This window comes from Myotis yumanensis, unplaced genomic scaffold, assembly GCF_028538775.1.
Source record: "Myotis yumanensis isolate MYYU_CA2020_CCGP unplaced genomic scaffold, mMyoYum1.0.hap1 SCAF_11, whole genome shotgun sequence".
NCBI lineage: Eukaryota > Metazoa > Chordata > Mammalia > Chiroptera > Vespertilionidae > Myotis > Myotis yumanensis.
The window spans coordinates 57,414,291-57,485,600 of NW_027223762.1; the positions used below are offsets into that span (position 1 = coordinate 57,414,291).

The 71,310-nt window shown below is 49.3% G+C and overlaps 1 protein-coding gene and 2 pseudogenes across 1 annotated transcript; 1 reads left to right on the forward strand and 2 right to left on the reverse strand.

The window, feature by feature from the left end:
• Nucleotides 1-18,614: 18,614 nt before the first annotated feature.
• Nucleotides 18,615-39,257, reverse strand: LOC139019268 (protein Daple-like). Its single transcript, XM_070428330.1, has 11 exons — nucleotides 39,213-39,257; nucleotides 37,789-37,926; nucleotides 37,112-37,238; nucleotides 34,659-34,804; nucleotides 29,897-30,034; nucleotides 27,885-28,346; nucleotides 27,152-27,396; nucleotides 23,879-24,022; nucleotides 20,827-21,448; nucleotides 20,240-20,341; nucleotides 18,615-18,764 (listed from the first exon to the last, which is right to left on the reverse strand). The coding sequence occupies exons 1-11, from the start codon at nucleotides 39,255-39,257 to the stop codon at nucleotides 18,615-18,617; spliced, it is 2,319 nt and encodes a 772-aa protein (XP_070284431.1).
• Nucleotides 39,258-58,506: 19,249 nt separating this feature from the next.
• Nucleotides 58,507-59,798, forward strand: LOC139019269 (F-box only protein 31 pseudogene; annotated as a pseudogene).
• Nucleotides 59,799-65,729: 5,931 nt separating this feature from the next.
• Nucleotides 65,730-66,623, reverse strand: LOC139019270 (pre-mRNA-splicing factor 38A pseudogene; annotated as a pseudogene).
• Between the last annotated feature and the right edge of the window lie 4,687 nt (nucleotides 66,624-71,310).

The following is a 71,310-nucleotide window of genomic DNA, read 5'->3' on the forward strand; positions in this document are numbered from 1 at the left end:
GAAAGGAGATCCGCGGGATTCCTGGCACCGGGGGATTTGAGATCTGGGTTCTGTGATCTCGGAGGACTGAGCCTAAAGGCGGCAGCCTGAAGAGCTGACCAGAGCATGCAGTGCCGGTAAGAGAAGAGCTTACAGAATCTCAGCCTTCCCCGTTTCCACTGCCGGCATTTGTTTGTTTTCACTGAATCCTATTCATAAGACATTTTGGATACAGACACTCACCTGTGCTGAAGAGAGGGAGAAGGTGCGGACGAGTGGAATCTGGGGAGAGGCTGAGGAGGCGGGGGGGGTGGGGGGCAGGAGAGGTGGCAGCGAATTGAGTGCTGAGACACCCCTGGGCCCAGGATCGGGGCAGCCATTCTCTCCAGAGGCTGGGACTCCTCTACCTAGCCCGCAGGCAAGGAGCACAGCCACACCCAGATTCCACCCTGAATGAGATCAAGGATTAAAATAATCTGATCAATCCCTGGGAGTTAACAGGGTCTGGCCTATAGAGGGATTTTCAATCCCAGCAACAACACAGAGCAGGGTAACGATTAAAGAACCAGCTCTGGACAGTTGACCTCCCCAAACCAGTTTTAAGTGCAATAGAGAAAATAAACCCTCGCTACTGGATAGACAAGTCGTATAGCCTCAGAGGCCAACCCGAAAACACTGCTACCCAGAGGCTGAGCCACAAACGGACTCTTAGCTAAACACAAATTAAGGCAGTCTGGGACACAAATACGGCCTGCTTTAAAATCAGGACTGTGGTTTGCAACACGGAGGAACAGTGTATCACAGGGAAATTCAACACTCTCCTGAATACCTGGCAGGACTAAGGTGAGCCAGACAGACAAGTGAAAGAACCGAAAGACCTTCACTACTGCAATTTTTTTTTTCTTTTTTCATCTTTTAACTAAGAAACCAATTTTTTTCTTCGTTTTTTTCATCACCTGATTTTACCCTTTTAATTACTACATTTTTATTTTTAACCAGTATTATTACTGCTATCATTTTACCATTTTTTAAAGTGCCATTTTATTTTCTCTTTATTTTATTTTGGGATTAGTGTTCTCCATTCTATTTTCATCATTCCTTTAGCATCAATTTTCTGTGCCTCAATTTTACCTCTATGCTAAAACCCTCTCCCTCACTTTTCCCCTTTTGTTGTCCTGTTTCTTTTACCCTATTCTTGCTTTAGATTTTCTCTATTACTTCTGTTAACCTCCTGTCAAAATTTCACCCTACTTATATATCCTATTTCCAATCCACTGCTCTAAATCCTTATACACATATCCCTTATAGTTCTTCACTATCCAAAATTTTTTTCTTCTTTTATCTTTCTACTAGAGGCCCGGTGCACAAAAATTTGTGCACTCGGGGGGGAAGAGGGGGTCCCTCAGCCCGGCCTGTGCCCTCTCGCAGTCTGGGACCCCTCAGGAGATAATGACCTGCTGGCTTAGGCCTGCTCCTGAGTGGCAGAGGGCAAGCCCAATCCCTAGGTGCAGCCCCTGGTCGGGCTCAGAGCAGGGCTGATTGGGGAGTTGGGGCGCCGCCCCCTGTCATGCACAGAGCAGGGCGGATTGGGAGGTTGCAATGCCACCCTCAGTCACGCTCAGGGTAGGGCTGATTGGGGGGTTGGGGCACCACCCCCGTCACACTCAAGGCAAGTTCAATGGGGAGGTTGCGGCGCCACCCCCTGTGATGCACAGAGCAGGGCCAATCAGGGGGTTGGGGCACTGCCCCCTGTCACTCACAGAGCAGGACCAATCAGGGGGTTGGGGCACTGCCCCCCCCATCACGCACAGAGCAGGGCCCATCAGGGGGTTGGGGAGCTCCCCCCTGTCACGCACAGAGCAGGGCCCATCAGGGGGTTGGGGAGCTCCCCCCTGTCACGCACAGAGTAGGGCTGATAGGGGAATTAGGGCACCGCCCCCTGTCACCCACAGAGCAGGGCCAATCAGGGGGTTGGGGCGCCCCCACTGTCACACTCAGGGCAGGGCCAATGGGGAGGTTATGGCTCTACCCCGTCACACACAGAGCAGGGCCCGTGGGGGGGGGCACCACCCCCTGTCACACACAGAGCAGGGCCGATCAGGGGGTTGGGACGCCACACCCTGTCACACACAGAGCTGCAGGGCGATCAGGGCCTTTGGGCGCTGCCCCCTGTCACGCTGATCTGGTGCCAGGAGACCTCTCGGCTCCGCTGATCCCGGTGCTGGGAGGCATATTACCCTTTTACTATATAGGATAGAGGCCTGGGGGCTGGCTGGTTTGCCCTGAAGGGTGTCCTGGATCAGGGTGGGGGTCCCCACTGGGGTGCCTGGCCAGCCTGGATGAGGGGATGATGGCTGTTTGCAGCTGGTCACACACCCTTCAGGGTGGGGGTTCCCACTGGGGTGCCTGGCCAGTCTGGGTGAGGGGCTGAGGGCTGCTTTCAGGCTAGGGGTTTTGACTAAAGCTCCCAACCACTCCTTTTTTTCTTTTTTTTTTTTCTTCTGGGCCAGCTTTAGCTCTGGCTCTAGCTCTGAGGCTTCCGCTGCTGGTTTGTTTGCCGTTCTATGATCGAAACAGTGTATAACTTCAGCTCTGAGATCCCAGCCGGCTATATTTGTTAGAATGTTTCAAACTGCCAGCTCAGAGTCCGGCAAGTCAGGCGGGGAACGTTGGAATCTGCAGTCACTGGAGCAAGCAAACCTCACGTTCGCTTCCAGCTGCCTGGCTGCCAGCCGCCATCTTGGCTGACAGTTAATTTGCATAAGGATACGATGATTAGCCAATCGGAAGGGTAGCGGTTGTACGCCAATTACCATTTTTCTCTTTTATTAGTGTACATTGTTTTGTTGCTGTTTGCTTGATTATTGAGTATATTGCTTTTTGTTGTTGTTGTTATTTGTTTGTTTGTTTTGTGTCATTGTGTGTGTTTGTTTGTGTGTGTGTGTGTGTGTGTGTGTGTTTTAGGACTGGTGTGAGGCTACTTTGCTTTTTCTTTTTTTTTTTTCTGCTGGTTTTCCCCTCCCTCCAACCCCGCCCCCCCCCCCCCCCCCGTTATTTTTGTGCTTCTGTTTTCCCTTGACTCTCTTGATATTATTGGTTGTTTCTAGTTTGCATTCATCTCCAGAGAGCTGTTGCTGGAATTTGTTGGGATTAGTGGCGGTTCTATAGGAGTTTTCTCCTCATATAAAGAGTCTCTTCCCCTCTTCTACATCATTCTCTCTTTTCACTCTTTTTTTTCCTCTTTTTTTTCCTCCCTTCTTTTTTCCAGTTTCATTTTTGCACTCCTTTTTTTCTCCTACTTTTCTTTTCTTTTCTTTTCTTTTTTCTCTTTTATCTTTTTCTCTTCTTTCTTCCTTATCCCCTAATTCTCTTAATTTGGGTGGTCACCTTTATTTGGGGTTATTAATATCGTGAATATATTTGTGTTTAGTGCCTGGTACATGGTGCCTTGTTGTGTTGTATTTTGTGATTTTAAATCAATGCAGCAGATCCAAGAAACAGCAGCTTCCTGACCACCACACCATCTGTCTGAGGAACAGCAACTGTACCTGAAGCCTCCCCCCACCAGCCAGAAGAGCCACCACAGCTGCGAACAGCACCCACCAGAGGAGCTGCTGCCAACTGAGGAGCAGCTGCTACTGCAACCGCCTGAAGAGCAACCACAGCCCAAGGAGCCACTGCCACCCAGGGAGCAGCCACTGAACAACTCAACGTCTAGATATGTCAGTGAGATCAAACATGAGTAGACAAAGAAACCCCCAAAGAAAAGAAAAGGAAGATTCGCCAGAAAAGCAGCTAAGTGATACAGAGGCATGCAACATGACAGAAAAAGAATTCAGAAGAAGGGTCCTAGAGTGCATAAACCGGATGGAGGAAAAAATCAACAACTTATGCAAGAAGCAAGAAGAAACAGATGAAAAAATCAACTACCTATGCAAGAAGCAAGAAAAAATGAAGAGCGATATAGCTGCAATAAAAAACACCATTGAAAGTATCAAAAGTAGACTAGGAGAAGTGGAGGACCAAATTAGTGAATTAGAAGACAAGGAAGCAAAACACACCCAAACTGTATTGCAATTGGAGAAAAAAATTAAAAGACAGGAGGAGAACATAAGGGAGCTTTGGGACAACATGCAACGAAACAACATACGAATAATAGGGATGCCAGAACAACAGAAAGATGAACAAGGATTAGTAAACCTATTTGAAGAAATAATATCAGAAAACTTCTCTGATGTGGGGAAGAAAAAAATTCACACAAGCCCAGAGAGTCCCAAACAAGGTGACCCCAAAAAGACCCACACCAAGACACATCATAATTACCATGGCAAATGTTCAGGACAAAGAGAGAATCTTACAGGCTGCAAGAGAGAGACGGAAAGTTACATACAAGGGATCTCCCATTAGATTATCAAATGATTTCTCAACAGAAACACATCAGGCCAGAAAAGAATGGATGGAAATTTACAAAGTGATGCAAAGCAAAGGACTGAATCCAAGAATACTCTACCCAGCAAGGCTATCATTCAAAATTGAAGGGGAAATAAGAAGCTTCACAGACAAAAAAAAAGGCTAAGGGAGTTTATCAGCACCAAGCCAGCAATGCAAGAAATGCTACAGGGACTGGTGTAAAAAGAAGAAATAAAAAGCTCAGGAAGAAAACAGCCACACAAAAAAAGAAATGGCTACAAACAAGTACCTTTCAATAATAACTTTAAATGTAAACGGACTAAATGCTCCAACCAAAAGACATCGAGTGGCTGAATGGATAAAAAAGTGTGACCCATACATCTGCTGTCTACAAGAGACCCACCTCATTAGAAGGGACTCACACAGACTGAAAGTGAAGGGATGGAAAAATACCTTTCAGGAAAATGGAAAGGAAAAGAAAGCTGGGATAGCAATACTTATATCAGACAAAATAGACCTCAAAGTGAAGGCCATAACCAGACATAAGGAAGGCCACTTCATAATACTAAAGGGATCAATACAACAAGAAGATATAACCTTGGTAAACATATATGCACCCAATGCAGGAGCACCCAAATTCATAAAAAAACTCCTGGAAGATATCAAAGGAGAGATCGACAACAATACAATCATAGTAGGAAACTTTAATACACCACTGACATCACTGGATAAGTCCTCTAGACAAACAATCAGCAAAGAAACATCAATCCTAAATGACTCACTAGATTAGATGGACTTAATAGACATCTTCAGAACACTTCACCCCAAAGCTGCGAAATACACATTTACTCAAGTGCTCATGGGACAGATTCAAAAATAGACCACATATTGGGTCACAAGCAAAGTCTCTCCAAATTCAAGAAGATTGAAATATAAAAAGCATCTTCTCAGACCACGATGGTATAATCTTAGAAATAAACTACAATAAAAACAACCCCAAATACTCAAACACTTGGAAGCTGAATAGCATGTTATTAAATATTGATTGGGTTAACAATGAGATCAAAGAAGAAATTAAAAACATCCTGGAAACTAATGACAATGAAAACACAACAATCCAAAACCTATGGGACACAATGAAAGCAGTCCTGAGAGGGAAGTTTATAGCTCTACAGGCCTATCTCAAAAAACAAAAAAGAATGGTAGTAAATCATCTAACTCTACAACTCAAAGAATTAGAAAGAGAGCAACAAGAAAACCCCAGAGTGAGCAGAAGGAAGGAGATAATAAAGATTTGAGCAGAGATAAATGACATAGAGACCAAAAAAAAACAATACAGAAAATCAATGAAACCAAGAGCTGGTTCTTTGAAAGGATAAACAAGATTGACAAAACTCTAGTCAGACTAACCAAGAAGCAAAGAGAGAGGACCCAAATAAACAAAATCAGAAATGATAGAGGCGAAATAACAACAGACCCCACAGAAATACAAATGATTGTTAAAAAATACTATGGATAGCTCTCCTCCAACAAACTAGACAACCTGGAGGAAATGGACAAATTCCTAGAAAAATACAACATTCCAAAACTCAATCAGAAAAAATCTAAAAATCTCAATAGGCCAATAACTATGGAAGAAACTGAAGCAGTCATCAAAATGCTTCCAGCAATCAAAAGCCCAGGACCAGACGGCTTCACAGGGGAGTTTTACCAAACATTCAACAAAGAACTAAAACCTACCCTCCTCAGACTACTACAAAAAATTCAAGAGGAAGGAACACTTCCAAGCTCATTCTATGAAGCCAGCATCACCCTAATAACAAAACCAGGCAAAGACAACACAATGAAAGAGAATTACAGGCCAATATCCCTCATGAACATAGATGCCAAAATCCTCAACAAAATCTTAGCAAATCGGATCCAGCAGTACATCAGAAAGATCATACACCATGACCAAGTAGGATTTATCCCAAGGATGCAAGGATGGTACCATATCCGCAAATCAATAAACGTGATACATCACATAAACAAATTGAAAGAAAAAAACCACATGGTCATATCAATTGATGCAGAAAAAGCATTTGACAAAATCCAACACCCATTTTTGATAAAAACTCTCAGCAAGGCAGGAGTGGAAGGATCATACCTCAACAAAATAAAAGCCATATATGACAGGCCCACAGCCAACATCATACTCAATGGACAAAAACAAACACCATTTCCCCTAAGGACAGGAACAAGACAGGGATGCCCACTCTCACCACTCCTGTTCAACATAGTCCTGGAAGTATTAGCCATTGCAATTAGGCAAGAAGAAGAAAAAAAAGGCATGCAAATTGGAAAAGAGGAAGTAAAATTGTCCTTATTTGCAGATGACATGATATTATACATACAAAACGCTAGAGACTCCATCAAAAAGCTACTAGACTTAATACATGAATTTGGCAATGTAGCAGGATACAAAATTAACCCCAAGAAATCTGAGGCATTTCTATACACTAATAGTGAACTTTCAGAAAGAGATTATAAAAACAATCCCATTTAGCATCGCACCAAAAAAATTAAACTACCTAGGAACAAACTTAACTGAAGAAGTAAAAGACCTCTACTCAGAAAACTATAGAACGTTGAAAAAAGAGATAGAGGAAGACATAAACAGATGGAAGAACATACCATGTTCATGGATTGGTAGAATCAACATCATTAAAATGTCCATACAACCCAAAGCAGTCTATAAATTCAATGCACTTCCCATTAAAATACCAAGGGCATACTTCACAGATCTAGAACGAACTCTCCAAAAATTCATCTGGAATAAAAGAAAAAGACCCTGAATAGCTGCAGCAATCCTGAGAAAGAACAAAGTAGGTGGGATCTCAATACCAGATAGTAAGATGTATTATAAAGCCACTGTTCTCAAAACTGCCTGGTACTGGCACAAGAACAGGCACACAGATCAATGCAGTAGAATAGAGAGCCCAGAAATTGGCCCGAACCAATATGCTCAATTAATATTTGACAAAGGAGGCAAGAACATACAATGGAGCCAAGATAGTCTCTTCAATAAATGGTGTTGGGGAAATTGGACAGATATATGCAAGAAAATGAAACTAGACCAACAAATTACACCATACATAAAAAATAACCTCAAAATGGATAAAGGACTTAAATGTACGACAGGAAACCATAAAAATTCTAGAAGAATCCAATGGCGACAAAATCTCAGACATATGCCGAAGCAATTTCTTCACTGATACAGCTCCTAGGGCACTTGAAACTAAAGAGAAAATGAACAAATGGGACTACATCAAAATAAAAAGCTTCTGCACAGCAAAAGAAACCATCAACAAAACAATGAGAAAACTCACTGCGTCAGAAAACATATTTGCCAATGTCATATCTGATAAGGGCCTAATCTTCAAAATTTATAGGGAACTCATACAACTTAACACAAGGAAGATAAACAATTCAATCACAAAAGGGGCAAAGGACCTAAATAGACAACTTTCAAAAGAGGACATTCAGAAAGCCAAGAGACATATGAAAACATGCTCAAAGTCACTAATCATCCGAGAGATGCAAATCAAAACAACAATGAGGCACCATCTCACACCTGTCAGGCTGGCTATCATCAACAAACGACAAGTGCTGGAGAGGATGTGGAGAAAAGGGAACGCTCGTTCACTGCTGGTGGGAATGCAGACTGGTGCAGCCACTATGGAAGACAGTATGGAGTTTCCTCAAAAAACTAAAAGTGGAACTCCCATTCTACCCTGTGATCCCACTTCTAGGAATATATCCCAAGAAACCAGAAACACCAATCAGAAAGGATATATGCACCCATATGTTCATAGCAGCACAATTCACCATAGCTAAGATCTTGAAACAGCCTAAGTGCCCATCAGTAGATGAATGGATTAGAAAACGGTGGTACATCTACACGATGGAATACTATGCTGCTGTAAAAAAGAAGGAACACTTACCATTTGCAACGGCATGGATGGAACTGGAGAGCATTATGCTAAGTGAAATAAGCCAGTCAATGAAGGGAAAATACCACATGATCTCACTCATTCATGGATAATAGAGACCATTATAAACTTTTGAACAATAATAGATGCAGAGGCAGAGCTGCCTCAAAAAGATTGTCAAACTGCAGCGGGAAGGCCGGGGAGGGTTGGGGGTAAGAGATCAACCGAAGGACTTGTATGCATGCATATAAGCATAACCAATGGACATAAGACACTGGGGGGTAGGGAAGTCCAGGGGATTGTCAAGGGCGGGGGGGAGGGGACACATATGTAATACCCTTTGTAATACATTAAGCAATAAAAAAATAGAAAATATAAAATAAAGAAAGGGTGTTGGATTTTGTCAAATGCTTTTTCTGCATCAATTGATATGATTATGTGATTTTTGTCTTTTCAGTTTGTTTATGTGATGTATCACATTTATTGATTTGCGGATATTGTACCATCCTTGCATCCCTGGAATAAATCCCACTTGGTCATGGTGTATGATCTTTCTAATGTAATGAATTCAATTTGCTAGAATTTTGTTGAAGATTTTAGCATCTATGTTCATCAAGGATATTGGCCTGTTATTCTCTTTTTTTGTAGTGTCTTTATCTGGTTTTGGAATTAGGGTAATGCTGGCTTCATAGAAAGAGCTTGGAAGTGTGCCTTCCTCTTGAATTTTTTGAAATAGTCTGTGGAGGATAGGTTTAATTTCTTCTTTGAATGCTTGCTGGAACTACCCTGTAAAGCCGTCTGGACCAGGGCTTTTGTTTGCTGGAAGATTTCTGATCACTGCTTCAATTTCTTTGGTAGTCATAGGCCTATTCAGGTTTTTTAAGTTCTTTTTTATTGAGTTTTGGGAGCTTGTATTTTCCTAAGAATATGTCCATTTCATATAGGTAGTCCACTTTGTTGGAATAGAATTTTTCATAGTATTTTTTCATAATCATTTGTATTTCTGTGGGATCGGTTGTTACTTTGCCTCTTTCATTTCTAATTTTGTTTATTTGGGTCTTCTCTGTTTCTTGGTGAGCCTGGCTAGAGGTTCATCAATCTTGTTTATCCTTTCAAAGAACCAGCTTTTGGTTTTGTTGACCTTTATTAATTTTTGGGGGGTTCTCTATGTCATTATCTCCACTCTGATCTTTATTATTTCCTTCCTTCTGCTTACACTGGGATTTTCTTGTTGCTCTCTTTCTAATTCTTAAGTTGTAGGGTTAGATAATTTATTACCATCTTTTCTTGTTTTCTGAGATAGACCTGCAAAGCTATGAACTTCCCTCTCAAGATTGCTTTCGCCGTGTCCTATAGATTTTGGATGTTGTGTTTTCATTGTCATTTTTTACCATGATGCTTTTTACTTCTTCTTTGATCTCTTTGGTAATCCAATCATTATTTAAAAGCATGCTATTTAGCCTCCATGTGTTTGACTTTTTAATTGTTTTTATTGAAGTTGATTTCCATTTTTTTGCCATTGTGATCTGAGAAGATGCTTGATATGATTTCTATCTTTTTGAATTTGAAGAAACTTTGTACCCCAATATGTGGTCTATCTTTGAAAATGACCCATGTGCAGTTGAGAAGAATGTATATTCTGTGGCTTTGGGGTGAAATGTTCTGAAGATGTCAATTCCATCTGATCTAGTGAGTCATTTAGGATTGCTGTTTCTTTGCTGATTTTTTGTTTAGGGGATTTGTCCAGTGGTGTTAGTGGGGTACTAACGTCCCCTACTACGACTGTATTACTGCCAATCTCTCCCTTGATATCCTCCAGAAGTTTTTTTTTTTTTTTTTTTTTTTATGTATTTGGGTGCTCCTGTATTGGGAGCCTATATGTTTACCAGAGTTATATCTTCTTGCTGAATTGTTCCCTTTAGTATTATGAAGTGGCCTTCCTTATCTCTTGTTATGGCCTTCATTTTGAGGTCTAATTTGTCAGATATAAATATTGCTACCCCAGCTTTTTTTTTCATTTCCATTCACCTGAAAAAACTTTTTCCAACCTTTCACCATCAGTCTGTGTGAGTTCTTTGTTCTAAGGTGGGTTTCCTGTAGATAGCAGATATATGTGTCATGCTTTCTTATTGGGGTATTTGATCCATTTACATTTAAAGTGATTATTTATAGGTCTTGTTTGTCACGACTTTTATTCTTTATGCCTGTGTTCCTTCTTCCATTCCTATTTCTTCTTTTTATAGCAGACCCTTTCGCATTTCTTGCATTGTTGGTTTGGTGGTAATAAACTCCCTTATTCCTTTTTTGTCTGTGAAGCTCCTGATTTCACCCTCAATTTTAATTGATAGCCTTGCTGGATACAGTATTCTTTGATGCAGACCCTTGCTTTGCATGACTTTGTATATTTCATTCCATTCCCTTCTGGCCTGATGTGTTTCTGTTGAGAAGTCAGTCAATAGTCTGATGGCAGATCCTTTGTAGGTAACTTTCTGTCTCTCTCTGGCAGCCTTTAAGATTCTTACTTTGTAGTTGGTGTTTGCCAATTTAATTATAATGTGTCTTGGTATAGATCTTTTGGGGTTCATCTTATTTGGGACGCTGTGAGCTTTTTGGACTGTGTGAGCTTTTTCTTCCCGATATCAGGGATGTTTTCTGTCATTATTTCTTCCAATAGGTTTTCTATTTGTTGTTCTGATTCCTCTTCTTTTAGCACCCCTGTTAAGCGGATGTTGTTTCATTTCATGTTGTCCCAAAGTTCCCTTAGGCTCTCCTGCTGTTTTTTAAGTTTCTTTTCTAGATGCTGCTCTGCTTGGGTATTTTTTCCTACCTTGTCTTCTAGCACACTGATGTGGTCCTCCGCTTCTTCTAGTCTACTGTTGATGCTTTCTATTGAGTTCTTTATTGCAGCAATGTTATTTTTTTATTTCTTCTTGGTTCTTACAGTGATGGCGAACCTTTTGAGATCTGCATGTCAGCATTTTGAAAAACCCTAACTTAACTCTGGTCCTGTGTCACATATACAAATTTTTTGATATTTGCAGCCATAGTAAAACAAAGACATATTTTTGATATTTATTTTATATATTTAAGTGCTATTTAACAAAGAAAAAACAACCAAAAAAATGAGCTCGTGTGTCACCTCTGACACGCATGTCATAGGTTCACCATCACTGTTCTTACACATAGTGTTGAATTTGTCTTCCATCCTTTTCAGTGACCTTATGACCACTTCTCTGAATTCTTTCTCTGTCATATTGCTTGCCTCCATTTCATTGACTTCTTCTGGTAATTCCTCCTTTCTTTTGTATGCGGGCTGTTTCTTTGTCTCCCCATGATTTCTCCTCTCAGGGTTTCTGGTTATGTAGCTCTCTCTCTCCTGCACTGACTTTCTTTAGGCAATTCCAGCTGTGTTTACTTTGCCAGTTCCGGCTGGGTGCTCTTCGATTCAGCTGTTCCTTCTGCTCTGTGACAAGGCACAGGGCCTGTCTGTCAGTTCACACATTTGTCTCCCCCTGAGCAGGCCTCCCAGGTGCCCATGGTCAGGGAGGTTGGAGTTCTTCCATTCCTAGATTTGCAGCTGAGATAACTGGTTGCTGGATGTCTTGGTTTTAAGGTCCTGGGAGGCATCTGAGATCTCCCCATTTGAAGGTAAGGCTGGGGTTCTGATCACAGTCAATATCCGATCACAGCCATCTTCTCTTAAAGATGGCACAGCCTCTGCGGCAGCGCCAGCCACTCCAGAAGAGATTTCAACCACAGTAGAGGCTGCCCAATCACAGGAGGCCGGTCTGCCAGTCCCCAAGAATCCCTTGGAGTATAACTGACCCTTGCTCACAAATACTGACACTCCCTACACATCCACGCACCCTCTTTCGTTCTCTCACTCTCACACTATCTAGCAGCCTGCAGTCTCATCGGCAGCCATCTTACTTTTCCTATTTGTTTATTATGTTAATCCTCACCTGAGGATATTTTTTTCAGAGAGAGTGGAAGGGAGGGGCAGAGTCAGAGAGAGAAACATCTATGTGAGAGAGACACATCAATTGGGTGCAACCCACACACCTCGACCAGGCCAGGCATTGAACCTGCAACCCAGGTACTTTCCCTTGACCAGAATCGAACCCTGGACTCTCTAGTATGAGAGATGATGCTCTAACCACTGAAATAAACCAGCCAGGGCAGCCAAGCATCTTTTATCTGAAAGTTTTGCTAGCTCAATTAGGCTGATTATCGTTAATTAAGTCAACTTAGACAATAACACAAGGGGAGTTGTGAGTGTGAAAAAAATAATGCATCCTATATGAAAACCAGAGGCAACAGACACCTCTAGATAAATGTTAATAAGCTTCATTATCATTTCCCTGCATGTGAGCATTTGACCTAATTCACCTCCTGTAAAGACTGGGAATGCAAGCATTAGTCCCCAAACACTAGTATGGATGCATGTGCACATTTTGTTTTTTTGCATTTCAAGGGACACACCAGGTCCTAAAGTGGTGAATGTCACCCAGAAAGTTGTGTGCACAGGTCACACTCAGGAGGCAGCTTGTCACGGGCCCTGGTGCTGTCAGGGGCGCCCCTGAGAGGGCATGAGTGTCAGGCCTGGGCTGGACTTCAGGAAGTCCTGGTGTCCTTCATAAAATTTAAATTCTCAGGGTGCACGTTTGGCAGGTTCATAGGTGTCATGTAAAACATGATATTTAAAAGTAAATTAAAAACTAAGCCGAGTTTAAGGCAAGTAAGATGCATTTCCCCCCTCTCCCAAACCTTAACATCTCTGAAATCAGGATGCAGCTTCGATTCTGACTCACAGTCACTGTCGGCCAGGTGGCAACTGTGACAAAATAGTTACTGCCACAACCCATTTATATTCTTATGTGAGCACCCTTGTCCTGACAGCCTCTGAGATTCCATGAAATACATACAGCACATGCAACTAGGAATCCACTTCAGAACCTCTGGCAATTCCACGTGACAACCCTGAATGATGAGGTGCAGGCCACCCCATGGTGGCAGGACTCAAGGCCAGATCAGGTCGGAGAAAAATACTGGACCCGCTTGTCAAAGTGACAGGAAGATCAGAGCCACAGGAGACCTTGCTGAAGACCTTGCAGCTGTCCTCACGTGTTAAATGCACCACGGATCTCCCTACAGAAGTGGCCTATTGTAGGCCTGGAGGAAACAGGGAACCCCAAAAACCTCTGCTGTGGAGCTTGTCTCTGCAGTAACTCTGTGGACATCAGCTCTGGATATTCGAGTCCCTACCACAGTGTCCATGATTTGTGAGGCTCCTCATGCTAAAGGACCTGAATTGTTCTGGGATGAACGTGCAGCAACACTGACGGGGGTTTATGTTTCCTACTTGGGTGTTCACATACCAAAGGGGGCAGATGTGGTGTGTGGAGCACACCCCCTTCAGGCTCCTACCCACACTCACACACACACACACACGCACAGGTGTGCACATCCAGCATGCAGTCTCTTTGGTTCTCCAGTGTCCCTGAGGGAGACCTGAGATCCTCCCCTTCACTTCCTGCCTACAGCCAGGTCAGCCCCTCCTACCTTTATCCTTGTGCCCTCTGCGCGTGTCTTGCTCTTCTGTCCCCTTTGAGCAGCATGGGGTGGCCTCGAGGGGCTCCACCTGAGATTGAAGAGGCTGAGAAGTACTGGGCGAGGCCTGGTCTGAGGACCCCAGAGGCCAGGGAGGCCTCTCTGGGGTTGACTTCCGTCGTTCTCTGGAACCCCCTTTCTCTAGTTTGATGAGTTTGACTAAGGCTTTGGCTCCAATCCAGTGCTTTTTCCTGTAAGAAGTAGGTTTTTAGGACACAGCCAACCCTCACTGCCCCTCCAGCAGGTGTCTGGGTGCCCTACACGAGCTGGGATTTCCATCACCAGCCTGTAAAGGTGGCGGTTAATCTGGTTCAGAAAGTGGGTGCTCTTCGCCACCACCACGCTCACCCCACCTGGGGCTCAGGAGTTGGCACACATTGTGCAGTTAATTCACACAGACTCAGGGGTGGTAGGAGCCTTCATCGTGCAGGAACCCACACTGGCCACTCGGGAAAACAGAACTTCAAACCCAGCTCTCAGCTCTTGATTACTGTGCCAAGTGCAGGAAGTGGTGCTGTGCTGACCTAATCGTGCTGGCAAAATTCCACTAAAATGCCATTTTCAGAAAGAGACTGGGACCTCCTCATTTTCTGCTAGAGTTAATAATACGTGAAATAGGCTGGCATACTCTACCAATTTCTGGCATTGAGGAATCTGGGTGAGGAGAACAGGGCAGGAGAGTGGGCCGTTTGAATTAAAAACAGTGAGCCCTGGCTGGTGTTGCCTGGTGGTTGAAGCGTTGGCCTGAGCACTGACGGTGGTGGGTTTGATCCCCCAACAAGGGCACATACCTGGGTTGCAGGTTTGATCCCTGGCCCCGGTCAAGGTGTATGCAGATGGAAACCAATTGATGTGTCTCTCTCACATAGATGTCTCTCTCTCTCTTGTTCTCTCCCTCTCTTGTTCTCTCTCTCTCTTGTTCTCTCTCTCTCTCTCTCTCTATCTCTATCTCCCTCTCTCCCTCCCTAACTTCCTCCCTCCCTCTCTCCCTCTCCCATTCCCGTTCTCTTCCTTCCTCCCCACTACTCTCTCTAAATGTCAATGGGAAAAATATCCTCAGGTGAGGATTAGAAAAGTAAGTAAATGAATGAAAATAGTGATTGTAAAAGGTAATTCATTGCAGCTAACAGTAAATGAAGCATTCTAATGTAACAAGGACCACAGCTGGGTTCTGGTCCTGGCTCTGCCACGAAACAGAACTGTGCTTACACAAACCACTCAATTTCCTCATCGGTGCCTCAATTTCCCTGTCAACAGAAGGGTCAGGCAGAGGTTCTGAAATTCTGTGGTTCTGTGATTTCTACAGATAGGCCCTGCCGGATTCATGGTGATTTGACCTCAAGGCTGGGCTGGGTCAGGACAATGGGAAGGCCCAGCTCCTGGGCTCAGGCCCGGGCCCAGGGGGAGCCCTGCTGGACGGAGGCCGGCAGTCTCAAGGACCGAGCCGACCCACTACCGGGGCTGCTGCTCTCTGGGGAAGGGAATGTGTTTCTGAACCTGCCCTGGGGGGTCCAGTGAACCCAGAGGAATGGAGGGCAGAACAAAAGGTTCCTGTGCTTGAAGACGGGGGTGCTGGTCCAGGTGTTTGAGCCAAGCTTCCATCCCAAAACAGAAACATGATTTTCTAGGTCCCACAATCTTGAGACAAAAGCTGATATGCCTGCTTTAGTGGCTTTAAAAGCACAGACTCTGCCCTTAAACAGGCTCCTGGCCAGCTGGCATTCACCATCCCTCATAGGATAACCCTGAGTACGGAGGGCAGGACTGAAAGAAACTCTAAATTCTTTCCATGCTGGGAGGGACCTGCACACAGGGACCTGCCATACAGCAGAAGGTACAGGCCCAACAAACTGGCCACTGCTCTACATGCTACAGCTCCCCCTGCTCGGGAAAAAGCAAGCTTTCTGTCCTGTGTATAAGCTACTGACGCTTAAATCAACTCACTTCTTTGGCGCTGGATCATGGAACTTGCGCTGAGCCATGCTTTTTTCTTCCAGTGTTTCATTTTGTCTCTGTAAGGCGTTTAATTTGTCTCTAACAGAGGAGAGAGAAAAACAGTCTGTTTTTTAAAATAAAAGACATAAATTGACTCATCACCCTTGCCTGGGACCTGGCCCAGAAGGAGCCTGTGTGTTCCTGGGACTCAGACATCACGGTGCTCATGACCACCATGACCCCTGAGTTGGGAATATGGGGATGGAAGCATGTGACATGGGTCCAGGAGCCTAACACGTCGAGGAGGAGAAGGCTGAACACCTAGAGTCAGGCTGTACGTCACCTCAGGAGAGAGACCCCGAACCATCTGACACTCAAGCTGGGAAACCCTGAGGGTTCCGGCCAGGTCAGCTCAGGACGCTGGGCATCGGGTCAGACCCAGGGCTTGGCTAGCTCCTGCAGGTGCAGGCCAACGATAGCTTTAGTGGTGGGAGGGCTTTAGTCTGCCCTCGCTTAGTTAGACAGGCATCAGGTTAAAAAGGTCAGTTTAGCAAAGTCAGACCTCCAACCTGCACCCACTCCAATGTTGGGCTTCTGCTAACACTTCTAGTGAAGCAAACTCAAATCCTTTTGGGAGCCAGACAGAGAAGATAAGGAGCAAAGCAGCCTGGGAGGACCTGAGGGAGGAGTGGGGGCTGCGGTGAGGCTGAGCGCTCTGTGCCACCTGGGACCTAACATGGGGCCTGCAAAGGAGCGCCGCTCTCCATGTGGCGGAGCTTCTGACTGCTTTTCCCAAAGGATCCAGAAGCCCCGGCTCTGAAGCAAAATCTTTTAATTTCTAAATGTGGGAAGTCAGTTCACATTTTTAAAAACACAGAAAGGAGCCTCTTAAACCTTGGGCTGCCAGAGGGCACCCCCGCTCCTGGGAGAGGAAGCCTGGCTTTCCTGAAGCAGAAGAAATGGCATGCTTTCCTGTTGTCTGTCTAGGAGCCATGCACACAGTGCTTGCTATACAGCGCCCCCCACTAGGCCGCTGGCTCCTGTCCAGTTCCGGCCTCTCCTCACCCATGTGGCCTTAACAGCTCAGACCCCTGCTTTCCCTGCTTGAAATTGAGTCCTCGGCATCTAGACAGCTGCTCAGGCTCCTTCAGTCAAGAAGGTGCCCAGGCCCCTCCTAATCCAAGGGCTTTCCCGCAAGTTAACCTCAAAGGGAGAACCCGTGAGAAGTGATCGCTTGCAAACCACTGGGTCCTTGGCCACGGACCTGTTCTGCTCCCAGCGCCCTCGGCTCGGCCTCTGTTCTTCTAGTCTGTGTTATTCTGTTCCCACAGCCGTCACCCAGCCCCCCAAACTCATGGCCGAGCTATCCCAGGGCTGGGGAAGACTCTGCTTGGAGCAGGCTCAGGAATCCTGCCCACTCCCTGGCCTCCTGCAGACACTTTCTAATGCAAAAAGGTCATCAGATCATCCCCAGGGTACCAGGTCCTCACTCTTGTAGTTTGCACCTGTCCAACCTCTGCTGGTAATTTTTAGCAGCTGCGTTATAGAGAGCCCACTTCAGGCGACAAACTCTCACTTCTACCCAAAAAGTACAGTGTGGTTTCCCATGTCAACCATCCTTGGTTTCCCATGTCAACCATCCTTGGTAGGTGTTGAGCCGCCTGTAGATGAGCATATGAAACCAGGAGAGCAGTGAGCAGCAGCATCACCCCGGGGAGCTGGGACAGTTACCAGTGGTCACTGTGGCCATGTCCCTCTGTCCCACACAGGCCAGCCATTCCTGATCGCAAGGAAGGACAGTCCCAGCAGCATAGTACCGAGGGGTGAAGACCACCTAGGACCCACAAGATGCGTCTCAGATGACTTGACTTCCAAACCACAAGGTTTCCAGCACCAAGGCTCTTCCTCCTGCCCTCATTTCTGGCAGCTTCCTAGGCCCTGTACACCAGCATCCCTTAATCACCCACTTCCCAGTCAATCCAACTCATTAGCCGGGCATGGAAGCCTTCCATGGCTGAGCGCTGCCTCCTCCAGCTCCCCTCCTGCCACTCCCTGCACCTTCCCTGCACCCAGACCATGCCAAGCCCCACCTTCACGTTCAGCCGCTATCCCCCCAACCACAGACTGGCTAGCCTTCTCCCCATCCATGTCAGCAGCAGAACCCCCAACTCCTACCACATGCTTCCTTCTACCTCCATGGAGCTCCTCAACATCTGTGTGCACACAGCTCTGCTCACATCCCATCACCCCTACTGGTTCCTGGAGACCAGGTAACTGGTTCTGTGCACTTTGCAGGGCCAGGCCTGTTGGCCAAGGCAATGTGGGCAGAGGGAGGACAGCCACTGTGCACCAACAACCCACTCTGCAGCCCATTAAGGGAAAAACCGACACAGAAAGGGCTCAGCCTGTGATCTGAAGTCCTTCCCTAGAAACCTCTCTTTATCACTGTTGTATTTTTCAAAGTGAACCTGATCCCAAAAGCAGATTAAGAAGCGCCTGGCAGGGGGCACTGTCTCTGAAAAGCCAACAAAGCCAACCACCCCTATTTGCAGAAATCTGGAACCATTCCCAGGAAAACGAGAAGGATGTGCTGGTAAGATGGTCTGTCCCCTTGCCTGGAACACCAATGCACCCAGGGAGGTCTCTGCTGCCCAGAATGGCGCAGTCTAGTCACGGAGCTGTTGACAGGCGTCCGTTAGCCCACACCCCTCACACGTACTGCCGCTGCTCCTCCTGGTGCTGGTAGTTGTTCTCCACGTCCTCCTGGAGAAGTTTCTGGTTCTGCTCTTTCAATCTTTGGTTTTGGCTCTGCAGGTGACACTTTTCTCCCTCCAAGTTGCCCTTGAGGCGGGAGAGCAGCTAAAACACAGATGGACAATGTCTCAAACACCACACGCTCCCGTGATTCCACTGCTGGGAATCTACTTCCAAAAGGAGAAAAAGGTCACATGCACAAAGATGGTCATTTTGGTATTATCTACGTCAGCTGGCATGACCAATACGGCCAATGCCATGGGGATGGCCAAGCCTTCTGTCACTGCACCATCCAATCAGGAAGCCACTGGACACGTGTGGCTGCTGAACACTGAAAACACAGCCAGTCTGAGCTGAGGTATAAGTGCAAAATATATAATAGGTTCTGAGGACTTAATAACAATTAAAATTAATGTAAAGTATCTCATTAATAAGCTGCCTGGTGTGTGTGGCTCAGTAGGTTGAGTGTCCCATTCACCAAGAAGTCACCAGTGTAATTCCTGATCTGTGGTGAGCCGGCACGGCCGTGGCATACTCAGCCCCCGGGTGTCTTATGTGCCATGCCAGCTCAGCCTGGTTCAGTGACCCTGAGAGGAGGTGGTGAAGGATTAAGAAAAGACAGCAAGATAATGAAAGCTGGGTCTCAGTGGGATGCTGCTCCTTTGACATAGAGACAGCGCCAGCGCCCACAATCCATATCATTTTATAGCAGATGCCACGAGGCAAAGTAAGGGTGGGATCAAGATGTTTACAACTTTCTTGTGAGTTTCAGTCCTACTCAACTACATGCACCTGAACTCTATCACTCAGGAATGTGTGGCCACGTGTTCAGACCATAGGTTCAAGCTTACCACTATAGCTGTTGGCTATAATTATGCTGGGAAGGCTCTGCCCTCCAAGCTGGGACTTGCACATGGCAATGAGAGGACTGTGCCCTCTCATCAATCCAAGGCTTGAACCCATCCAAACACTGTAGCCGCGCCTCACACTGATCAAGGCACATGCCTGGCTTGCTGGCTCCATTCCCCAGTTGAGGGCATGCAGGAGGCAAATGACGGATGTTTCTCTCAAAAAAATCAATAAAAAATAACATGTTATTTTTTAAAATCTCATTAATAAGCTTCTGGGGTTACATGTGATACTTTAGATATAAGGGTTAAATAAAATAGACCCCCTACATTAATCCCACCTGATTCCTTTTACATTTTGAATATGGCTACTAGAAAGCTGAGTGTTACATGTGGTGGCCTGCGTTACATTCCTACTGGACATCTCTGCTCTAGGCAGGGTTGGCGTGCTTTTCCGGTAAAGAACAAGGTACTAAATACGTTAGGCTTTCCAGGCCGACAGTGGTCTCTGTTGCAACTGTTCAACCCTCTTATTACAGCAGGAAAGGAGCCAGAAAAACAATGCACACGCATGGGTGTGTCTGTGTTTAAAAAAACAAACCAAAAATCTTAACTCATGGACACCAACATTTAAATTTCATGTCACTTTCACTTGTCCCCAAATATTATCCTGCTTTTGATTTTCCCCAGCCATTAAAAACTGTGAAAGCTATTCTTGGTTCTCAGCTGTACACAAACAGGCATGAAGCTGGACCTGAATTTTGGGCTGAGGGTGGCCAGCTCCTGCTCTAGAATATCATCGCGGTTGGTGTAGCAGGAAGTACCAAGCTTTGGCTTCAGACAAACAGGGTTCCAACCCGCTACTTCAGAGGGACAAGGATGGGAACCCCAGCTCACAAGATCATTGCGAGAATTAAATGAGATGACACAGAGAGCAGAGTGCTCAGCCAAGAGGACGGAGATACAACGGTACTTGGCTGTTTCCATGCACCGCCCGACCCTGCAAAAAGCAAAGATCAGGTGAAAGGTGTTCTGTAGCACACCCCTGCCAGTCCTGGTGTTCATCCCAGTCAACTGCCTCTGGCTTCCTCTCTGCCTCTGTGTGACATTCACACACACCCTTTGAGCAGAGATGCCAATGAGGACCCATTCCCTCCTGGTTAAGCTCAAGGCATCAGCCCAGGGAACAGGCCCACCCAGGGTCCTGGGGCCTCCAGCTCTGGCCTCACCTGGCAGTGGTTGCCCAGCTCGGTCAGCGAGATGTCCCTGCTCTGGAGCTCCTCCCTCAGCCAGTTGCACTGGTCCTGCCAGCAGTTCACCTCCAGCTGGGTGTCTCTCAGGGAGGTCTGCAGCTTCTTGCTGTGCATCTGCAGCTCCTCCTGCTGCCCCTTCATCCCCTTATACTGGGCCTGCCAGCGGTTCTTCTCCAGCTGCATTTCATTAAGGGAGGCTTGCAGCTCCTTGTTGTAGACCTGCAGATCTTCCTGCTCCTCCCTCAGCCAGTTGCACTGGGCTTGCCAGCAGTTCACCTGCAGCTGGGTGTCACTCAGGGAGGTCTGCAGCTTCTTGCTGTGCATCTGTAGCTCCTCCTGCTGCCCCTTCAGCCCCTCATACCGGGCCTGCCAGTAGTGCACCTCCAGCTGGGTGTCCTTCAGGGAGGTCTGAAGCTTCTTGCTGTGGTTCTCCAGCTCCTCCTGCTCCCCCTTCAGCCCCTTATACTGGGCCTGCCAGCGGTTCTTCTGCAGCTGCATTTCATTAAGGGAGGTTTGCAGCTCGTTGTTGTAGATCTGCAGATCTTCCTGCTCCTTCCTCAGCCAGTCACACTGGGCCTGCCAGCAGTTCACCTGCAGCTGAGTGTCACTCAGGGAGGTCTGCAGCTTCTTGGTGTGGGACTGCAGCTCCTCCTGCTCCCTCTTCAGCTGCTCGTGCAGGGAATTGGCCCTGGGGGTGGAGAGACACAAGGCCAAGGGCTGAGGCGCACTCCCAGGCTCTGTCCCAGTTGTGCAACCTTAGTCAAAACAGCAACCTCTCTGGCCCTCAGTTTTTTCATGTGTTAATGAAGGGTTGAACAAAATCAGCTGTTTTGAAACTGTGTTCATTGGGGTTCTAGGAGGCTACCCCAGCTGCCCCACTGGGGGCTGGGGGAGACAGGACAGGCAGGCTTGGACACCACTGCAACGGAGCATCCCTGCAAAAGTCCTTTCTATGTGAGGCTTTGGCACATCTGCCTACTTAGAAAAAGAGTTCTTTGATTGAGACACTTAAACACTGAATCAGGACATTTCTGCTCTAAGACTCTATGTCTATATCCAGCTCTTCTCCCCAATTCCAAGCCACCTTCTAATTTCAACTACTGAGATAAATAAAATAGGAGATTCTGGAGTGTTACCTAAATCCACTGAAATTATCATCATCATCATCATTACCCGACTGGGATTCCTGGGGAAGATTTATACCAAAAAGCTCATATGACCAGAGGCTCATGGACTCAATTTGAACACAGGTGTGTAAAGTTTGGCCCACACACTTTTTAAAAATTTTTAACATTTACTTATTTTATTCTATTTTATTTCATTTTAAAGTGTGTATGGTTTTATTAATTGAAGACTCTCCAATAAAGTCAACTAAAAAAAAAAATAACATAAAGAAAGGAAACAGAACAAGAAAAAAAGATTCTCTGTTGTGGTGCTGTAAGTACTTGCCGGTTTAGGTTTAAGGGTCAACTGGCCTCAGACATGTTTCCAGGTCCTCCCGGTCAGCAGTTCTAAACCTGTGGGTCACGACCCTTTCACAGGGGTCGCCTAAGACCATCGGAAACACACATATAGCATGTCCCAAAATTCACGCAAGATTTGCATTTGAATTGAGTTGCAAATCTTGCGTGAATTTTGAGACACCCTATATAATTACATACTGTTTTTGTGATTAATCACTATGCTCTAATTATGTTCAATTTGTAACAATGGAATTGGGGTCACCACTATATGAGGAACTGTATTAAAGGATCACGGCATTAAGAAAGTTGAGAACCACTGCTCCTGGTCCTCTGTCCTTCCCAAACAAAGCAGATTTTTTTGAAAAACAAACAAAACAAAAAAATAATTATTGTATCAGCATTCCAAAATTTTAAGTTTTCCATCAACATTCAGATATCTTCTCAGAAAAAAAAAAAGCATAAAGAAGGATGACCTGGCAGCCTGGCCTGCCTCCCAACTGACAGCCTCTAGCTGGGATGTATTCTCCACCAGGGCCTGGTCTATCGCTGACTCTCCTTCCCCACCTGCTGGACCTGCCCGGCCACTGCAGGCAGCTGAGTTTATAGCCCCACAGCACATGTTAAATCAGGGCTGTGGGAAGGAAGGCTTCATGTGCTCACGCCTCTGGGTTGAGGCAAGGCTTCGATTCGAATCCTGCCTGTGACTAGGAACATTGACCTTGAACAAGTTGTTTAATCTCCCTGAGCCCGTTTTCTCCTCTGTTGCTGTGGTTTTTTTAAAGGATAACAATAGCTCAGTCAATTCTGGTGATTCTCAGTATAATGTTCTACCCAGCCACGCGAACCCTGAATTAGTGAGTACTGAAACTGTTCCCACCGGTTCCTGGGAGTCTCTGGTCACATTTTGTCAGCTGATCAAGACATAAAGACGCTCCGTGTAATACACTCAGAGCCAACAGCACCATACCTGGGCCCGAATGACCCCTGTGTGCCACTCGTATATTCCCCGTGAGGCCCAGCGCAGCCTTGCACTTGGGAACACTAGACAGCACTTCAGCACTCCATTTGGGGGCCATGTCAAACAGCAAAACCGCCACCAAAGTGCACAAATTAGAACACCATGGCACTCAGTGGCCCATGAAGAGGACGCTGGTTGGTGAGAACTGAAAGACAGCTGGGGTCAAAGACCTTATTCAACCTCAGCTGCAAATGTGCACATCAGGGACTCCAGTATCTCCCACTCTGGGCACGTCCATGACAGGCCACGGGCACTGATTTGGGGGTCACCGGTACATTTCAGCCAGGAGGTGAATTCACAAATGGGAATGCGTGGATGCTGAGGACCAAGCCTCTCTCCCTCACGGGATCACTGGTATTAGAGGATGCAGGTGCCCCTGCCCGACAGTCATCAGCATCATAACTGTGGGAGGGAACGTTGTCCAAACCTAGACAATGCCCCATCCCAGCTGCTGAGTCCTTCCTTCCAGCCACCAGCTGGAGTCCCCTTTACCTTGTTACCACCAGCTGCTTCCAGGGCAGGGTTGGTAAAAATGCACCATCACCAGGGGTCTCACTTGAGCTCAGCTCAGCGGGTGCTGAGTGAGTGGGTCTGAATGACATCCGGGCAGAGGCCCTGCAGGGGGCCTGGCGGTTACCTGTCCAGCTCTCCCTGCAGCCTCTGGTTCTCCTCTGCAGCCATGGCACTCGTCCTCTGCTCCCGCTGCAGAGCCTCCTGCTCGGTGGTCAAGAGCATCCCCAGCTGCTCCAGCGCCGCCTTATGTTGGAGCTGGTCCTTGTATCTGTTGATGGGAAACACACCCACTAGGAATGGGCACCCAGGAAGACCTTAAAGCCTGGGTGAGCAGCTTCTCTCTGCAGAGCTGAGGGAGAGGGGGATGGACAGGGGACGGGGCTGGACTGAGAGAGGGACAGACACTGAGCCAGCTCTGGGGGTCTCCTCCAGCCAGGAGCCAAGACCCCCTCCTCCCACCTGACCTGTCTCCATGGTCCCTTCCAGACCCTGTCAAAGCAGCCTACCTCGTTCATCCCACTGGGAACAAAACCACTGTTTTCTAATCTCCACGACTTTGTCAAAGAAACCACTGCACATATAGCAGAATTCCACTGCCCATAACAGCTGATCCCCATCACCGGGCCCTGGGTGAGCCCTAGGCCCCAGCTCAGGAACACAACTCTTCCTGCTCTGAGCCAGGCAGCCTGGGGCCAGAGGCTTGCCTGGTGGGGCCTAAGCAGCCACCAGGGGCAGCTGCACACCCTGCACCTCAAGGCACCCCCAATCCAGCCCTTGCCCTCGCTCTCCCACAGCCTCCCCTCAGCTCAGGCTTTTATTTCTTTCCTGTCTCAGTCTGCAGAGGTTCCCGCACAGCCTCTCTGGAGAGCAGCAGAGCACAAGAGGGAGCCCCTGACCAGCCCCAGGCTGTTCCTCCTCCTGCAGGAACCTTCCCTGTTCAGGGTGACTCAGGGGCCTTCCCAGGTCCAAAGTGGAGACTGAGTCATCACGTTTCAATCTTCCCCAGGCAGGCAAATGCCTTTCCAGACCCCCTTCCTGAGGTGTCCACACCCAGAGACAGGCTGACAGAGACCACCCAGGTTCCATGGTTTCAGCCCCTGCCCTCAGCCCTCCATCCCCGCCCCCTACCCCGATCCCATATCAGCTGTACTTGTACCCTCTGCCTGGAGCCAAGACCTGTGGGTACTCAAACTCAGACACCTGCTCGGTCGGCTGTTGGAAGACAAACATTCCTTCCTGTGGCCTTTAGCCATGGGTGGAGACTGCCAGGACAGGACGTGGGACGTGGAAGGTGGGGGTAGGGGCTCTGCTGGGCTTTCAGGGCGGCGATCTTTCTCATCCAGGTTTGAGAAACAGGGCCACGGACCATTAGGGTCCCCACCTCCTGCTTCCCTGTTGTGTCTTGGAAAAGCACAGGATCAAGCATATCGCAACCATTAGTAACCACCCTCCTGCAGGGCAGAAACTGAGAGTCCTACTCCCCACTGAATCCTGGGTAAAAGGCTGGACACCCAGTACATGTGCACCAGGGGAACGAAGGAGTGAGTGTCCCAGTCAAGTGTCAGGTGAAATGAATACAGAGCCCCCAGCCTGTGTTCCAGTCACCTCCACCTCCAACTTGCAGCCCTGCTGCAGACACACCAAGGGCCTCCAGCTATCTGTCCAACCAGCAAAAACCACTGAATCACACAGTCAGTCACCAAGCAAGGAGTCATAGGCAGAACAATGAACTCTTCCCTCAGAGCAGTCAAATGCCACCTGCACAAACCTTCCCATGTGAACAGACATAAGAATATATCCACAAGGTTATCATAGGGCATTGAGGGTAAGGCCCGCAGTGCCTGGTGCGGGGTGGGCACCACAGGAGGCTCCCATCAGTAGTCAGCTGGGTGCATTCCCACCACGTTAGACAGCACCAGGCGCCCAGTGGGTGCTCACTAAGCGTCTCGTGAACACAGGATGGGTGCGGGGAGGCAGCGAGGGAGATGCCATGAGGCAGAAGATACTCATTCTGGCGGGAAGAAAGAGAGTCTGATAGGAGCAGACGTCCCAGCACCCCCGAAGGGTGGGAATCTGGGTGGAGAAAGGGGTGGAAGGCTCTGGAGAGAGTCCACAGGAAGCACTGGGTGAGTGAGTAAATGAACATCATCGCCCCCAAGTTCATGCAGCAGCAGGCGCCCTCCACAGGCTCTGCAGGCTCAGCGCCCTCCCTGGTCCCTGTGATGCCAAATCCCTGCACCTCAACTGCTCCCAGGGAAGTCCCAGCCTTTGCCTGGCATTTGCTGAGGCAGAGGCAAGGGAAATACTCAGCAGGGACAACTCACAAGCACAGAAAGTGGACAGCTCCCTCCTGTGCTTCTCCAAGTGTGGGAGAGCCTCTCTTTAGCACATCTCTCCCCCCCTCCCCCCCACCCCCACCTTGGAGTCCTCTGTACATCTCACTTCTCCCAGGCTCTGGGTCCCACTGCACCTGCCGGGGCCATTGCAATCAGGGATCTGCCTGGTTGGAGCTCAGCTGAAGTTGGCTGACTACATGCACACAAAGCCCTGATTTTGAAAACATGCAAAGTTAAGATTTATGCATTTAAGGTACATCAATTTTACCTTTAAAAAGGTATATGGAGAGTCAGAGGTAAAGGGGACATGAGAATGGCAGAGTATTGGTAATGCTGCTGCAGGTGATGGGAACACAGGGTTTTCACTATACTATTCTGCACACATCCATATATTCAATACTTTCCAAAATTAAAAGTAAAAAAAAAAAAAAAGAAAGAAAATCAGCCGATACCGGTTTGGCTCAGTGGATAGAGCGTCAGCCTGCGGACTGAAGGGTCCCAGGTTCGATTCCGGTCAAGGGCATGTACCTGGGCTGCGGGCACATCCCCAGTGGGAGATGTGTAAGAGGCAGCTGATCGATGTTTCTCTCTCATCAATGCTTCTCACTCTCTATCTCTCTCCCTTCCTCTCTGTGAAAAATCAATAAAATATATTAAAAAAAAAGAAAATGAGAAGCCCAGATTTGGAGACTTGGACAGGGAAAAGGCCAGGGGAGCTGAGTTAGGCACGCCCCTGAAAATCGGCAGCTGTGGTGACTTCCCCTCCTTGTCCTTGGTTTGGAGAGAAAAGGAAGAGGGGGTAGGAATGCCCAGGGGAGCTGGGACCCCAATGCTGACACCTGGTTTCCCTGAGCCGAAATTAGTGGGCACACCCTTCTATCCTGGGGGACCCTCCTCCCCCTCAGTCTCCAGCCACACCAACTCTACATCATTGAGGGTGATGGTGGATTTACTTCTCTTCACTGTGAAGCAGCGGGACCAGAGGAAAGGTGAGGGACCAGAGTGAAGGGGGGACAGGAGCCGGGGGAGCCCGTCAGCTACCCCCAGCCGCAGGCACCCACCTGTCACTGAGAGCCTTGCTCTCCAGCTCCAGGATTTGATGCAGCAGTTTCTTATGGCGGCGGTACTTGTCCAGAAGGGCCTTGTGCTCCTTAGTCAGGTGCTCGTGGAGTGCGCCCAGGCTTGCGTGTTCCTGCTGCAGGGCCTGGTGGGCTGCCACCAGCTGCTGGTGCTGGAGCTGAGTGTCCTGCTCTGTGAGCGCAGTGTGCGAGGCGCTCTGGGACCTCAGAGTGGAATTTTCCACCTGCTGGAGGGAGAAGGAAAGGACGCCTCAACAGGTGCAGGCCCAGGGGGACCACAGACTCCGGATCCCCAGGTCCCCACAAGCAGTGAGGGACCAACAGCGGGTCAAGTGCTGACACCAAAATAGCAGGACCCTCAGGAGAGGCAACACCCAGCCGAGCTGAGGACAGTTCTACCTGCACTCAAGGAACTGCTCTGGGAAGGCCCACGGCAGAAACGGACTGTCCCATGGGCCTAAGCTTAGTCCTGGGCCCCTCCCTGCATATGTGACCTTTCTTGGCAATTTATGCCCTTTCTCTGGATAACCTCCTTGGGTACCCTCTCTGAATACTTTGAAAAGTGCATGGAAAATCAGTTAAGGACATAGAGAAGCTGAACAGCACTACCAACCTATTTCACCGATATTTACACAACACTCATCCAACCGCATTCAAAGCACCGGAGAGTTGACTGGGGAGGAACCGTCCTAAGTCATTCTGAGGCCAGAATTACCCTGGTGTCCAGCTGCTTGTCCCGCTCCAGACCCTCAGGCTGCAGGGTGTCCAGAGACGTCTGCAGCCTCTGGTTCTCCAGCAACAGGTCCTGGCTTTCCCACTCGAGAGCGTGGACCCTCTCAGGGGCCGTCGTCAGGGTGCTGACCTCCATGGCCAGCTTCTCAATCTCCTCCTGCAGCCGATGCAGCTCCTGCTCCAGCTTCTGTGCCCTCACCACCTGCTCCTTCACCCGCACCTTCATGTGCTTCAGCTCCTGTGCCTGCACCGCCTGCGCCTTCACCTGCTCCAGGTCCCGGCACAGCTGCCGCCGCTCCCACTCCATCATGGTCACTTTCCTTTTGGTGTCCGTCACCGTCTGGAGGAGGACTTTTTGCTCAGTCTCCCTGCCCTTCATGCGGGCTTTGCTGCTGGTCTGTGAACTATCCCGCAGTGAATGCACCAGTTTTTTCATATCCTTGAACTGCAGGAAAACACAATGGAAACAACACAGGCATGATTTCGGTCCAAACTGGAGGCCCAAAGTGTAGGCCTGGAATGTCCATCTCATCGTGGACCCAAAGGATGTCCTAACGTTTCCCAAAGGCCTGATATGGATACAAGGTGAAGGGCATGGAGATCCCCACCCAGACAGTTCAAGTCTAAACACTTTCACAGAAGCCAGATGACTTAGAAACAGAAACTGCATCTTCTCCTAAAACAATGGAAGTGATTTCCTTGGTGCTTTTTACCCTGGTCCACAGTGGTGCGAGAGCTGACCGCCCACCCCTGTGGCCGCTCCTCACACCACTCTCCCCTGCAGGCATTGCACATGATCTTCCCTCTGCTGTGCATGCTCACTTGCCTCCACCCCCAGCCTCCAGCTTCTCTGGCTCCTTCTCATCATCCAGGGCTCAGTGTGATTCACAGCTCCTCAGGGAAGCCCTGCACCACGATTCTAAATGTCCTGCACCTAATAAGACTCTCCCTGGACCCACGTATATTCCCTCAATAGCACACGTCTAAAGTCTCCTGGCTTGTCACCTGTCATTCCACCTCCTAGACTGGAAGCCATATTTGGGGAGGGTGGATGCATGCCTCTTAAGTCTACACAGCACCACCCCAAGCCGGTTTTCTGCAATACTAGAGAGGCTGAAGAACTCAAGTACCTGATACCCAGCCTCCCTTGCAGCTTGGGTTAGTCATGTGTCAGGTGTGGCCAATGAGATGTCCACAGAGGATCCCAGGAGGCCTTCCCTCTGTCTCTTCACCCTCCACATTCTTCCTGCCCACTTCTTGGCGAGGTACAACAGCCACAGCCAAGACTGGCAGAGCAGGGAGGGAGAAGCCTGGTTTCTGGGTGGTGTCCCTGAGCCGCTGCCCCAGAACTGGGCTGCCTACCCTAGGACTTCCTGTAATGTGGGGGTGGATTAACCCTGGAGGTTCTCCAGAGCTCTGAGCATGAAGCTGGACATCTGAAGGGGGATCTTTGTCCTGCAGGCTATCCCATGAGCTGCAGGACATTTAGCAGCATCCTGGCCTCTCCCACCACAGCCAGGAGCACCTCGCCTCTCCTCCCCCAAGTCATGACGATCATAAACAAGATGGCCAGTGCTGCCCAGCCAGCGTGGGTCAATGGTTGAGCCTCAAACTATGAACCAGGAGGTCACGGTTTGATTACTGATAAGGGCACATGTTTAGGTTGCTGGTTCGATCCCAGTAGGTGGCATGCAGGAAGCAGCTGATCAATGAGTCTCTCTCATCATTGATGTTTTTATCCCTCTCTCCTTCTCCCTTCCCCTCTGAAATAAATAAATAAATAGATTGAAAAAACAAAAAGATTGCCAGTGTCCCTAGGAAGCAATGTCTGTCCCCATGCCCTTGCTGTGGCTGCAACAGCTGGTGTGAGCTGCATCTGAGGGAAGAAACTGGTAACCCGGGAATCACTGCTGGATTCCCAGGACATCCTATGATCCTGGACTCACATTCTTGCAGGCCGGGGCGCCAGGGGAGGCATGGCGCTGGAGGGCCTACCTGCTGGGCTCTCTCAGCATTCAGGGTCTTCTTGTCACGGAGCAGCTGTTCTCTCTCCTCCACCAGCTCCTCACAGAGAGTCTCCAGAACCTGGCTGGTCTGCTTTTCTCTTTCCATCTGAACTCGAAAGTTTTCAATCTGTGGAACCAAAGAAGAAGCCCATGCAAAAGTCCGTTTCAGGGAGTGAACTGTGTTTTAAAGCAAACCCGAAACCTGTCAGCCCCAGGGAACACTTTATCAGCCTTTTCTCAAGGGAAAACCTTCCGTCCCACTTCTTGGGGAGGTACATCAGCCACTGCCAAGACTGCAGAGCAGGAGGGGAGAAGCCTGGGTCCTGGGTGGCGTCCCTGAGCTGCTGCCCAGGTCAGGCCTAGTTGTGCAGTGAGCTCCCCACACCCTTGACCATCACCACTCAGCACACAGCGTACACTTCCAGCTCATGATAGAGAAAAAGGCCATGGACACCAATAGGTCAGCTTTCCTCCCAGTTTTCCACTGCTACTCTCAATGCTTCCATCTTAGGCCGTGTCCACTACTGTCCTGAGGGTCAGGCCACATTCCTGGGTCCAGCAGCCACCACTGGATGTCCTACCGGGACTTTCCCCAGTTGGTGACATTCCTATTGATCCAGCTGCTCTGAGGGGTCCTCTGCCATCTCTCTCCGTCCTCTCCCCTCCAAGTAAATGGACCACCAAGGCCTGTGCTCGTTCCCCATGCGGCTCCCCCTCCACACCCCACTGCTGCCCAGGCCAGACCAGTTCCGTCCTGCCTGGACGACTGCCCAATCAGTGGCCCGTCACAGAGCTCTTCTGCGGGACCCACCAGTGCCCACTCCCTGAACATGAACTGCCTGGACCCGCACATCTCACACTCTGTGCCTGACACCTGAACACCGTGATGGACGCAGATTCAGACTCAGGGTGGGCCCTGAGGTGCGACTCCCAGGCGAGGCCCATGCTGCTGTCCCTTCCCACTGACAGCAAACTCATGACCACCTGGGAGGGGGAGAGGGTGGCTCCCTGCTAACAATGTGACCACGAGTGCATTTCCGTTACTGACAGGGCCAGCAAGCAGCAGGCATGGGCGCCAGCTTCTGTCAGGGTGACGTGCTCAGCTCACACCTGGCAGGTGGCAGGTACAACAAGAGCTGACCCCTCCTGAGAGCGCCAGGCCCCTCCCATCCTCAGAGCTTCTGACATGGTCAGTCTGGGCTGGGGCCCAAGAGCCTGCATTTGGACTTGTGACCCTGATGCTGGTTTGGGTTGATGGCTCTAAAGCTAAAACAGAGGAGCCCCACGATCCAGATCAGGTGGCTCTCAGAGCGTTAAACACCCCAAACCTCAGGCTACCGACTAGAACCTCTGGGGGCAGGACCTTCAGACACCCAGTGACCCAGTGAGCAGCAGGACCAAGAGCCGGCTCCATTCACCTGGCTGGGAGCAGCCTGGCACAGACAGGTTTACAAACTCCAGGAAGGATCGCTAGCTCTGCCTATTTCTCCTGGGCCGAGGCCACCCTGCCTTTATCTCACAGGTCTGGGCACAGCCTCCAGTCTCCTCAGAAGCAGCAGGCAGGCAGCTTCTTCCCCATGAGGGGAAGGGTCAGGCACAGTGGGGCTCATATCCGTGCCCTCACAACACCCTGTGGGCACACCCAGCCCCCTGCCCCAACATGGGGACAGGGCAGCCTCACCAGCCAGGGCCAACAGCAAAAGGCGCTGCAAGGTGCCACGTGTCTGAGTCTTTCTCACAAGTGAGAACATCTTTCTTCTCCTTCCTTATCGCTGCCCCACTTCCTAGCACCAGGTCTGGGCTCAGCAGGAAGCAGGCATCTGCCCTGATAGCCGTGCCTTCTCTGGAGCTGGCCCTGAGGAGGAAGGCCCTGCACAGCTGTCACTCACCCTCATTCTGAGAAGGGCACCGGCTCAGGGAGTCCAGTGATCTGCCCAGAGTCCCACAGTGAGGATGCGGCAGAGCCAAACGCATGGCAGTGGGCTGACCCCAGGCCTGCTCTCTCAGACAAGGTCTGGGGTGTGTCCCCCCCCGCCAACCTCCAGCCTTGTTTACCCCTCCCCGTCTTACTGTTAATCCTTCTCCCCTGCTGCCCCGTCTGTCCCAGTGAAAGGAATGTTATGTCCAACCTTTGCATATCTGGCGTGGCTGCTTCTGGTCTGAAGATGTGACTACCTCATGTCCCCCCCACCCCCCGGCTGGACACCCTATCTTTCTCTGCTACTTTTTGCTGTGGAACTGGAACTCTCACTTCTGTCCTTCCCTGAAGGCCCTCCCTTCCCCTAGGGCAGCGGTTCTCAACCTGTGGGTCACGAACAATGAAAATACATGCTGCATATCAGATATTTACATTACGATTCATAACAGTAGCAAAATTACAGTTATGAAGTAGCAACGAAAATAATTTTATGATCGGGGGTCACCAAAACACAAGGTACTGTATTAAAGGGTCGCGGCATTAGGAAGGTTGAGAACCACTCTGAGAGGTCGCTGGGCTGAGATGGGTTTCCTGTCTTCCTCAAAGCGCCAGGCTTGGGCCGCAGACTCCTGTGGGAAGGCTCCAGGTCCCCAGAGCACGCGGGTGCCAGGGGCCTGCCCATCAGCCCCTATGCTGCGCTTTTGTGCTCACGATAGGCCCCAAAGGGCTGCCCCTCTTCCTAAGAGGAATGAACTCTGAGGATGTCAGTGCAAAGTGAGGGTGGGGGGCACACCCTCTCTAAGGTCCACAGAAGGGTCGTGAGTTACAGGGAAGGACGTGAACTTCGGGAACTAAGGTTTACACAGACCGAAGGGAGCCTACAGCCTGGGAGACACTGGGTGGTGGGAGAGCCGAGCTGGCACCGGGGGGCCGGGGACACTGGGCCACCTGTCCTGGCTGACCCTTGTCTCTCCTTCTCAGACACCTCCCAGAGGGCCATGTTGTCTGGACGTGTCCAAGGCTGGGCCTGTCCTGGCTCCAGGGTGGTCAATGTCAGGCCATGTCCCCTGTGGTTTTTAGCTGATGGCCCAGATGCACCATTGATCCAACACTAGGGAGGACCCATAATGCAGCCAGGCCCCGAGTGGGTTGAGCAGGACAGGGAGTAGAGCAGAAGGGCCGCCTTCGCAGGACTCCTGGCAGCAGACAAGGGAGAGTGCTGGACTACAAATTGCAGCCCCTTCCCCCACTAGGGGCTCAGAGCCAAGACAGGTCTCTGAGAGCTGTGGCAGGACTGCCCGGGGGTCCTACAGGGAACTGATCAGGAGAGGAAGCAGGGGATGGGACCCGAGAGACAGGGCTAAGGAGTCATGTGGGGAGGCGGCAGCCACCACCTGTCCTGTGTGTGTGGAGGAGGGACTGGAGTGGACCCCAAGGACAGAAGAAGCATCAGGGGTCATCTCTCATCCCTGCCGGGAGCTGGGCCAGAGGCTACAGCGCAGGCCTCTGCAGCTCACCCCTGGGGACCCGCCCCATTGGAGGTTCTCATCTTTCTAAAGGTCAAGCCTTTCTATCTCAGCCGAGGTCGGGCTGCCATATACAGAGACATTCACTGTGCCCAGACCACGTGAATCTAAAACCCAGACTGTCTGGTGGCTTTCCCTGAGCAGCGCTGCACAGAGAGACGGGGCATGAGGAGGGCCTTCCTCCCGGCCCCCAGGGAGAGGACACACTGCTTGGCAGCTGCTCTGCTGTGAGGCACACGGAGCCTCAAAGGACGAGAAGCGTGAGTCACTGCACCTTGGACGTCCCATGAAAGGCCAGGAGAAACCACTGCACAGGAGGAGGGGCGGTCCCAAGCCTCACCCAGAGATGAAGTTCCAGCAGAGCCATGACCAGCGGGACCCAGGTCTCTGGTCTGCAGCCCACGTCCCTGCCATTGCCGGGGCAGCCTCAGCAAATGACGCTGGCAGGACCCCTGGGCCGGATGGGATAGACACCCAGACACCTGAAAGCACCAGTCCTGCCAGGTGGTCAGCAAGCGGGAGTGCCCTTGCGCCTCCCTCATCCGGAATCCGGGCACCCGTCACGGTGTGCTCAGAGCACACGACGCAGCTGTGTCACCCGCGGTGGCTACATGGACTGAGGCCCTCTGACCCAGAATGCCCTGCTCAGGGAGGCCATCGCTAGCCTCTCAGGGCCCTTCTTGCCATGTGAATGGGGTCCTGGTAACTGTAGGATGAACCTGGCTGGTGAGCCTGTCTGTCCTCCCAGATGTCTCTTCTACTGCGCTACTGGGAAGACCTGGTTTGTCCAGAAAGGCAATGCAGTCCAGACATCTCTTCTTCCTCATGCCCTTGACCGAAAGGAGAGAGTGAGCACTGCACTCCTGTCACCACCAGCCATGCCCTGAAACGGCCCATCCATGGTCTCCACAGGGGAGGGAGTCTTCCATCGCTGCTTCTCTCCCGGGCCCGCCCGGTGGTTTCTAACAGGGTGCTGCTCTCCTTCCATGAGGCACTTACTACAGGCTGGACCCTTTGCCTGCACTAACTCACACCATCCTCACCACACCTACTGGTGGGTGCATTGTTAACCCCATTTCACAGATGAAGGCAGCGAGGCCCACAGAGGTCCTTCCTGTGTGGTCTCCCTGCTGCAGGGACTCCTCCTGCTGCCTCATGATGCCTCTCCAGGAGGCCTCCTGTCCCCCTACCAAAACGGTGGCTGCACAGGACTCTGCCTGTCCCCCAGCTTCGCATGCTCACGGACACCTGGGTACTCCCCCTGGCCACTTACATGCCCGTATGTTCCGGACACCACCCACGGGTACCTGCTTTCTGAGCTGCTGGTTCTCCTCCTCCAGCTCCCGGCGCTGGAGGCTGCTCTCCTGCAGAGCCAGGGAGGCGTCCTGCAGCCCTTGTATGATGCCCTGGAGGCTCTGCTTCTCCTGGTCCAGCTTCAGGAAGCAGCTGGAGGCTGAAGAGCAAAGTGGAGTCAGAGCCCATATTCCAGGGGCCTCAGCTTCTGCTCTCTGTCCCTGGCCCTGAGAGGGCCATCACCCTGAGCCCTAGACTTGAGGGTCTGGGATGGTCAGCTGGGTGCCCTCCCTTTTTCCCAGGGTGCTGTTGCTGTCTGCACCTGAGGGTTCCTCAGACGGTTATGGCCCCTCTGCTGGCTCAGCTGGGTTTGTCAGGGGAGCAAGCAGAGCTTAAGAAGAAAGCAGGTGATGGTAGAGAGAAGCCAATGCAAACGTTCAAGACAGTGGAATTGCTGGCACCACTTTCTGCCAAGTTTTAACCTGACCGTCAAGCCAAGGATTTCCGAGACTAACGGAGATGGCAGAGTGCGCTCTCTGTGCCAGCCTCAGAGTGGTGTGAATGCAGGTGGCTCAGCCGACAGTGTAGGGGGACACGATCACTGACCGCATGTCTGTGGGTGGAAGAAGCTATGGGGCACATATGCCCAGTACTCGCCATCTCTGGATAAGTTCCTTCAGTCAGAGATTTCATTTTATACTTTCACAAATGCATTGAAACAGAATGAGACAGTTTATCCAAACTGCTTTAAAAATTCTAAGCGAGATGAAAACATAAGGTAAAGCCAGAAAAAGGCAATGTCCTCCTTTGCTTTTAAACAGCTTCAATGCGGAACAGAAAGGGAGCACAGACCTGAGAAGAATGGGAGTTCACGGCCCCTCCCTGCCGCCAGCAGGTGCATGACTTTGGGAAAGTCCTGGGGCTTGTTCAGGAGGAAAACATGACTGTCTGAGGGGTCAGGGTTGTTCCCTCACCCGTCCCTCCAGGCCACACACTCAGCTCTGAGAGCCTTATCGCACTGTACTGCTAGTAGGGCTGCTCACGAGCACCCCAAGAAGCAGAGCAATGGGTATCTTTGGATAAGACAAGGGCGATAAGAACAGCCATCCTTTGTTGGCACCCCGTGGGCCAGGCACAGCCTAACGTTTCACTCTCTCCTCTCACAAGATACCCATAGCAATCCTGTGAGGCAGCTTCATCACCCCCATTTTTCAGATAAGTAAACTGGGGTGCAGAAGAGGTCACTTGGCTAACAAGTAGAGGAGCCAGGACTTTAAACCAGACCTTTCTGACTCAAGAAGCCACCACCCCAACCACACAGAAGTACGTTCATGCTTTGTTCGGGAGCTGCCAGCTGAGCAGTAGGAGTTGGGAACATGAAGAAGAAGTCAGTCACCGACCTGGAAGGGCTCACAAGCTACACTGAGCATCTGAATCAGGGAGGCTTTCCAACCCCATCAGCCATCCTGGATGCTAACAGAAGCACATTTGGTCTGAGCCAGTCCCTGCCAGCGGCACCACTTCTGTGTCCCAGCAGGGGGCAGTGTGCTCTCCAGGAACCTCAACTCCCAGAGCCTGGGTTCCCAGGAGTGGGGAGACACCAAACCACAGAAAGAACTAACTTCTCACACAGACTCGGAGTTCAATGAACTGATTTTAGGTTTGGAGCGGATGGGACGCCTTGAAGAGAATGAATACCCAGCTGCTTCCAACAGCCTTTCCATGACGCTGAGGAATGTTGCTCAGAATTTAAAAAGCAGCCCCTCCCCAAACCAGCCTAAGGCCCTCCTGGCTCAGCAGAGCTCTAAGCAAACCCTAACCTGCACTCTCAGGTGCACGTGTGCTATTATTGGACACAGGAACTGGCTTGTTGTTTGCTGGGTGCTGAGGCTCCTGCTGTACGACCGGCCACCACAGCCACCTTCCCTGGCCAAGCCCTCACCTCCTCTGGGGGCTGGGAGGGGCCAACACCAGAGGGAGAGGAAGAGGCCTGGGTCCCCTGAACAGCAGCCACTGAGCAGCCCCAGCCCAGGAAGGTGGAGAGCAAACTATACCCATCTGTCTGATTATGAAATCAGCAGAGGAAACCATGCCCCGGGTACAGCTATAATGGAGGTGAGTGACCACTGGGGACATCTCCTGCATCCAGAGCTTCCAATCCTCCACCGATAGATCTAAGACACCCTCTGGGCATCAGCGTGCTGTCATCTGGAAGCTCCTGGCACTGGCTGAATGGAAGCTGAGAAATCTGGCAACACTTCCTTCGCATTTGGCTTCCTGACTCAAGGTGGCCAGGCCCTTCATGTTCTTGGGGAGAATTGCAATGAAACAGTTCCAAATGGCCCTTGAATAAAACCCTATTTACTTGGGTAGAGGAAGGGCTGACACATGAGTTTCAGATCCAAGGGCTCAGCTCCCCAGGTAAGAGAGAATCCACAGCCAGGCTGCCCCCAGGCACCTGCTTTACCCTCTGACAGCTGCTCCAGCTCCCAGCGCAGGTGGGCAGACTCCTCCACACTCTGCCCCTGTGCAGTCTTGAGGGCCATGTTCTCTTCCCGCAGCTCCTCAAGGCATTTCTGGTATGTGTCCCGGACCTAGTGCAGGAAGTGGGGGGGGGGGGGCAGTGAGGATGTGGACTGGGGCACACTCTGGACAAGCCCCGGCCCCGTGCATCTGTCCTCATTCCCGCAGGATGAAGGCCCTCCATGCCCCTAGGGGATGGAGACACCCGAGGTCTCTGAGCGGTGTCTGAACAAAGTGACCTACAGCTCAGGGCTTTAGAGCAAGTGCTATGGGGACTGCAGCTCTGTGGCCCCTTAGCAGGCCTAATACCGTGGAAAGGCTGTAGGGACTCACACATCACAGCTCAACCCACATCATAGACGTCGGAGGAGACCCTTTTTGCAACAGAGGCTCAATCCCTCCATCCTCACAGGAAAGCAACACAGCATCAGGCCCTCTCTGTGTTGGAGGCTTCAGTGGTGCCCACTCAAGCCACTGGGCTTAGCAAGTGATTCTCTGCCCTCAGAGGGTCACTGTGGTGGCAGCAGCACCGATCCAGTAGGTGAACATCAGAGAAGGGCACAATATGAACCTAAAACTGCCCCCATCTGTGCTACACGTGGTGACCACAGCTTGTCCTACCAATTGTAGGTGGTGCAGCTTCGATTTCAGCTGCACATTCTCCTCCTCCTGCTCGAATAGCTTATCAATCCAATACCAAATCCAATGCTCCTGGAGGTGGCTCTTGGTGTCAATTGAATAATCGTCTCCAGTCCGCACCTGGTCAGCAAGAACACACATGAGAGCCATCAGGTTAAGGCCCCTGGTCATGACAACAGCTCTTCCAGTCACTGGACCCAAACCAACAACCTAGGGATGTCTCTGCTGCCACGGAAAGTTCTGTCTCCTCTTTGTTTAAAAAAATATATTTTATTGATTTTTTACAGAGAGGAATGGAGAGGGATAGAGAGTTAGAAACATCGATGAGAGAGAAACATCGACCAGCTGCCTCCTGCACACCCCCCACTGGGGATGTGCCCGCAACCCAGGTACATGACCTTGACCGGAATTGAACCTGGGACCCTTCAGTCCGCAGGCCGACGCTCTATCCACTGAGCCAAACCGGTTGGGGCTGTCTCCACTTTTGAGCCCCTGCGCTTCTCCATTAGGCCAGTCCAGATGGAAAAATCCCCGAAGCAAGACACTATTTAAATTCAGAAGGGAAGCTGAAACCGGTTTGGCTCAGTGGATAGAGCGTCGGCCTGTGGACTGAAGGGTCCCAGGTTCGATTCTGGTCAAGGGCATGTACTTGGGTTTCGGGCACATCCCCAGTGGGAGATGTGCAGGGGGCAGCTGATCGATGTTTCTCTTTCATCGATGTTTCTAACTCTCTATCTCTCTCCCTTCCTCTCTGTAAAAAATCAATAAAATATATTTTAAAAAAATTCGAAAGGGAACACTGTCAGAGTGTCTGACATGTACAGCCTCGGTGGTTGGACGAGTGCACCTGCTGACAGGTGTGGGACTTGGCTGAGCCACTTTCTTAAACAAGGAAGGGGTGAGGCTGAGAGTCTGTCCTGGCTTTGAGGGCCGAGTCTAGGCCTCTCACAGTCACTCCACTGGTCTGGGTCCAGGAACAAAATTCAGACTAGCTTTTGTTCAATAGGCAGTTCCTATTTGAACATGTCACACACCTACTCTTAGAAAAACAACAGCTCTGGGCAGTTTCCCGGAAATGAGGGGTCTGTAAGAAACAACAAGCAAACAAGTTCTATGGCCTCTGTGTGCCAGGCACATGCTGGGGGTGGACACAATGGTTGGGCCCTCACAGGCCCCCTCATGGGAGGCGTCCACTGCACTTACTCCCGTCCCAGCGCCCAGCACACACCGGGGAGCTGTTCAGCTCATTCCCCTCATCCCTGCTCCCACCCCCCGGAGAACTCCCAGTGCCACTCAGTCTCAGGAGGACTGAGTCTCCCCTGAATGCCCTCAGTCTGTGAGCACGCATACACGGGGACATGCCCATTTCTCCTGGCGGGCTGTTTTCCAAGGCTTGCCCCACTCACGGGTTCTAACACCTGGGAGCGGGCCGGTAGCTCCTGCTTATCCATCACGTGTTCATTTCCCCGCACGGGCCAGAACCCCGGATTCTCGGTAGAGGGGAAACCGTGCACCTACCACCAGTGGACACGGTTCTGGTCAAAGCCTGGCATCCGGAAGGGTTTGTCACTGACTCTGGCTTCACCAGACGGCTCCCTCCCTGCCTGTCCCCGGCCCTGCACTAGGTGCTCTCTGTCTCTGCCACATTCACTTTCACAACAGCCCCCAGAAGGAGGCAGGGACAGTCTCTTCCTACACACGAAGAGGCTGACTTGGGTCAATTAAGGAATGAGCCCCAAGTCACAAAGCCAGCCAGTGGCGAAGCTGGGCTTGAACTTAGGCTGGAGAGGTCCAGACCTGTCTCTTCACTGCCCTCAGCAGCCTGCACCTTATCCTTAAGGAGCCCGCGGGGGTAAGGAGCCCTGAATACTATCAGCGATTGAGCCGGAGCACATGGAGGGGCTTCAAGGGGAAGGAGGCCCAGCTCTCTCCCCTTGGCCACTGTCCCCAGCATTCTCACCTTGTGTCTACCCACCAGTACTCACCAGTATCACCATACTCTCAGGCCCTGAACTACCATAGCAAAGCCTGCCTGCTCATCCTTATAACCAACTCCTACTCAGCCTTCAAAACCCAGCCAGAATTGCCTGCTCTGAAAAGGACTTCAACTCCACTCTATCCCACCCACTGAGTCAGATGCTGGGGCACCCAGAGTGCCCAGTATGAGGCAACACTGAACTGGCCTGTCCGCACCCACCCCCCAAGGCTAGTCCTGCAGGGCAGGACTATGCCACTGCTTTTCTCCTTGGGCCCCCAGAAATGTTCAAATGCACTTGTCAGCTGAATCACACCATGAGGGGGGTCAGAAGCGCCATGTGAGTTGGGCCCTGAAGGACCTGGGGAAAGTCAGGGATGGACAAGTGTCCAGAAGCAGAGTACAGCGTGGAACTAAATGATTTATAGCTACTCTTCCAATGGGCCTCAGTTTTCTGGGGGTGTCAACCTTCCCATGGATCAGGCAGCAGAAACATCTAAACCTGCTTTGCACACCCACCACTGCAGAAGTGAGAGACAGGACCCCGAGAAGCTGTGCCCGAGTCCTAAAGTGGCAAAGCCTGGGCCTGGCGGAGGCAGAGAGTGTGAGACCACCAGACCCACGGTCTGATCTTAAACCCAGCTCCTACCTGCCTTGCCACCACCCACCCTGCCCCTCCCTGCACGATCGCAACCAGGGGCCCCATCTGTGGACAGAACTTCGCGTAATAAGCTCACTAGAAACGTGTTCCTATCGATGCCACCCGGTGCCAGGGCACGAGGGGATGAGAGGCACCTGGACCACCTCTCCTGTGAGGGACGGGACAAGGCTTGCTCCACACCCAGCAAGTGGAGTGAGAGCTGGGACTCGCCTGAGGAGCCTCCACTGCCTCTGGGAGCAAGCCCTGCCCAGGAAGCAAAGTGCCCATCCCTCTCTGAGGGGCAGAGACAGGGCCAGCTGGCCCTCAGCTGCTCAGGACCCTCAAGGCACCCGCATGTCTGCCCCTGGTGGAGGGAATTTCAGCCAAGGACAAAGCATGGGACCAGAGGGACCTCCCAGGCACTCTCTCTCTGCCTCTGTCCTCCACCCCGGGCCCTGGCAGCAGAGGTGGGATGAGTGTTTGCAGACAGAGTCAAGGATCACCCGGTGCACCCCCACTTCCCAGGTGTGCCTAGGGGCGCCCAGGCCTGTCTCCTCGGGTTGTGGCACTGACACCCTCCCATTTTATGTATTTCTCAGTGGCGACACTGGATGGGCTATTGGGGAGGGCACAAGCTCTGTCCTCGCGGCTCCCTGGGCCCCAGCACACGGGCTTTGGAGAACAGTGTGACTCATCCTCTTTGTGGCCTGGCCTCCATGGACCACTCTGTTTCTCTTGTAATTCATTTACTAATGCAAAGTGTAAAGCATTACTAGTTTCACAGCAAAATTATTAATCAACTAGAGGCCCGGTACATGAAATTCCTGCTGGGTGCGGTCCCTGGGCTTGGCCGGAGATCCAAGTGCGAGCATCTGGCGTGGAGGCCAGCTGACCTCTGGGCCCAGGGCAGCATCTGGGCCGCTGGCCCCCCCGCGCACCCCCCTCATCCCCGCACCTGAGTCATGGTGCCCAAGTCTCCACATGGAGATGCGGTGAGCATGGACGGACATTGCGGGCTGGAGAGCAGTGTAGGCCTCTGAGCCACCCAGTGGTGTCCCCCGGAAGCAGGGAGGGCAGCATGCTCTCTCCTGGCTGGCCTTGCAGACCAGCTCCTGCTCAAACCCACCAGGAGCCCAGCAGGCCCCTGTGGTCCTGGCTGCTGTGGCCTGGCTCACCTTAACAAGTTTGTGCGTGTGCAGGGTGGGCTCCTCCTGGGCACCCAGCACCTGAGCTCAGGGGCTTCCCTGGCGGGCGAGCCCTGGCGTCCCGGGGGATAGTTGCAGGGGGAGTGAGAACGAGCTTGCATTCTTACAGCACCTCCATCCCTGTCACCCCAGATCCCAGTTAGCCAGCAAGAGGTAACAGTGCATTGCCAATGCCAGCAATGTTCTGCGCTGCCACCTGGTGGCCAGCACATGTCATAGCAAGCAATCGAACTCCTGGCCTCCCTGTGGAACTCCCATCCAAGGGGACAATTTGCATATTAGGCTCTTATTAAATAGGATATTAAAAATGTTGCTGCTGCTATCCAGAGGCACACACCTTGAGAACATGGAACAGGGTTCCCACGGGAAACCCTGCAAAAGCCCAGAAGCTCCCCAGTGCCAGGAGTGAGTCTTGCTTTGTGTTAGATCCCCTGCTCCTGGCGCAGGGCTTGGTGCCACACAGGCCTTCAGTCACTGTGTCTGCATGACTGAGCGAGGCTGCTTGGACAGGCACAGAAAAGACACGGAGACAGAGGCTGTGCCCTGAAACCCACCCCCATCCACGGGGCAAAGTGTCGGCTGAGATGTGGGGGCTGCCTTAGGTCCCCAGTGTGCAGGAGACTGCGGAGGCCACAGCCTGGGGAAGCTTGCACATGACCTCCCCCAACCCTCCTACCTGTGAGTGAGGGTGCCCGTGCCCCACACCTGTCTGTGCTGCAGATTGATGCCCTTGGTCACCAGTAGGGCCAGGGGACCATTTCCAGGACAAAGCCGAGAGCTGGCCCCCACCCCACCCCCCTGGGCCGGGCTGCTTTGGCACAGCACCCAGGGTGCCTTCTCCCCAGGGAGCAGAGCAGTGAGCCACCAACATTCCTGCAGGAACAGCCACTCCCTGAGTAGGTGGGAGGAGCAAACACGCCTGGAAGAGAGGGTCCTGAACTCACTGCTCACGTGAGGCAGTTGGGTGCATGGTCAGAGCCTCAGTAACCCTATCTGGGCCTTGGTCTCCATCCCCCCTCAGCCCTGACACCCTCCTCTGAACAGACCCATAACCTTGGAATCCAAGTAGGCTACACCACGGAGAGCTTCATATGGGACTTGCCCCAATACCAGGTATTTTACCTCTTTCCTTGTATAAACCTCACGGACTAGTACAGTTATCTCTGTTTTAGAGATGAGGAAACAGTCCTGGTAAGATTTAGCCATAGAAATTACAAGAAGTCTTAAAGAAAAAGATTAGTGAATAGAAGGTCATCATTGTGGCATGAAGGAGGAAGAGGAAAAGTCCTAGAAGAATCAGGGCCCTTCAACCACATTCCCAACCCTGTTCCTTCCACTACAAGAGGGAGTCCAGGGGTCTGGCAGTCAGTCTGCGGTGCAGGGAGAGGGCCAGCTGGGGAGGCATTGCGGCCCCTCTCCCCTCTTCCAGGACAAAAGTGCCCGCGGGCCGCCTGCCCCTGCTGGGCTCACTTCCATGCGGCTGCACAGAAGTCTATGTCTTTCTCCTTCTGCCTGAGGCCCATCGCCTCCATCTCCAGCCTCTCCATGCAGGTAACCTTCTCCCTCAGGGAGTCCAGCTCAGGGAGGGGAGCACGAGCAGCCTGGGTGCTGGCCGCCAGCTCCATGTTCTGGCAGGTGGGCAAAGGCAGGGGACCTGGCTCAGGGCACCCTCGGGGCTGGGAAGGCCCAATTCCCTGCAGCCCCAGGAGAAGCCAGGGGCGGCCAAGCTGGTCCATGTGCAGGCCCCTGTGTGTGGGCCCCACATTCTGTCACTGAAGCATGTCACTCCCCAGCAGCTCCCAGGAAAACTGGCTCTCAGGCAGCGCAGTTTTGGGTGGGAAGGAGAGATGTCCCAGGTCACATCCCTGGACCTGGGGCCCCGGTGACTGGGGCGTCCTAGCCCCCCACCCCCGGCCCACACGATAGGCCTGCTCACATTGTGCCGGAATTCCTGCAGCTCCCACACCAGCTGGTACAACTGATGCCTGGCGTCCTCCAGCTGCTTCGTCTTCTCCTCCCTGGGGGCGATGAGAACACGTGGTGAGGGCTCCTCAGAAGCACCCGGAAAGCCCACCACCCGGGAGACCACAGCGGGGAAGGAGGGGATCCTGGCTTCTAGGCGTGAGGAGGGCCTCTGCACGTGGGGCTGCAAAAATGCTCTGGAGTCCAAGGTGAGCTTTACTTTGTCACTGCTGCTCTCAGACTTCACCACAGACCTGAGCTTTCCTCTGAGGGTGCAGGCAGGGAAGGAGCCCCCAGAGCCACTCCTCCCTCCACAGCCAGGCAGGCAGGGAGGCCCCTGGCAGGGAGGTGAAGGCAGGCAGCTTCCCAGATACCGGGCATGGTGCCATCACCAGCTGCAGGAAAGGGGGAACAGGCCCACCGGACGAGACCAGAGAGACACATCCTCCCTCCAGCCAAGAGCACCCACACTGGGCCCGAGGCTGAGCGGCAGGCTGCTGCTCTGAGTCTGCCATGTCTGGACTGGCAGGAGTCCTAAGGCCCAGCAGAACTCTGCTGTGCAGGCTCAGGGAGGGGAGGGAGCGGGCTAGCCCAGGGCCCAACAGGGACCCAGCTCAAAGCAGAGCCCCGTCACTCCAGGGCGCTGTGAGAGCTGCCCCGTTTGCTGCACCGCATGGCAGTGAACCACATGTGCGAGCAATGGGTGGTGACACACGGCACAAGAGCAGAAAGACCAGGGTCACTGGGGGACTCACAGCTCCTGCCTGACGCCTCGCAGCGTGGCCTTGGTGTCCGCCAGCTCCATGGCCAGGTGCTGCATGTCCTCGCTGGGGCGGCTGCTGGTGTTCCACTCCTGGGTCAGGGTCACGACCAGCTACAGCAGGGCAGACAGAGGGGTCTCACCGGCGTGCTCCTGTGCCCGGCACAGTGCCCGCACTAGAACGTGGTGAAGAATGACCAAAAGACGGAAGAAAGTAAAAGAGAAGATGGCAGCCAAGACTGCAAAGCCAGGAGGGAGGCAGGAGAAAGTGGGGGAGTTTTTAAGAAGCGAGGATATATTTAGTGAGACAGAAGGGCCGAGTGAATGGACCAAGCTCAACCTCTGTCGTCACACAGGTGTCTCAGGGGACTATGCACTGCAGGGAAAGTGCCCACGTCCTGCCCCCTCGGAAATGGGCCAGGAGGACAGACAGTGTGCAGCTTGAGAGGAAGTCAGGATTAGGAGCACAGCCATAACTAGGGCCCCAAACCCAGGCCCCTCTCCACCCATCCCCCAGGCTGTGGGCCACCCGCAAACACACCTCCCTGCATCTGTCATGTTCAATTAAGAGCCTCCTGAGGCGAAAGGTCATGTTGTTGGTGACGTACTCCACGTCCTCCAGGGCCATGTCTGGGACCTCCAACCACTGCAGGTCAAACAGGCTCTCCTGGTGGCGGGTCACCTGAGGGCACACAAGGGTAAGGTGCTGCGGAGGCCGGGCAGGGAGCAGTGGAGGGTCCCTGAGAGCACCCGCCTCCCAAGGCCACGCCCCCTGGGACCTAGGCCCACTCTCCCACAGCTGACCCACCTCACTGACATTATTAACCCTCAGCCACCAAGTTCCTGTGGGGGGCGGGCAGGCTCCTCAGCAAGTGCAGCCACACTCTGCAGCCAAGCCCTGTCCTCACACACCACTGCTGCTGTCACACTAGCTCAAGGAGGACACTGACTTCCCACCAGACAGCACTTCTCCCAGTGTGGGAGCTCCCTCAACTGTCCCAGGGATTTCAGTCACACACCATCCATGTGTCACACAAAGAGGGTAAGCCTTGGGAGGGGAGGGTCAGGAGGGATAGCATCTTATTCTTCAAATAAAATCTAATGCGAAGATGGCAAAATATTAGAGCGCTAATGTTAGAAGGTTGGGTCCATGATAATCTTATTTTTTGAGGAAACCTTTCATAACCTGAAATCCTTTCCCGGTGAGCCTGGATCTCATGCCCACAGGCCACACCAGACCACCTGGTTCCCCTTTCTGCCGGGTGTGAGCGCAGGCCCACAGCCTCATCCTCACTGGGCAGCCTCTCTTCCAACTGCCGACATCACCTCCTTCAAACCAGGGACATGCCATTGACAGGGAATCAAAGCTGCGACCCTTTGGTGGGCAGTCCAACACTCTAACCACTGAGTCAAACCATCTAGAGCCTGGACCCGCAGCCTAGCCCCCTGGCAGGAGCAGGTGAACTCATCTCGGTCCAGGGCTGGAAGCGCCAGGGCGTTCTGCACCTGGTGCATGGGCTCCAGAGTAGGAAACCCCTCAGGCCCCCAAGCCAGGATCCCTGCCCCGGTTTGGAAACCTGTGAAGACCCCTGAGTCCCAGGACTGCCAGGACCCAGGCGGGTGGGGTCTATGGAGACCTCGGGGGGCGGGAAAGGAGCCAGGGCACCCGCAATGGGACAGGGAGGCAGGTGTACTCACCCCTGCTAACAACGGGCTCTGTAGAAAGAGCTCCATGAGCTCGCGGACAGTAACGTCCATCCTGAGGCTGTGTCTACCGTCCATTGCTATGCACACAGGCTCTGGGCCCACCGTCTCTGTGCCCACCAGCTCTGTGGCAAGCACTGCCAACGGCTACTCGTCCCACATTCCAAATGGCTCCTCACCCCACATTCTAAACTGCTATTTGCACCACATTCTAAACTGCTATTTGCTCCACATTCGAAAAAGGCTCTTTGCCCCAAATTCTAAACGGCTCTTGAGCCTGTATTCCTAACTGCTCTGGGCCCCGTACTCCAAAGGGCTCTAGCAGGGAACACAGCTGTGTCAGGGGCTGTGGCAGCTCCCTGTCAATGCTCAGTGCTTTGGAATACACAAAAATTATGACACACTCCCTATGAAATTTAAAATCTTTCTGGGCACATGAAATAGGAGGAAATATAAAAGGTCTATGTCTACATCCTATGTACTTATAAATGTAAATTAACCACTTCAACATAATTTTGCCAATCTCCATTTTTAATTGTTTTTTCCATCAGCCAAATTGCAGAAATTTGATCAGTTCCTTTGAAGTAACCATTCATTTTATTTTGTTAAGTCTGACCTAGTAGCTCAGCTTGGGAGTTCTCTTTCCCATCACAGTGAACGGAGACCCTCCAGTTAGTAGTTGACACAGTACAACACCTAAACCCACCAGTCAGCTGCCTACAAAACAATTTCATAGAATAGTAACTAGTAAGTCATTTAGAGGAAAGAAAAATGAACAAAATAAAGCTGCATATTTGGGAAATATTTGAACAAAAAGAGCCTGTGCATAGCTTTCTGTGCAAGGAGCATTAAACTAGCACATGCAAGAAAGACATTTAGAGAACAGATATGCAGGTATGTCAGAACAAATTTAAACATCTAGGCTGTCAATCAATGAACTAAAAGTGTTTTAATTATTTTCTAAACTAGTAATGGTTTTATTTTGGTTAACTAAAAAATTTATTTTGATTTAAAATAAATTTAATTTTTTTAAGTAAATGAAATCTTTGGACTTATGATAGAGGGGGGGACAAAGTACCAATTAGCATTTTTAGTAACTATCCAGCTCCAATAAATATTACAAATTCCTTAAAGTCAAAGAACAAAAATGAAAAAAAAGCCCACCTACACATGTTATTTTTTCATAAGCACCTAAATCAATTCCTCTTATAGAACCTTCCAAAAATCTAATAGCCTTCATTTGTGGGAAGCATGATGAGATTTAAAATAATGCAAAACAAAACGTGATCTAAATGGGAAACAAATTTATAAATGTAGTTACCTGAACTGAGAACACAGCAAATTACACATAACTTAGAGATTCTTGATATATGGAAAATTACTTCCATTATGATTATGCAAATCAGGATTTGAATAATGGTTGCCTATATGAGCTTATGCCAATGAGATATTAACTGGATGCTAAAATTTTAAACTCTCTGCTTCCAAATTTCAGGGCCAAGGTTTCAGAGAAATGCAGCCAAATTTATGGGACTAGGATTGTTGTAAAGAAAACATGTAACAGTGACATAGAAAACAGGGTCAGGCAGACTGAAACCACAAGAGTGCGTGCAAGCCAGGCACAGTGATGAGCACGTTGCACACATTATAGCTCATTCAATCAACTCAAAGGCCTCAAGGGGTCCCATCTACTCTCAATGACATAGCTGAACTTTGGACCTCAGGTATGCAGAAATTCTAGGAGGAATATAAGGTTTTCTTTCCTGAAACCCGGTTCCATGCCCTGGCTGCTGTGGCTCAATGTTGGCTGGAGCATCATTCCATACACTGAAAGGTTGTGGGTTTGATTCCAGTCAGGCCATATACCTAGGTTGTGGGTTCAATCCCCAGTCAGGCTGCATATGGGAGGCAACCAAGCAATGTTTCTCTCTTACCTAAATGATTCATTCTCATTCTCTCTTTCTCTCTCTCTCTCTCTCTCTCTCTCTCTCTCTCAATCTCTGTCTCTCTATCTCCCCCCGCCCCTCTCTAAAATCAATAAGCATATCCTCAGGTTAGGATGAAAAGAAAATTGGTTCTATTAGATCTCAGAAAACTTAGAAAGTAATTTTCAAATTTTAATAGTTATAAATTCCTGCCGAAATTCTCAATAGTTTCAGAGAATACCTTGACTCGAACTAAACCAACAATTCAATTATTTTATTTATACAAGCAGTTTTACTGCCATCTGAGTCAGACCCTCAGAATGCTCTGCTGTTGGATTGGAAATCAATAGATACAGCTCTACAATCAGATTCCTAGTTGTGAAAAGTTGAATAATAGTCTTTAAACATATAATGAGTCATTAGCGAACATCTCTACACTTAAGATATGTGGAAAGTACATGTGGGATTTTGCAAGGGAATGAGGAAGAGGGGAAGGTAAGAAACAAAAAATAGTCAGAATCCCTTACTTGGAGAAAGTTATTAATAAAGCAAAAGTGCTCACAACTGGACAGCCCTAACCGGTTTGGCTTAGTGGATAAAAAGTCAGCCTGCAGACTGAAGGATCCCTCCCAGGTTTGATTCCAGTCAAGGGCATGTACCTTGGACGCAGGCTCAATCCCCAGTAGGGGACGTGAGGAGGCAGCTGGTTGATGTTTTTCTCTCATCGATGTTTCTAACTCTCTGTCCCTTTCCCTTCCTCGTTGTAATAGCCATTAAATATATATTTTTTTAAAAAGATAAAGAACTGGACAGGTGTGTACCCTTTCATTCATGAAATAAAAATATGTGACCTAGATTTTGTAACATAATGACTTAGAAAGCCTCTTCCCAGCCTTCATTTTGCAAATACAAAGAAAGTGGGAAGGAAAAAATTGAGCTCTTTAGAGCAGCGGTCACCCACCTTTCGGACCTCACGGACCACCAACGGTCTGCGGCCACCGGTTGGCGATTGCTGCTTTAGAGGGCTTACGAAAACAGAGACTATCTTGGATTTTCTTTCTCCAAGGAGTGTTACAATGATTATTCCTGTGGGAGAGATAATCAACAAAGTCTCCAGTATGTCTACAAAGTTAAAAGCACAATTGGAAATAAAAAATAGGAAAGATTCCCTTTTCAATGCCCTCTTAGAAAGCAAATATCAACCTAAGGTGACACAGCCAACTATATGTCCCATGTATTTTTCTAACAAAAATCAATAATGCCAGCGCTGTCCAAAATCATCAAGCGCAACTCACACAGGAGCAGTGGACAGTCTGCGCATTCAGTGACACCTCTGCACTGTGCTGTGGCTCAGCTGAGTCCTAAAAGAGCAGGTCCCATGCAACAGAAAATGAATGATTTTGGTTTTATATAGAGTTACCACTGGTGCTTTGCTCAAGATACAAATCCTTTTCATGCAAATAACGTAAAAATTATTATATGAAGAATCAGTTGCTTTTGAAGTTTCCTTTAACAAAGTGTTACTCTATAAAACCAAAGATGATCCTCAGGCGTAAACCTTGAAAAAAGGGAAATCCAGAATGTCCCAACCTTTCTATTATTTTTTCCCTCTACAACCCTAGATACCATAATGTGCTCATGTATACAAAGCAAAGGAGAGAAAAAGTAAAGATAAGGCAACACCAGAAAGAGGACTCTGTTGGAAACTCTACCTAAGTTATTAGCTAGGATTCTTATTATACAGTTTATAGTGATATATAAAGATGTGTCAAAAAGAGAACATACCTTGTCATGTCCTGAATCTCCCCCTCTGACAATATCTGGTGCCATGTGTTCAATAGTGCCACAGAACAAACACAACAAATCGAGGAGGTACGACAGGCGACAGTTTCTGGTGGGAGGCAGGAAATGTTGTAGGTCATATTTTACGAACTACTAGAGGCCTGAGCCGGGCTTGCACCCTCTCACAGTCTGGGGCTCCCTGTGGGCAGTTGGACATCCTTAGCTTTGCTGCAAAGGCAGGCTCCTGCCACTGCCACTGCCCCTGCACTCGCCAGCTGTGAGCCCAGCTTCTGGCTGAGCTGCTCCCCCTGTGGGAGCATACTGACCACCAGAGGGCAGCTCCTGTGTTGAGCATTTGCCCCCTGGTTGGCAGTGCATGTCACAGTGTCATAGCTTGGTCTTTCTGCCATTAGGTTGATTTGCATATTAGCCTTTTATTAGATAGGATGATATAAAAAGGCTAGGAAAACATAGCTAAATTCTATTGTGATTACTGTTTATTGTAGCACCTAAAAAGAAATAAATGAAACACAGACCATATTTTATTTTTATTTATACATGTATATATCATAATTAAGTAGTTTTAATATATTTATTAGCATTGACCTATGACACCAGGAGGTCACAGTTTGATTAGAGTCAGGGCACATCTAAATATCCTGTTTTGTTTTGTTTTTTAGGAAAATCTTTATTGCTGAGAGCATTATAGATGCCCCCCTTTGCCCTTCAGGGCCCCCATCCACCCAGATCCCACCCCACTCCAGGCCTTCACCACCCTATTGTCTGTGTCCATAGGTAATGCATATATGCATATAAGATTTTCCTTAATATCTTCCTATTCTCCTTTCCTCTGAGATTTGTCAGTCTGTTCTGTTTCCATGCCTCTGATTCTATTTTATTCATCAGTTTATTTTGTTCATTAGATTTCTTGTTCATTTATTTTGATTTTTAAATTCAGTTGCTGATAGATATGTATTTATTGCCATTTTGTTGTTCATATTTTTTTATCTTTTTTTCTTCTGCCTCTTCTTCTTCTTAAAGAATACCCTTCAACATTTCATGTAATGCTGGCTTGGTGGAGATGAACTCCTTTAGCTTTCTCTTGTCTGTGAAACTCTTTATCTGACGTTCAATTCTCAATGATAGCTTTGCTGGGTAGAGTAATCTTGGTTATAGGTTCTTGCTATTCATCACTTTCATTATTTCTTGCCACTCCCTTCTGGCCTGCAAAATTTCTGTTGAGAATTCAGCTGACAGTCATACGAGTGCTCCCTTGTAGGTAACTAAATGCTTTTCTCTTGCTGCTTTTAAAATCCTCTGTTTTTCTTTTAACTCTTGGCATTTTAGTAATGATGTGGACCTCTTTGGATTCATCTTGTTTGGGACTTATTGTGTTTCCTGAACTTGCAAGACTCTTTCTTTCACCATGTGGGGCAAGTTTTCTGTCATTATTTATTCAAATAGGTTTTCAAGATCTTGCTCTCTCTTTCTTCTCCTTCTAGCACCCCCATAATGGGAATGTTGGTACACTGGAAGTTGTCTCAGAGGCTCCTTGCATTATCTTCATACCTTTTTATTCTTTTCCCTTTTGTTCTTCTTATTAGGTGTCGTTTGCTTCCTCATATTCCAAATCATTTATTTGATTCTCAGAATCCTCTACTCTACTGTTGAATTCCTGTAAATTATTCTTTATATCACTTAGTATATGCTTAATTTCTGACTGGTCCTATTTTTATGTCTTTGGCATTCTCACCAAGATCCTTGAAAGTCTTACTAAGACCCTTGAATCTCTCATTAATTCCTTTGAAGCTCTCATTAAGTCCCTTGAATCTCTCGTGAAGATCCTTGAGTAACCTTAGAACCATTGTTTTGAACACTGTCTCCAGTAGTTTGCTTACTTCCATTTCTTTCATTTGTGACATGTTTCATTGTCTCTGCATTTTGGCAGCTTCCCTGTATCTGTATTTGTTTCTATGTATTAGGTAGAACTATTATGTCTCCTGGAATTGGTAGAGAGAACTTGTGTATTAGGTTTCCTGTAGGGCCTAGTGGCTCAGACTCCCCAGTCACCTGAGCAGGGCACTCTAGGTATGTTCCTGTGTGTGCTGTGTGCTCTGCACAGTGTTGTTGTAGTTGAGACTTGACTGCCGTTGGCATCACTGGGAGGAACTGATTTCCAGGCTGATGGGCTGTAAGGACCAGTTGCATCCAAAATGGAAGAGCTGCTGTGCAGGAGACACCCCTATGGAACAGGACTTGTTTCAGTGGGGCTTTGGTGCTCACTGAGTCAGCTCGAGTGTGTTGCTTGTGGATGTGCAGAGCTGTAATTTGCTATGATATGAAGCTGTCCACCAGTTTCACTGGTTTTGGGGCCTCCAAGAGGTGTAAAGTCAGCCACTTCCTGGGGCCACCTAGCAGGAGCTAGAGAGAGATCTGCAGATGGCTGCTATTTGTTTTGGGCTAGGAAGTGCCCAGGTAAGACCCAGCTGTGAAGCAAAACAGGCTGGTGCTAGTGCAGAGTCTTGGGCCTTTTATTGATAGGTTCGATGCCAGCTGCTGCTTGTTTGAGATTTTAGTAAAGTCTAAAGCCTGAGCCAAGATAGGCCACTCATATGGAAAATTGGCTACAAACAGCTTGGGTAGGGCTGCCAATTGGATGGAGTGTTGTCTCAGGGAATAACCAGGGGGGATAAAACAGGAAGAGCCACGCTGACGGAAAGTCTGATATGGCTGCCAGTCAGCTTTGTGACTGGGGAGGTCCCAGCACAGGAACAATGAACCTTGTGAGCACACACTTGACAATCATGCTGGCAAGGTACTCTCAGGGATCCTTCTTTTCAACAAAATTAGATGTTTATGTTGAAAGAATCAGTACTTTAAAAATTAATGCATAAGTCAGGCCAGTGTCACTCTGTGGTTGAACATTGAACTATGAACCAGGAGGTCACAGTTCAATTCCAGTCAGGGCACAACCCCAGCATTTCTGGCTCATTTCCCAATAGGGGGCATGCAGGAGGCAGCCCATCAGTTATTCTTTCTCATCATTGATGTCTCTCTCTCTCTCTCTCCCTCTCCCTTTCTCTCTGAAGTTAACAGAAACATATTAAAAATTAACACATAGATATACATATGATAGTGTGTACACTACCACAGGGCATAATCTTTGCAAACCTGTCTGAGTGTACAGTACTGATGCACAACAGGACTGGTGAATGAACCACAGAGCAATCTGCCACAGCACTCAAACCTCCCGTGTAAGTACACCATCTCATCTCCTACAAGGTGGTGTGCTTTGATCAGCAGCCATCTGGTTCCCTGGAAAAACAGCACTGTTAGAAGTGTTCAAATGCATCTCTGTCCGTAACCCTGCACAAGGATGCATATCTAACAGCACTCATTCTGAACTGCAGGCTGAGACTGGAGGAGGAGGAGGGAGAAGTAGGATGGCTTGGATGGATGTCAACGGTCCAGTCAGGAAGTGAGACCTAGGCCTTGAGGAACACAGCTGTGCCAGACAACTAGCAGGTATGACCAGCCACTCGGACACTGGATGAGAAAGATTTAAACATTGGGGAACAAAAGCCGGAAAAAGAAACTGGGGGGAGAGCAGGTTAGCGGGGGCTAGTTAAATTGTGGGTGCAGGTGAGCTCAACAGGTTAGACTGTAAACACTAAATGCTAGAAGACCCCAGAGAAAGGCACTGATGGGCAGGGTGGGACAATGACTTCACAGAGGCCAGATCCTATAGACTTGGAATATTCTTTAGTTAACACATAAATGTAACCTGTAAACTCCCCATTCGAGCCCCTTTTAAAGATAAACCTGAAGAGGCACTATATTATGTTCAAATATAACTTAAAAAAGAAATTGGAATTCTTTAGATATCAAGAAAAACTCATGCATAACACCCACTCAAGTTGGATATTTTAAACAAGTGAATGAGATTATTTAATTATATCAAATTTTCTCAAATTTTAAATTTAATTGATATCTTCAAAATAAAACTTAATATAGCATTTAAAAATAGCAATACCGTTCATGTTACTGAGGTTATTTAAGCTCTTACATTCATTCGATGGGATTTTAACACAAATCAGCAGAGACCTGGTTTTATTTTTAAGTGACTCAAGCGCCATTCAGTGACTCACGCCAAGGGCTTCATGCTCCTCTCATCCCGGGAGGACCTTCCTGGCCCCACAGAACTGAGGTTCCCTGGGCGCAGCTTCGGGAGAGCTCCTCGCTGGGCACAGGCTTCAGGGGCTGCCATGGGCTGAGGCCCCGCAATGGCTTCCCTGGAACTGTCATTGCTGGTGCCCTTCACGCCACGAGTGAAGGTGAAGTGAGAAGTGGCCATAACCTCAGGCCCACGGCTGTCCCCGCATCTCCCTGCAATCCTGTTCCGGCCAGAACCACGTGGCTGTGGGGGGTCCCGGTCTGACACAGGAGGTGGGGGGGGGGGGGCGCTGGGAAACTCTGGAGCCACACGGGCACGAGGAAGGCCCGGGCTCCGTCACACTCTGCAGGGAGCCTGGCGAGGTGAGGATGGAGGGAACCCGAACCTCAGAAGGCGGCTCCCTACGCAGCTGGTGCCCGCAGAGCGGGGGTCCCACCGGGATGACCGAGCCCAGCCTGCCCTACCCTGGCCTGGCCTGGCCTCCTTCTGGGGGAGGGAATGGACCACCTGCAATGGGCGCTGCTCCGCCACGGGGCTGGCCTAGGAGGCCCCAGCAGGGACTCCTCACCGCGGGCTTAGCTTCTCTAGGGCCCCGCCTGCCGCCCTCTTTGCTCCATCCCAAGGTCCCATGCCTGCCTCACGCTTCCTGAGGCCATGAGCACTGGAAAGCCACCATCTTGCAGAGGCAGGGACTCTAACTTCCGGCAGGGGCGGGACTTCCTGGGGAGAGCAGGGAGCAGCTAGGGGCGGGATGACGCCCCCTTCTGGCCAGAGGGCAGCAGCCCCGGAAACTCGGTCACAGTGAGTCTCCTCTCAGAAGCCTGGTCCACTGATGTGCTGAGATCAGAGCTAGGCTCTCACTTCAAGTCAGGCGGATCTGGCTTCTCCTATGGTGACTGGCACTTAGGGCATGTGAAGTGCATATTTGAGCAAAGATCAATTTAAATCAGGCAGCATGCAATCTAGTAGATAAAAAGGAGTTCTGTGAAGCTGTACAAAATGAAACATTTTTATAGCCAGAATAGAATGGGGAAAGAATGTTATAGTAAGCAGAGAAGTAGGCTGCTGGAGGCAAAGTTACATTTCTCTAGTCTAGGGGGTGGTGCGGGTCTATCTAGTGCTGATCAGGTGATTTCTGATTGACTGGTTTAAGGGTACATTTCTGGTTAAGTCTTGGCTTTGGTGATGTGGGACTTAGTAAAAGCAACTCCATTTTTGGCCTGTTGTCTTGTTTTTAACAATTCCCCTCCTTCTGATCAGATTATCAGCCACACAGAGAGATGTGGTCAATATTTAAGGCATTGGCATGATTCGTGCTACTGATTTGGAGTCCTCCATTATTTTTTTTGCTGAGTCTGTGGGGTATTCACAGGTAATGCTGTCGGGTTCACATTTTAAAATCAGTCATTCTCCTTGCTCTTTTTTTGATGTTCTAATCTTAGGGAGATCATCTTCTTGGTGGTTACTGGCTGTGAACACGCGTTTACAACTTTTGAGGTACCAAGGAGACTAATGATTATAAGCATGACTAGAGGTCAAGTGCACGAATTTGTACACATAAAGGGTCCAGCCTGCCTACCCTGATTGGGGCCATCTCAATGGGCCAGGGGGAGGGGATGAGAGAGTTTGGCCGGCTGGCTCCGCCCCCTGGGTCAAACTCCCAGTAGAGGGGCCAATGTGCATATTAGCCTTTTATTATATTGGATAATTCTCAATGTCTGAAATTCATTTCTGAGCCAAACCAATTAGGATAAAGTAAGTTTTAAAAAGACCCAGTTTTAAGGACTGACTTTCTTAAGCCAACTGGCTTCTTCTTATGTAGCTGAGTCTCAACTTCCTCAGAAGTGGCAATCCAACATATGAGGTTACCTTTCTTGCTCACGCATTTTGTAATAGAGATAACATGAGCTTATTTGACTTTTAGTAAACCTAGGTGGAATAAAGTATTATATTTAATTCTAATAACTCTAAAGACATGCCTGCTTTATTTAAACTAACAAACTTAAACTAGAAGTTTATCTTAGATCAAGTGACCTTGACAAACATTTGGTAAGACTCAAAGTCTTTGCTTTTTAGGTCGAATAAAGGTTAAACATTTAAAACAAAATAAATAAAACCTTTTATAATCTATTATCAAGAGCAGACCAATAGTCCAGGAACACTTTGTCCTCCTAGCTGATGAAAACAGTAGACTTACGTAAAAGAAAAACTTAATTTTCTTTCATTATGTGTTTTTAGTAGTCTCTATATTTTTGAGGGTATATACTTGATTTCAATAGAGCTCTTTAAAAATGAATTTTGGCTATACCATTCAGAGAAAGAAAAAAATGACCCATGTTTAACATATAAGCATGCATAGACATGCAAAAATATATAGACCAATGCTGCCAGAGATCTTGTAGCTTTCATTTTAAAATCTTAACTATGAGACAGGTACAACAATGCACAGCTCACTAGTTTAAAAACGAACAGTTGGATCAAAACTGTGTTTCTGGCAGATGGGTAAGTTAAGGTTACTTGGTCAAGTGACAGATGGCTGAAGCTTTTTGCTAATATTTGTGAAGGAGATTTTTAAGATTTTTGTTTGTTCTTGCCACATATAGCAGGTCCTCGCATAATGTTTTGTTTAACACTAAACATTTTGTTATAACACTAATGAATTGCCCCAGGGATTTAACTCATTTTTTTTATATATATCAATAAGGCTGTGGTAAAATTGTAATTATTATGCATCATTTTGCTGCAGTTCCAAGAACCTAATGACATTGTTAAGTGAGGACTTAATATAATTTTATAAAGGCTGTGGACAAGACTTTCAAGAAGAGTGCCTTTATAAGAATCTATATTTTTAAAAGCCTCTTTCCCACTTTTATTTACCTCCATCTCCTTTGATTGTGGGCAGTGTTTTACTTACCTTTTGGGGTGTTTACATCATAAATAAGCTCTTCCTAAAATTGTTCATGTTTCTATTTCATAATCCATTAATTTTATTTTCTGCAAGTATAGATTTTTCATTGCACTCTAAAAACAAATTACTTTCTGACTAAAATGACAGATATTCCATGCTTATAGTAAATTCCCTTCATGTTCTATAATATAGCAGAAACACTCTACATACTAGCAAGTACTAAAACATTATTGTTTGCAAAAAGGCAGAGCTAGTCTCCTTTCAGCCTCTGATCATAGCTTGCCCATCCATCAATTAGTACATCATCTTGTTTTATATGTGTCTCTATTTAAAGACATCTTAGTTGTGACTGGCTTTTTTCACTTAGCATAACATTTTGAAGTTTTATGTATGCTATATTCTAGTGTATGGTTATACCACATGTTGTTTACCCATTTTTCAGTTGATGAGTATTTCGGTTGTTTCCGGTTTGAGGCTCTTATGAATAACACCGCTGTGAACATTGTGTACAAGTTTTTTGTGTGAACATGTTTCCATTTCTTTTGGGTATGTACTTAGATGTGAACCTTCTGGGCCATCGGGTGACTCTCGTTTTCCAACATGGCCCCGCTATTTTACATTTTCACCAGCAATGTACGAGGGGTCCGATTTTTAAACGTTCTCATGAATGTTTTTTATTTTATTTTATTTTTTAATCTTTAATTTCTTTATTGGTTAAGGTATTACAAATGTGTCCTCATCCCCCCAATAACCCGCAACCTCCCCACCCACTCATGTTCTCATCCCCCTGTTGTCCATGTCCATTGGTTTGGCTTATAATGCATGCATACAAGTCCTTTGATTGATCTCTTCCCCTTACCCCCACCTTCCCCTACTTTCCCTCTGGGGATTGATAGTCTGATCACTGTTTCTCTCTCTTTGGATCTGTCCCTGTTCATCAGTCTATGTTGTTCTCTATATTCCACAAAGGAGTGAGATCATGTGGTATTTATCTTTCTCTGACTGGCTAATTTCACTTCGCATAATGCTCTCCAGTTCCATCCATGCTGTTGCAAATGGCAAGAATTCCTTCTTTTTTTACCGCAGTGTAGTATTCCATTGTGTAGATGTACCACAGTTGTGTTTATTTTTTACTGCATTTCTGGGAAATGTCTCCCCCATAACCCCCCCATAGGCATTTCCCTGGTGGCACCTCCCTACAGAAAGCAGATTAGTGACTGCCTGGGGTTAGGGTGGGAGGACAGGGTGGGGCACTGGGAAAGGGAGGCAACTGTTAACTGGTATGGGTTTAAAGTCCTACAATTGGCTCCTCTCTGAGAGGGCGTGGCTAGGCACTAGAGGGCGTGGTTGGACTCTAGGGCGGGCCCAGCCAGCTTAAAACCCTGCTGAGGGGTGGCTGCCCACACTGTGGTGGCTGTTACGCGTGGAGGCATGGAGGAGTGCGCTTGCCTCTGCGAAGTGGGCTCTTTGCTGGAATGTCGGTGTCATCAGGAGTGTCAGGGCCCAGCTGAGAGGGCAGAGGCCAAGGGCAAGGAGTGTCAACAGGATTGCCAGGGCCCAGCTGAGACGGCAGCGGCCTAGGGCAAGCCAGCACTGGCAAAAAAGCACCTCGAGGCGGACACGGAAGGGCGGTGCTGTGCGGGGAGTGGAGGAATCTCGAGCCCCATGCCGCCCCCGTACTGCTCGCTGCAGGACCTGCCAGTGGAGATGCTAGTGAAAATCTTCGCCTTGCTCCTGGGCACTGACCAGCCCAGCCTGGCCCAGGCCTGCACCAAATTCCACCACATCCTGCACACCGACAGCATCTGGAGACGGCGCTGCCGTGAAGAGTATGGTGTTTGTGAAACCTTGCAGAACCTGAAGATGATCGGTATGTCTTATCGAGAAGTCTATGCGAAGCTGTGCCACCCATACAGAAACATTTTGGGATTGTGGCAGCTAGATAAAGACTATGGAACACTGCTGAATGTAGTGGTAGATGGCTTATGCATTACTGGTGGGACGAGCAGGCCTTCCCATAACACCCATGTGGATGACCCAATGCAATTCAAGCCCTCCTTTAGAATTCGCCTGACAGAAAGAAAATCAGCCACGCTGGAGTACCTGGATGACTTCTACAGCTTTTCCCACAGCCGCCACCTGCAGATTCAGAAGGACAGGTTCAGCATCCAATGGATCCAAAGAGACCACCGAATGGATTTACCACCGCAGATTAGGAGAGAACGGGGGCTGGAGCTGGTGCGGGAGGACAGACAGCAGTATGACTGGGTGACCTACTGCCGCCTCTACCTCCCGCCAAGCCACCCGGGCGACCTCATCAGGCCAGGCCTCTTCCAATTCAAAGACGAGAGCTTCAGACCAAAGAAGGTTGCCATACTCAGCTTCCATGGGAAGTATGCCAGGGTCACCGAGATCAGGGGAGGGTTAATCTGGACGTTTGAGATCCACCTCAGGAGCGAGATGGCCAGATCTTCTGCAACTTCAATGAGCTCTCCCGCGTGATCCGGGAGATTGAAGAGCAGGTGATCCAGAAGCAGCAGCAGCAAGAAGACGGGACTGAGGAAAGCCAGGGCCATGGCTGGCAGAGCCCTGCCCAGCCCAGCATCGGGGAGTCCAGGGCTGCAGCTTCGGAGGAGCAGCCTGCTCCGTTTGTTCTGCCTGTGAGCGTGAGCTCAAGAGACCAGAACTACCCCCGAACCTGCAGGATGTGTTTCTATGGCATGCACAATGTTATCTTAAGTGGCTTCCACAACCTCATGCGCCTCCCTGGAGTCGTCATCCTGTTCGATCAGAACCACCTCGGGTTCATCTCGCTGGAGGAGAAATACTTCATCCTGCTTGGCAGAGTCCAGAACACCTTCCAGAATGTGGAGGCGCCATCCCCGCAGGCCTTCCTGGAGCTGCTCTCGAACGTTCAGTCCAGACACCCTGTGATGAGCAGCTTCCATGCACTTTGAAGATTTGGCCTTCTGACCAGGTTACCCACCTTTGTTTGTTTTTTAAATCCTCACCCGAGGATATTTTCCCATTGATGTTTAGAGAGAGTGGGGGAGAGAGGGAAAGACAGAAATAATCCATGTGAAAGAAACACATCAGTTGTTTGCCTCCTGCCCAAGCTGGGACCTGGGCCAGGCTGGGTATGAGCCAGCAACGGAGGTAGAAATAAACCTTAGACCAGTGGTCTCAACCTTCCTAATGCCGCGACCCTTTAATACAGTTCCTCATGTTGTGGCGACCCCCAATTTCATTGTTACCAGTTGAACATAATTAAAGCATAGTGATTAATCACAAAAACAATATGTGTTTTCCCATGGTCTTAGGTCTTCCCATCCACAGGTCCAGGCTCTATCCACTGAGCCAAACCAGCTAGGGCTGAGCATGTCCTTTTAAAAAGAAAGAAAGAAAAAGGAAAGAGCCTAAAGGTAGATAGTGGTAATTGTTAGATTGTACAACTCTGAATATAATAAAAACCACTGAATTGTACATTTTATTTTATGTTTTTAATTAAATCTTTATTGTTCAGGATTATTACAGTTGTTCCTCTTTTTTCCCCGAATTGCTCCCCTCCACCCAGTTCCCACCCCACCCTCTGCCCTTACCTCTCTTTCCCACTGTCCTCATCCATAGGTGTATGATTTTCATCCAATCTCTTCCTGCACCACCACACCGCTTTCCCCCTGAGAATAGTCAGTCCACTCCCTTTCTATGCTCCTAACTCTATTATATTCACCAGTTTATTCTGTTCATCAGATTATTTATTCACTTGATTTTTAGATTCACTTGTTGATAGATGTGTATTTGTTGTTCATAATTTGTATCTTTACCTTTTTCTCCTTCCTCTTCTTAAAGGATACCTTTCAGCATTTCATATAGTACTGGTTTGGTGGTGATGAACTCCTTTAGCTTTTTCTTACCTGTGAAGCTCTTTATCTGACCTTCAATTCTGAATGATAGCTTTGCTGGGTAAAATAAAGTTGGTTGTAGGTTCTTGGTATTCATCACTTGGAATATTTCTGGCCACTTCCTTCTGGCCTTCATAGTTTCTGTTGAGAAATCAGCTGACAGTCCTATGGTTACTCCCTTGTAAGTAACTGACTGTTTTCCTCTTGCTGCTTTTAACACCTTTTGTACAGCTCACGAGCTTTCTCGTGTTTCGCGTGCCATCTGTTAAGGACCGCTCATGAGTTTTCTCGTTTTTCACGTGCCATCTGTTATAGACCTTAGATGTCAACACACTGTCTTGTCCACATCGAATGAAGCGATCTCATTGGTGGAAACCGTACAGGTCAATCTATGAAAAACTATATAATTGCACGAACACATAAAGCATTGCAGTTACATTGTATTTTGGTCATTCTGTCTGTTCAGAATGGTTTACATATTTTTAAATGGGTTTACTATTTTAACCAATAGGAGGGCAGAGCTGCATCTAACACATATGTTTGAATTTCACTCATTCCTCAATGACTCAAGTGACTTCTTTGCCATATGGAACTATTGGTTTTGAATACTGGAAGCAAAATTGTTTTTCTCAATTTTTATCTTATGTACAATTGAAATAAACTGGTACCATATTAACACAGGTTTAATCTGCATTGCTTACATTGCCCATCACTCTTTTTAAGTCTAAGCATTCAATAATACATTAAGTGAAGTCTAGGTTTGTAGTACTTGCCATCTTCCCTGCTGTAAATGTTCTCATCATCATCAGAGTCAAACTGCTAAAATGATAGCACTGAACATGGACATGATAAGATATTTCAGTAGAACATCATATATTTTATTTCCAACATACTGATACAGTAGCAGCAAATATGCTCAAGACAAGACCTTTCATAATTACAGAGTAAAATAATTGGGACGTGGCAAGTTTTATACATTACTAAAAGTTTGTTTAAGTACAATTGATTTAACTGTAAATTTTTTGAAACATTCACTTTTGGTGGTTCCATACATGCCTGCATCCCTGAACCCAACTTCCTCCTGCCCTCCTCAGTGCTTCTTCCTCGGCATATGGAATAACTGCTGCAAGGACATATTCCACCTTTGTAATCAGTTATTTGAAATATCCTCCCCAATAAAGAGAGAATATACAAATGGACTGTCACACCGTCACAGAGATGGCTGCGCCCACAGTGGAGGCCATGTTCTGTAATGAGCCTTAACAAGCAATCAGCAGGAACTTGAGGCTGCATGGCATCTGGCCGGGGCAGGGACCTGAGGTTGTGCCCCCGACCCAGTGGGGCTTGACAGGGGACCTCAGACTGTGCCCCCTGCAGAAGGGCTAGACACGGGACCCCATGTTATGCCCCCCCCCACCCAGTTGGGCTTAACAGAAGAAGGTTGGGCCAGCCAGGTCTGGATCTTGTCCAATGGGAGTGGGACAAGATGGGTCTGGGTCTCAAGCAATTTTGAGGTGCCACGGGTGGACGGGCACTTGACTCTGGGTCCTGCAGTGCACCCCAGACTCTGACAGGAGGAATATTTTTCATATACATTTTACTAATTTTCTTTCATCTCTGACACATCTATTATAGAGAAAGGGCAAATAGCAATATTAAAATATTTCCTCCTCTTTGCTGAAACCGGTTTGGCTCGGTGGATAGAGCCTCAGCCTGTGGACTGAAAGGTCCCAGGTTTGATTCCGGTCAAGAGCATGTACCTGGGTTGCGGGCACATCCCCAGTGGGAGATGTGCAGGAGGCAGCTGATCGATGTTTCTCTCTCATCGATGTTTCTAACTCTCTATCTCTCTCCCTTCCTCTCTGTAAAAAATCAATAAAATGTATTTTTAAAATATTTCCTCCAATTAATTCCCTTTTAATTTGCACAAATTTTGTGCACTGGGCCACTGGTATCCATATAAAGGAAACACATATAAAACCCAATGAATCCTATTCTTGCCATACACCATTACCTATTATCATGGAGATTCTTGTATCTCTCCATTTTCCAGTACATTAGTGGGTTATTTTACTTAAAATCCCAGATATATGTGGCCATGCATGGATAGCACAGTGGGTCAGAGACTCATCTTAGTAATGCCAACGTTGCATGTTCCATCCCAGGTCAGGACAATAACAAGATTCAACCAAAGAATGTATAAAATTCTCCGAAACCGGTTTGGCTCAGTGGATAGAGCGTCGGCCTGCGGACTGAAAGGTCCCAGGTTCGATTCCGGTCAAGGGCATGTACCTGGGTTGCAGGCACATCCCCAGTGGGAGATGTGCAGGAGGCAGCTGATTGATGTTTCTCTCTCATCGATGCTTCTAACTCTCTATCTCCCTTCCTTCCTCTCTGTAAAAAATCAATAAAACATATTTTAAAAAATTAGTGGAACAACAAATTGATCTTTCACCCTCTCTCCCCATTTTTCTCAGTCTCTAAAGTCAGTATGTTTAACTTATTCACCCAATCAGTCCACACAGATGTGAACACCAGCACAGCCCAGGGGCCCCGTGGTGACCAGAAGCCAGGGTTCTCATGAGGGCAGAGCAGGACATGACTGAGGTGACACAGGGGAGGTGCTGCTGTCAGTGTAACTGGTGCGGAACTGGGGTGAGCTACACAACCATCCACGAGGAATGATGACGTCAGTGTGCTCCCTGAAACTAAAACCGAAGTGACCAGGAGAAGCTCTGGACCTGGACGAGCCCCTGTGGACTCTGCACCCTCCAGCCAGGTGTTGAGGTGGGGCTATTTTAGATTCAGGTGGTTGAGGAGCCAGATTGCTCTCAGGTGTCAAGGCTGGGAGCCATGGTGGCAGCTGGGCAGGTGGGTGTGTGCAGGCAAAAGCCCAGAGCAGTTGCCAGCAGAGCTGGTGCTGGGTCCTTTTGTGTGGATCTGAGGCTCTCTCTAGTCCAAACCCAGGCTGGTGGCCACTCAGTCCCATGGTTAGTGTGAAATGGACTAAGCTCTGCTGCAGGGGTGACTGTGGGATCTGACTAGGAGTTGGCATTTCCTCCAAGAAAATTTATGATCAAGGAAGGTGCAAACTATTACCTATAATAAGTGCTTCCACCATTGAGCTGCCCAGGGAGGGAGTGGGCGACCTCTGCACAGGCTGATTATCTGCCCAGCAGGAGGGTTGCTGGCTGCTGAGCCAAGTGAGCCTCTGGTGGGTTGGGGTGTCTTCAAGTTTAGAGACTAAAGGAGGTGGTAGATATTTATAAAACTGCTAAGAGAAAATGACCCTGATCTGTCCTTAATACGTAAACATCCACCCAGACGTGGCCAGTGTGCACAATGGTAAGAGCATCATCCCACACACCTGAAGGGGGTGCGTTAGATTCCAAGTCTTGGGCATGTACCTGGGTTGCAGGTTGGATCCCTGGCCCCCATTGGGGTACATGGTGGAAGCATGCAGTTGATGTGTCTCTCTCACATCAATGTTTCTCTCTCTTTCCCTACCCATCCCCTACCTTCTCTGTGAAAATCATAGAAAAATATCCAAATATGAGGATCTATATCATAAAAGGCCTGTGGTCATAATGCTGTAATGGCGTCACGACCAAATGGGAAGCAGCTCTCGTGGTGGGCAGGGAAGGGCAAGAGCTACTAGCCTTGGAGAGCTAAGAGCAGCAATGGGCGGGGTGGCCAGCTGAGGCTGGAGGAAGCGAGCTACTTGTACATGATTTCATGTGCACTCGGCCTCTAGTTAACAGTAAAAGGGAACTCCCCCCCCCCCCCACTGCGCTGAGATAGGTCATCTGCCTGCACAGCCCACCCTTACTCATTCTTCTCTGTCTTTGCCTAGGATATTCCCACTGCCTTTGGGACATGGTCTGTCCTTTCCAGGGGTTGGCAAAGCAGAACCTGAGAAAAGGCCCTGGTAGGAATTTGGGTTCTGTGTCTGCCTGAGAGGAGATGGCCAGGGCTCTTCTGTCTCCACCCAGAGGTCTCTCCAGGCTGCTCTTCCCCATCCCCAAGTCACCTGACCCACTGCAGCTGCACCTCCTTCTGTATCTGGGGGCGCCTCCTGATTCTTTGGTTCCCCGGATCGGTTCATCTTTGGGAAGTCCTGCCTACAGCCATCCCACACACACCCCTGAGCCCCACTATAATTGTTTGAGTCTCTGTTTTTGCATTTTTGGGATAATTTCCCACTTTGATTTAATTAAAAATAAAGCCTCCCCTCCTTAGCCTCAGAACAGTATGCGAAGTTATGAATGAGGCTGTGACAGTTACAAGCACAGGGACACCTGTGTCTCAGTCATTGAGAAGCACTGTTGAGACTGAGACCTGGGGTGAGAGGAAAATCTGGAACCTTTCACATGGTGCACCTGCAGTTAAGTTGGCATTTCCCTACGTGGAGGTGCGCGGTCTCTGACCGAAGGTGCACTCAGGGAGAACAGGTGACTGAATTGCTTTAAAAGACCTGAGGCTGCTCCATAGGGCCTCTGTCATGTCACTTGAAAACCGCAGGCGTAGAGAAGATGGGAAATGGGAGTGGGGTTCATCTGGCAGGACAAGAACACGGCCCCATTCTGGGGACTAGGAGCCATGGAGAGACTCTGCAAGGCAGGCCCACCACCCAGGAGACCCTGAGTCACGTGTTGTGGGTTTGAGCCTGGCTTCTCTCGCTGAGCATGTTGTCAGGTTGGCCATGTTGCAGTGTGAATGACCTGCGTGTGGACACATCTGCTGGCTATTTGCTTCCCAGTGGGTGGGCTATTGTGTGGTTCTCAAAAAGAGACACAAAACTCAAAACCTCTTTTATTTAAAAAGAAAAACATATGGAGAATCTTTTAGGTTAAAACAATAACAACAACAACAGAAAACCCTAAAGTATTCTCAAGGCTGCCTCAGGAGAAGATGTCAATCCTTCCACAGAGAGAGATGACTTCACATCTGCAGGAGGCCAGTCGAACTAAACCCCACCTCGGCCCATTACTCCTTCCCTCTGTGGCTCTTCCTGTGGGCCTTCTTAGATCGATTTGAGTGGCACCTGCATCTGTGACTATGGTGATGACCTGGGGACTTGGAGCAGGAGGTGTGTGGTCTATCTCAGGACCTGCAGTGGTGACTTCTTAGACTCCTACACTGATACCTCTCTGGGACACGAGGGGAAGGGTTCCTTCTTTTGAGACTGGGTCTCTGCCTACTGGGATCCCAGTACCCACTTCTTCTGTACCGCAGGCTGGGAGAGCGATGGGGCTAGTCCAAGTTCCGGTAGCTTCTCCCCCGGTGATGGAGTGATGGTATCCTCTCCAACCTCACATCCTTTTCTTCCTGCTGTTCAGTGGACTTGACATCATCCATGTCCTGGTCCAGAGCACTAGCTGCAATTGCTCAGCTCCCTCGAGCACATAGTGTTTCCGTTGCCAGGCCAGAATGACATCACGGACTCTCACTTTGAAGAAGTTTATCAATGAACTCATCTACATGCATCAGTTCAAACTTTGCATTTCAGTTCTGGCTCCTAATTATTCTGTTGACATTGCCAGAGGCTCCAAGTACTTTTAGGAATCAATTGCATTGCCTGTCAGCCTCATGGAAAGTGCTCCCAACATGCAGGCAAACGGAAGTCTTCATTTCTTATAAACTCAACAATGATGTCCTTCTCCGCCTGAATCTGAAGCCGTTTCAAGGTCAATCACAGAAAGGGAGACACTACCCACAAACCTTAATGCCATGACTTTATGGACCACAAGTCTGGGGGTCAGTCCAAAGGACTCCTCTCTCCAGTGCAGGACTCATAGATTCGAGTCCGAATGATCTTCACCTGATATGGAGGGAGGTGCCATGGATGCTCTGATCCTCCGTCACTATGAGGTTCACCATTTTTAGAGCCTGTTGCCCTTATTGCGTGCCTTCATTAGCGGCTTCTTGGATATGCCCTGACTGAGGATCAGACCCACAACATGGACCTATCTGGATGACCCTCTAGCCACAGAGCTATGGGACCAGGGCTTGAATGAGTTCGCAGTGTCCTCCTTCTTATTTATCTCCTCTCAAAGGCACATACTCTGCTCCTCCCTTCTCCCCCACCGTGACCCCACCCCAGGTGAGTCCTGCTGATCTATAACCTACTCACATAGCACCAGCATTTCCCCACCCCAGCAGCGTGTGTCTTTGTGCAGAACCAGATTTCTCTTACATTTTATGAGGTTGAGTTTCTCACCCATTGCCTGTATCGCTCCCAGGCTTTGTTTACAGTCCTTGGAAAGACCTCATCCCTGTGTTGATTTTGGGTGCAGTTATGGAACTGGTGAGTGGGGTAGGGGTTAGTGTTGGGGTGAAGTCAAAAGAAAAGGGAGAAAAGGGGAGGGGAGGAATAAATGTGAACAGAAGGAGACTTTATCCTTTGATCTCGCAGTATGCATTGAGATGATGGTACACTGCGTGTTCATAATGTTTCCTTGAAATGTACATATGAAGCCAGACAACCGAGGGGTCCAGGCTGCCTGTCCTACTTGAGCCAAGAAAGCACAGACAGGGTGAAATCATATATGAGCATTTATTCCAATAATGCCGGTGGTATGGGAGAGCAGCAGGTCACACAGGAAGTTCTGCTCTGTACCCACTCTCCCATAAGCCAGCAGGCTGTACAGGGAACAAGGACAAAGTTTCCATGGGGAAGTGGGCAAAAGGAGTAAGGATGGGTATAATGGTCACAGATTACAGGCAATGTGGGCAGTGTGGGCTGGGGGGTTGCAAAGGGCAGGGGGAATCCAGGACTCCATTGTTTCCTTTCCTCAACAAGGTTGTTAATCTTTCCATGATAGTGGGCAGCTCCCACATGGGGAGGATGGCAGCATTTCCGGTGAGCTCCCAGGTCCCGCATGTAACTCCCAGCCAGGTTAGAATGTGCTTTCTTAAATCAGAACAAACAATTATGGGTAATAGAGCATGAGTAATGTTTCTTATAATTATTTCTTATACATAATAAGTAGTCCCAAATATTCTATTTCTGCCACTGACATGTACACTTGCCAAACCTGTAACTTTAGTCTGTGTGTGAATGGGGTTCCACACAATGATTCTTATTCATTTATTTGATTTATCTATTTTATTTTAAAACCTGTATGGTTTTATTAACTGACGGTCTCCCCAGTTAATTCAATTTGAAAAAAAAAAGAGAGGGAGACAGAAAAAGATATAATGATTCGTGAGGTGTCCTGTTAATACTCACTTGCTTTTAAAGTCCCAGCCCCCAAATTTGTCTAGGACCTTCTCAGAGGTCCAGGATGGCTCCTCCCACAAAAATCCATTTGAGAGGGACTAAGGCACACCAGCCTGCTGGCGACTATCAAATTGTTTCACCTCCAAGTGGGCTGGCAGGGCCCCTGTTCTGATCAGTGCCTTATGCAGATGTTCCAAGAGCCCCTTCTGCTGCCAACGTCACCCTGTGCAGCCTCCCAGGTGGCCAGCGACTGGATCTGACCAGAGGGCATGCTGCCGGGCACTCACACCAATTCCTGTGGTGAGAGATGGTACCCCCAAGGGGACACCGGAGGGTTGGAAGAGCAGGGACAGGTGTGGCTCAGCCTGTGGTGGGCAGGGGCAGGGAAGAACACATTGTCTTCTCCATCACCGCTTGGCAGATTGCCTATGCAGCTGCCTGTGGCCAGGGTGCACAGTCTCAAAGGGAAACACACAGACACCTCAGGCACAGAAACACACGGAACACCCCCGCCTAAGATGGGCACTCAGGTGCAGGGCTTATGGCCAGGCTCACGGAGACCAACACTGTAGACACAGGTAACAACTTGAGGGGAACGCACACACAAACACACAGATAAGAACACACTCGGCCACCCAGACAGTGCAACAGGGCAATCCCACAAACACAACAGACACAAATAAACACACCAGAACCAACATACGTGGAAACATAAAAAGGACACAAAGAGGACACACACACACACACACACACACACACACATCAGAAACACCGAAAGGGGTAGCAAATTCACACATACAACCAACACGCCCACATGCAAATAAACACTCCTCAAATCCCGAGTCATACTAATTCACTGACTTGAAGGAAACATTAAGAATTAAGGTGCTGCCCTGGCCAGATGGTTCAGTTGGTTGGAGCATCATTTAATTTACTCCCCGGACCCTCAGAAAAAATTGAGGGTTCAATCTTGGTAAGGGGCTATACCTCGGTTGAGGAATCCATACCTGCTCGGGGCTCATAAGGGAGGCAACTGATCAATGTCTCCTCTCATTTTGATGTTTCAATTTTTTTGTCTCCCTTTCTCTCTCTCTAAAATCAATGACCATATCCTCAGATTAAGATGCAAAATGTATTAACTTGAGTTTTCAAGCCCAATCCCTAGGTGCCTGCTCCTCAGCCTCTGGTCAGGTTCAGAGCAGGGCCAATTGGGGAGTTGGGGCGCCGCTCCCTGTCATGCACAGAGCAGGGTGGATCGGGAGGTCTCGATGCCACCCCTGGTCACACTCAGGGTAGGGCTGATCGGGGGGTTGGGGTGCAGCCCCCAGTCACACTCAGAGCAGGGCCAAGCAGGAGGTTGTGGCGCCACCCCGTCACACACAGAGCAGGGCCCATCCCGGAGTTGGCGTGCCACCTCCTGTCACGCACAGAGAAGGGCCGATCAGGGGGTTGGGGAGCTCCCCCCTGTCACACACAGATCCGAGAGTTGGGGCACTGCCCCCTGACACACTCAGGGCAGGGCCGATCCAGCAGTTGGGGTGCTGCCTCCTGTCAGGCACAGAGCAGGGCTGATCTGGGGGTTGGGATGCTGCCCCCTGTCAGGAAAAAGCAGGACCAATCTAGGGGTTGTGGCGCTGCCCCTTGTCATGCTGCTCCAGGGGCAGGGAGGCCTCTCGGCTCCGCTGATCCCAGGACCCTAAAGCCTTGTTGGCTCCGCTGATCCCGGGGACTTGAGGCCTCGTGACTCGTTAATCCCGGGGCGGTGAGGCCTCACTGCTCAGCGGCTTCAGGGCTGTTTGGTTTCGCTCCACTGCTTGGAGCCTGCATATGCAAATTAACCGCCATCTTTGTTGGCAGTTAATTTGCATATCGTCCTGATTAGCCCATGGGAAGCATAGTAGAGGTATGGTTAATTACACTTTTTGTCTTTTATTAAATAGGATATTTCCATGTGTTCCAGCTTGCTTTCTGGGGATTTTTCATTGTCTTTCTTGTCATCCTCATTGCTGTGGCTTTCCATGGTATTTGCTGTCCTTTTTGCTTACGCATTTATCTCTGAAGAGGTCTTCCTATTATTTTCCAGTAGAAGGCCCTGAATCGTAAGACTTTATACCTCTGTGGTCCCCCAATCTTGAACTTCTGTTGCTTCTGTAAGACAGCTGGGCTGCTTGTGGGTGCAGTTTGTTTTGCTCTTACCTTGACCTCTGACCTCCGTGGGGGTCCACCCCAACCACCCCTCCTGGAGATCAGTCACAGAGGGAAACAGTGATTCTACTGCAACAGCTCTAGGTTTACAGATAACATGCTCCTGGATCCGACTCCAAGGGCAAGAGGCAAGTTTCAGGAGTCCAAGGGGGTGCAGGGCTCTGTGGTTCTGTTTCTTTGTCTGACACACCACCCTCGGCCCAACAGTGGAGAGCTGCACAGCAGAACCCCATGAAAGTGCTCTATCAGGCATCTGCTGGCACAATCAGATTGCATCCTCGACACTCTCTCTTTGAGGTGCTCCCCCCGCCACCCCTACCATCCTGTGGCTCTCTGTTCTTCCCAGCCAAAGGGCTAAGCCACAAGTTCCCGGCTGCAGGGCTGCATCTAAGAGCCATCTACCCATTTATTCCCGTTGCCCACCTTTATATGTTTTAGTGTGTGCATCTCTCAGGCGTGCATCTGTGTTGAGCAGGGATTTCTTTGTTGAATTATAGCTGATTAACTTGTTGAAGTTCCTGAGAGGAAAAGGTGCACTCTCACGCTGCCATTCCTCTGCCATCACCTCTGGTGAGGTGTCTTGAAGATGAGGGAAGAAGCTGAAGGTCAGGCACCTAACGTGAGTGACTGGGCAGGCAATAGACTAGTGGAGATGGAAGCGGGGCTGTCCTCACTGAACATGTCCTATGTGGTAGCAGGAAGCTGGTTATGTCAACCTTCCCTCGGGGAGGGTGGTGCGATCTGGGCGTCCTGAGAGGGTAGAGGGGCTGGAACTACAGAAGAGCTGCTGTCCCACAGAGAGTATAAAGTGACAAGAACAAGCCAGCAGTAAATGTGAGTGGGAGGGAAGTGGGACGTGCAGCAAGCACCCACCATCTACTGCCCAGTGGCAGCCCTTTGTGCCTGTGGCCTTCCTGTCTTACAGGACTGAAGGCTCCCTGAGGGTGGGAGCCATTTCTTATCTCTCGGTCTCCTGTGTCTAGGCTGGTACTGTAGACATTATAGCTGCTCACAAATACTTGTTGAATGGAACCCAGTGGTGCTGGGTTATTGTGTAAGCCACTGCATCTTTTTAGGCTTCTGTTTCCTTTTCCCAAAATGGGGGAAATCACAAGGCTGTTGTGAAGGCCGGGCAAGAGG

Bases quoted from the DNA above. Each gene is read 5' to 3' on its own strand.
- LOC139019268 (XM_070428330.1), bottom strand. From the start codon at position 39,257: ATGGATAAGCAGGAGCTACCGGCCCGCTCCCAGGTGTTAGAACCC. The intron at 34,805-37,111 runs GTAAAGCAGGTG...TTTGCTCTTCAG, and splicing joins GCTGGAGCAGCTGTCAGAGG to CCTCCAGCTGCTTCCTGAAG. The intron at 30,035-34,658 runs GTACCCGTGGGT...TTGGTTCCACAG, and splicing joins ACCAGCAGCTCAGAAAGCAG to ATTGAAAACTTTCGAGTTCA.